General features: G+C 51.1%; 8 protein-coding genes and 2 long non-coding RNA genes across 17 annotated transcripts in view; 4 read left to right on the plus strand and 6 right to left on the minus strand.

Annotated features, from left to right (window-relative positions):
- The first annotated feature begins 2,119 nt into the window (after positions 1-2,119).
- On the plus strand, positions 2,120-4,569 carry LOC114794841 (uncharacterized). The gene is made up of 3 exons (XR_003750383.1): positions 2,120-2,275; positions 2,357-3,507; positions 3,823-4,569. It is a non-coding gene; the product is annotated as an uncharacterized LOC114794841 (long non-coding RNA).
- Positions 4,570-12,993: 8,424 nt separating this feature from the next.
- Positions 12,994-15,611, minus strand: LOC114794842 (uncharacterized). The gene is made up of 3 exons (XR_003750384.1): positions 15,515-15,611; positions 14,322-14,660; positions 12,994-14,238 (listed from the first exon to the last, which is right to left on the minus strand). It is a non-coding gene; the product is annotated as an uncharacterized LOC114794842 (long non-coding RNA).
- A 3,253-nt stretch (positions 15,612-18,864) lies between these two features.
- On the minus strand, positions 18,865-34,336 carry spag9a (sperm associated antigen 9a). Of its 7 annotated transcripts, none has more exons than XM_028986021.1 (31): positions 33,946-34,336; positions 32,818-32,938; positions 31,252-31,322; positions 31,083-31,177; positions 30,797-30,947; positions 29,870-29,935; positions 28,793-28,934; positions 28,626-28,707; positions 28,438-28,559; positions 27,877-27,891; positions 27,679-27,736; positions 27,443-27,595; positions 27,311-27,362; positions 27,113-27,243; positions 26,944-27,000; positions 25,728-25,898; positions 25,519-25,648; positions 25,365-25,454; positions 25,153-25,290; positions 24,845-25,010; positions 24,533-24,754; positions 23,447-23,651; positions 23,254-23,376; positions 23,094-23,174; positions 22,956-23,023; positions 21,449-21,597; positions 21,087-21,258; positions 20,818-20,931; positions 20,550-20,726; positions 20,306-20,437; positions 18,865-20,227 (listed from the first exon to the last, which is right to left on the minus strand). In XM_028986021.1, exons 1-31 carry the CDS (start codon positions 34,243-34,245, stop codon positions 20,097-20,099), a joined length of 3,885 nt encoding a protein of 1,294 aa, XP_028841854.1. In that variant the 5' UTR covers positions 34,246-34,336; the 3' UTR covers positions 18,865-20,096. The 7 variants fall into 7 exon arrangements, with proteins under 7 accessions (XP_028841854.1, XP_028841851.1, XP_028841853.1 ...); XM_028986018.1 differs by having other exon boundaries at positions 28,793-28,964; XM_028986020.1 differs by having other exon boundaries at positions 29,870-29,938.
- A 1,180-nt stretch (positions 34,337-35,516) lies between these two features.
- LOC114794614 (promethin-A-like) lies at positions 35,517-39,297 on the plus strand. The gene is made up of 5 exons (XM_028987271.1): positions 35,517-35,688; positions 35,781-35,887; positions 35,976-36,144; positions 36,799-36,937; positions 38,970-39,297. The coding sequence occupies exons 2-5, from the start codon at positions 35,789-35,791 to the stop codon at positions 39,004-39,006; spliced, it is 444 nt and encodes a 147-aa protein (XP_028843104.1). The 5' UTR covers positions 35,517-35,688; positions 35,781-35,788; the 3' UTR covers positions 39,007-39,297.
- A 378-nt stretch (positions 39,298-39,675) lies between these two features.
- LOC114794985 (ER lumen protein-retaining receptor 2) lies at positions 39,676-42,935 on the minus strand. The gene is made up of 5 exons (XM_028987919.1): positions 42,719-42,935; positions 41,303-41,403; positions 41,058-41,216; positions 40,730-40,982; positions 39,676-40,349 (listed from the first exon to the last, which is right to left on the minus strand). The coding sequence occupies exons 1-5, from the start codon at positions 42,807-42,809 to the stop codon at positions 40,315-40,317; spliced, it is 639 nt and encodes a 212-aa protein (XP_028843752.1). The 5' UTR covers positions 42,810-42,935; the 3' UTR covers positions 39,676-40,314.
- Positions 42,936-45,720: 2,785 nt separating this feature from the next.
- On the plus strand, positions 45,721-46,647 carry LOC114793744 (uncharacterized). Its single transcript, XM_028985877.1, has 4 exons — positions 45,721-45,778; positions 45,853-46,205; positions 46,273-46,356; positions 46,429-46,647. The coding sequence occupies exons 1-4, from the start codon at positions 45,721-45,723 to the stop codon at positions 46,645-46,647; spliced, it is 714 nt and encodes a 237-aa protein (XP_028841710.1).
- A 267-nt stretch (positions 46,648-46,914) lies between these two features.
- mfsd13al (major facilitator superfamily domain containing 13a-like) lies at positions 46,915-50,452 on the minus strand. Its single transcript, XM_028987917.1, has 6 exons — positions 49,866-50,452; positions 49,070-49,798; positions 48,853-49,007; positions 48,047-48,130; positions 47,706-47,849; positions 46,915-47,406 (listed from the first exon to the last, which is right to left on the minus strand). Exons 1-6 carry the CDS (start codon positions 50,001-50,003, stop codon positions 47,265-47,267), a joined length of 1,392 nt encoding a protein of 463 aa, XP_028843750.1. The 5' UTR covers positions 50,004-50,452; the 3' UTR covers positions 46,915-47,264.
- Positions 50,192-56,597, plus strand: cdr2a (cerebellar degeneration-related protein 2a). Its single transcript, XM_028987918.1, has 5 exons — positions 50,192-50,385; positions 50,871-50,983; positions 51,387-51,535; positions 52,936-53,112; positions 54,515-56,597. Exons 1-5 carry the CDS (start codon positions 50,298-50,300, stop codon positions 55,329-55,331), a joined length of 1,344 nt encoding a protein of 447 aa, XP_028843751.1. The 5' UTR covers positions 50,192-50,297; the 3' UTR covers positions 55,332-56,597.
- A 4-nt stretch (positions 56,598-56,601) lies between these two features.
- Positions 56,602-65,815, minus strand: sdr42e2 (short chain dehydrogenase/reductase family 42E, member 2). Of its 2 annotated transcripts, none has more exons than XM_028987915.1 (12): positions 65,570-65,815; positions 64,619-64,937; positions 64,338-64,433; positions 64,208-64,265; positions 64,004-64,122; positions 62,619-62,694; positions 62,016-62,098; positions 61,362-61,499; positions 61,222-61,287; positions 61,038-61,101; positions 60,805-60,878; positions 56,602-57,564 (listed from the first exon to the last, which is right to left on the minus strand). In XM_028987915.1, the coding sequence occupies exons 1-12, from the start codon at positions 65,641-65,643 to the stop codon at positions 57,331-57,333; spliced, it is 1,401 nt and encodes a 466-aa protein (XP_028843748.1). In that variant the 5' UTR covers positions 65,644-65,815; the 3' UTR covers positions 56,602-57,330. The 2 variants fall into 2 exon arrangements, with proteins under 2 accessions (XP_028843748.1, XP_028843749.1); XM_028987916.1 differs by lacking the exon at positions 65,570-65,815 and adding an exon at positions 65,354-65,562.
- Positions 65,816-65,959: 144 nt separating this feature from the next.
- Positions 65,960-67,234, minus strand: part of vwa3a (von Willebrand factor A domain containing 3A) — a 16,212-nt gene continuing 14,937 nt past the window's right edge. Inside the window, 4 exon segments of the mRNA XM_028987914.1 lie at positions 65,960-66,152; positions 66,236-66,344; positions 66,419-66,579; positions 66,720-66,864. Of these exon segments, the coding sequence (XP_028843747.1) occupies positions 65,976-66,152; positions 66,236-66,344; positions 66,419-66,579; positions 66,720-66,864 (592 nt within the window). The 3' untranslated portion in view covers positions 65,960-65,975.

Consider the following 67,234-nt stretch of genomic DNA (forward strand, 5'->3'; position numbering starts at 1 on the left):
TGTTTTCTGGGGTGGGGGTGGGGTGGAGATCATTATGGAAAAGTACAGGAGGAAAAATAAACACGCCGCCGCGGATAAGGCCTATCATTTATTTGCGCTGCTGAAAGCTTGGCTAAGCAGAAAGGTCCAGCCTGACACCGGCTCATCAGAAATGATTAACAGGAGCGGCGTGGGGCGGCAGCCTGGCCAGAGAGAACATTACCCGCTACACGCTACTGCGGGCGTTTAGGAGCGAGGAAGCAGCGTGAGGACGTGTGAACACTGCAGGGAAATTCTGACTGACAGGCCCATTTCACACGTCTCCACACTCGTAACTGCACGTCTTATTTTTTTGTTATTTTCAGCTGCATATTTAGCTTCATATTTTAAGCTGTGTGTGTGCGTGTATATAGTTCAGGGGTCGTAGTGGCGTGGTGGGTAAAACACTCGCCAATAAACCAGAAGACCCAGGTTCAAACCCCACTTACTACCATCGTGTCCCTGAGCAGGACACTTAACCCTGAGTGTCTCCAGGGGGGGACTGTCCCTGTCACTGCTCTGGATAAAGGCATCTGGTTAATACTGTAAATGTACCACTAAGCTATTCAAGATCCTTGCAAAAGAAAGGGTTAGGCTAAGGAAGCGGCCCCGAAATCAGAAGGTTGCCGGTTCGAATCCCGATCCGTCGAGCAAAGCACTGTCCCCACACACTGCCCCCCGGGCGTCTGTCATGGTGCCCACTGCTCACCAAGGGTGATGGTTAAATACAGAGGACACGTTTCACCGTGTGCGCCGTGTGCTGTGCTGCAGTGTCTCACAATGACAATCCCTTCACTTTCACTTACTGATTTTAAAATGTCTTCCAGGACAAAATAGTTTTTTTTCGTGTGTTCCTGAACATGTTTGGAACTGCTTTATTCTCACTTTATGCTATATCTGAAATGTACACAATAGTGAGCAGGAACCCAGTGAACACGCACACACACACACACACACACACACACACATCTGCACTACGTGTCTAGAGGCGGGGCTTAAACAACAGACAGGTTCTTAATTTCCCGAAAGGTTCCATTCAGTGCAGCGGTCGTGCCGTTATGTAAACAGCATATCCATGTTAAACCCCCGTATCACACACACACACACACACTCACTCACACACAGCTGTTGCAGTCCTGTTGACATAATGATATGGGCTCTGGGAGAGCTGATTGGCCGATGTGTTCTGGTAACACACTACTGCTGAGACAAGGAGGCTAAAAGCGACCGTCTATAGATACGTCTGGACTTAATGTACAGAATCCCCCCAGGAGCGCGGTCCTGGCTTTTTAAATCCTCAAAAATAAATCTGACATCAGACCTGTGGGAAGCTGCTGTTGGGGGGGATGGAGGGGGACACTTTTGCTTTTCTGGTTTGGGCCTGACGCAGGCCACCTGTGACCCGGTGTCACCAGCAGCAGCTGTCCCACCACCAGTGAAGCTGTCGCCATCAGTCATCGGTTTTAGTCCAGGGACATGTTCCCGAGTCCACCCCTTCCCAGTCTCCCTGTCTCACTTTTACAGGGTTGGACTGTGGAATAAAACACACTTTTCCTGGAGCCTCCATCAGGCCTGAATGGACCAGCCAACATCTAAACAAGCCACAGGTTGTATCATGAGGTCAGCTTCACTGCCGCCATCATCAGAGCTGCAAAGCACAATAAAGGAGCATTTAGACATGATTGACAGTTGTCACATGCCCATAATTCGTTGAGGTTGAAGTTTATTGTCATATGTACAAAGTACAGCGTACAGCGCACAATGAAATTCTTACTTGAAAACCTCTCCCACGTAGACAGAACATAGAACATGATACATAGAAGACATAGAAGACAAAGTGCAGCAGCAATAAATAATAAGTCACAGAAGGGTGAATATATATAAGTTGCATAAGAAAGTGATTGGGCGTAATTTAAGTGACAATGCATACTATGTGTTGTATAGCCTGATGAAACTGTTCCTGAATCATGATGTGCGTGTATGAATTGTCCCGAGTCTCTTGCCTGATGGCAGGAAAGTAAAAAGTGACAGTGCAGGGTGGCTGGGGTCCTTCAGGATGTTCTTTGTTTTCCTGAGACAGCGCGTGGTGTAAATGTCCGTTATTGCTGGTAGTGGTGTGCCTGTGATCCTCTGGGCTGTTTTCACCACCCTCTGCAGAGCTTTCTTGTCCTGAGCAGTACAACTACCGTACCAGGACGCGATACTGCCCGTGAGGATGGACTCCACAGCGCACCTGTAGAAGCTGGTGAGGACAGAGGTGGATACCCCAGCCTTCTTTAGGCATCTGAGGAGGTGGAGCTTTTTTGGTGACCGCTGCTGTGTGTTCTGAGGACTTGAGGTCGGAACTGAGGGTGACCCCAAGGAGCCTGAAGCTGCTGACCCTCTCCACAGCACCTCCTCCGATGTAGATGGGAAGATGAGCTGTATCCTGCCTCCTAAAATCCAAAACCATCTCCTTGGTTTTGCTGACGTTGAGAGAGAGGTTGTTCTCCTGACACCACTCTGCCAAGAGTCTCACCTCCTCTCTGTAGGCCGTCTCATCGTTGTTGCTGAACAGGCCTACAACGGTGGTATCATCAGCAAACTTGAGCTTGAATGGGATAACTGTGTTGAATGCAGAGCTGAAATCTATAAACAACAATCTGGCGTAGCAGTTCTTGTTGTTCAGGTGAGCCAGGGTGGTGTGGATGGTCTGTGAAATTCCTAGTGAACGTGACCACGCCCACTACCAACACCAACATGCAGGTTATCAGGCACTTTAATTCTAGTGAACGTGACCACGCCCACTACCAACACCAACATGCAGGTTATCAGGCACTTTAATTCTAGTGAACGTGACCACGCCCACTACCAAGTGCTTTAATTCAAGACTTCTGATGGAGAAACCGGTGAATGTGACATTAGTGACTATGGTCCAGGACAATATGGCCGTATATTATTAAAATAGAGTTAAGTGTCAGTTTGCAGCATCACATGATTCTCCTCAAGCTAGTGGATCCACACATAAATAACTCGTCACTTGGCTGCTAACGGACGTTCCAGGCAGGTGACTTCCTGTATCCTGTGTCCCCAAATTCTCTCTATTGCATCGCCTCAAAATTAAAATGAGATGAAGTTGGTCCTGTAGTCGCTGCATCTCTCTTCCTGTCTCCTGTTCGACAAGACTGAACTCGGACCCGTAACACTCGTCAGTACAACTCCACAGAGAATCCCGACTGAGGAACCTGACCACGACTGGATCGGAGCAGCACCACCCAGAATAGGCTTTTACCCAGCATGCACCGACATGACGACCTCCATCAGACAGATCCTGTCACAGAACACAGGTGGACGTCTAAACTGGGCACCCTGGTATCACCGCGGCTGGAAACTGCTGATCAGGGGGAGAGCGGCGACGCTGAATTTCTTTCTTTTTTAAAGGCGGCGTGAAGACATCTGGTGGAGACATCCAAGGAGACGTTTTCGGCGGTCTCCGGTTCGGGTGCTTATGTAAGTGTTTCATCTAAACATGGCTGTCAGATTCAATCAGGCGGGTGGTGTATGCATTCAGGGCGCCACCGGGAGCATGTCCCAGGCTGACATCAGGTTTAAAAAGAACATTATGATGATTCTAAAAACAGGAAAAGGTCATTAATTCCACCCAGTTATTCATTGGTTGTTCCAGTGCTTAAATTAGGAATAATTGTTACTCTATCATTCAAGAAATAGAATATTTTGCGGTGAAAATAAAGATGGACAGGACTGCATAAAGTAAAATCTCCTTCTGCTGATTTATTAAAACGTTTTATTCATTTGATGGCATAGACAGGAATCAAGAGTCGCAACGTCCCCCCCTGCTCCCCTTTCAAATGCCACCGGCACCTTGCCCTCTCAGACATGCAGAGGGGTCCGAGTGGAAATACCAACGGGAAAGACGGAGGAGGGGACGGTCCGGACAGGTGGGCAACGAGACCCGGCCAGGCAGCATCAATCAGAGGGGACAAATGAAAGGGACGACGTTTTCCCCCGCAGAACGTACAGATGTCCCTCAGGCGTGCGGGTCGCGGGCGTCTCTGGTTGGACTTCCTCGCTCCCTCGGGTCTTCCTGGCCATCACAGCGGCGGTGTCAATTTAGCGCCGGGTTTAAGGTTACTTAGATCCCAACTGGATTTCTTAAGCTGAGGCTTAATGGCAGCTAATGTGGAGGAATTAGGAAGGACGTGCAGGGTCAGGGTATTTCCAGCACAACCACACAACTTGTAGCAGAAACAAGGCGGGGTCTGTGTTATTTCTGGTATCCTGCACCACCAGTCTGGTCCTCAGGTGAACATCATCTGCTGCTCTGAGAAGACAGCGGGCGAAAGGCTTGATTTTACCGAAGCCCAGACCTCCGGAGGCTCCAGCCTTCACAGCAGAAAAGACCTCTGACCAGCAGCTTCATGCATTTTTACAAGCTGACTTCATATCTCTGCTATTGGCAGGAAAAGTCAATATCGTCTGAAAAATTCATGGACCTTGACCATATGAGGAATGCGGAGCAGATGCATGGAAAATAAAGGCAGCAGCCTGGACATAAATATAGTTCATGGGTTTCATTTAGTCTTATTTTCAATGTGTCTGGTTATTAATATGCTGGGGCAGCCTGATCTCCGCCAATGTTTCTTTAATGAGATTTGCATTTCAGTGGAGTGGTGGCCTCGCTTTCTAAGGACGGAAGGCCCTGTCCCCCCCAGCTTATTAACCCAAGCTCCTTTCACTTCTGAGATAAACAGATGGAACATATCGATGTGTGGAGATACTTTATCAATACCACATGAGGAATTGATGACCACTGAGAGTCTATGTGGAGTTGTTCCCCCCTAGAGCATCACAGTCAGATAAATAAAGGCTCAACAAGCGAAACTCGGGGTTAACCCTGACCCCAATCCGTCCCCAGTGTGGCGGTGGGTCAGGAGAGAGAGTTCCTTCGCACAAAGCACCTACATTCCTATTCTTAGAAGCACATCTCCTCCGATTATCCCTGCTATTCGTGCCTCACCAAAGCTTTACTTAGGCCTCCCCGCAGGCTGCAAATCCACATCATCCTGCTTCACCGCCTGACCTCTGCTCCGAGGCGAGACAAGGGCGGCCATTAACCCGCGTGCTCCCGCATCACGCCCGGGCACCTGGCCGGGCAGCGGACGTGGCGCCGAGATCCGCCATTTCCAGCTGGTTTACTGCGTGGTTTCGGGCGTGGTTCGTCATCTCAGGCCGAGAACAGGCGCTCGCTGTGTCGCCGCAACGCATTCCCAGTCATTATCTCTCAGGAGCACGACCCATGTCACCGCCGCTTCTGATTTCATATTCCGCTCTCCGTTTCCTTCTGCCCGGCAATCTGCTCATGATAAATTCAGGACGGTGAACCCGACACGACGTTGGGCGCGCTGTGTGTTTTTTATTGTGGCGAGGGTATCCTGTACGCCGAACAGCAGGAGTTACGGCTTCATTACTGTTCCACCAACACCTCCACCGCGACCGACATCTCCAACCCACGGTGGCCAAATTTCACTTGAAACCTGACAGTCAAAATGCATTCAAGCCCAACCTGCCACCTACCCTTTTGGCATCTGTTGGACTTCAGTGATGTTCTTCACGGTCGGTTCCCACGTGACCGGAAATGGGCCGTCGTTCTCGATGCTGCCTTGATCAGCCATCTGCCAGTTTTTTGAAAAATAAGTGCAGCCTGCCCGAACCTTCATCTTTCATCTTCATCGGTTCGAGGAGCTCGAGCTGCAGAATCCTAGGGAACCGTCCAGGTGCTCCTACACTAAATCTCACAGACCGTTTTATTATGCTTGAAAGGTTATATTGGGTCAAATAAAAATGTAATTTTTAAAATGATATTCTCAAATGAGGACACACAGACTTTATTACAGAGAATTATTAACCCAAAATGTTAATAATTAGGATGAAGAGAATTGAACTGAGTTGTAAACAGTTATATTTCTGTAATCTGCCCAAACACGGGCTTGTCCTCCCAGCGTCGGGATACTGGATCCTGCCAATGGGCGTAACCAAACACACCGGTTGCAACACAACACAAGGCATCAGCTCACCCTGGGCTCAGATGGAAATTAATTTTCCTGGCACCTTTCACGAGGAAGGAAAAAAAAACCTGCCCGGTCCGGTTCACGCGGGATTCTTCTTGACCTCCATCGTTCATTTCTGTTTTCCATGTTTATGTACACGACAACTGTGTTCATTTTGACTGGTTTTAGTGGCCATTGAGAGACCAGGACAGATGAGCACGTCCTTGGAGGACAGGACACGGTCGTTAAACCAAACGCTTGTGCTGGCAATAACACGGTTCTTGACCCTTGAAGGACCTTGGTTGTTCTCATCTACATTAGTCACATTGATCCCAGTCACATTTTTTTTTTGTCACGACCCAATCTCATCATTTCACGATGCCCACGGCCCACCAGGAGAGGAGGACTAGACCCCCGCAGTCCCTCAAAAGTGTCAGGGTCCGGACTCTTATTTCTTCAGCTATTTATGTGACGTGGGCTCATGCTCCTGGGCAGTTTCGTAAATTGAAGCGGCAGAGAGATGATATTTCACGGCGCTGGCAGTATAATGGGAAAGTGGACGTCTCCTCACGCTGCTCCAGGTTATTACGGGCGGGGGACGAGAAATTAACGATCCAGGAACTGCGGCTATGGACATTACGACTAACCCGACCAAAACAACATGAACACAGAAACCAACTGCATGGAAAGGAGGTGTGTGTGTGTGTGTGTGTGTGTGTGTGTGTGTGTGTGTGTGTTGGGGGGTGTGTGTGTGGGGGGGGTGGTACGCTGAGGATCGTGACCCCCACCGAAGAAAGCATGAGCCATGCCGTTCTGAGAAATGACAGGGAGGAGCCAAGATGCGTGGCCACCAACATCACATGACCAAATCCGTGACCAAAGTCCAATCTGTTGTGTGCATCAAGTCTCCAGAGACACATAGTTAACAAGGGAGAAGGTGACGGTCCCTCCGCCTCCAAAGTCCAAAAAGCTCTTCTCAGGGCAAGTCTGGGCAGGCGATTAGACAGAGAGTCTGAAGAATGCAGGGAAAATAGGATTATATCTTATTTTTATGGTTTTTAATCTAAATCTGCATCTCTGAGGTCCTCCCAATTCTGTTTTTATGCACTAGCATGAGACACAAGGCCAGTTCATCATCGTAATGCCCTTTCACACCCATGTTAGAAGTTTTTTACAGTTGTGTGTGCTTTAGCATTTTATGTGACATACTGCTGCAATTTATAAATTGTACTGTTCACAGTTACACAAAAGTGTAGAACCCGATTGAAGTAAGTAAGAGAGAAACATTAAAACATCCCACATCAGACCCTCAAGTACAGCATGAGGCTGTCAGACGGATCATGCGATGAGGGAAAGGAGCCCTTCGGGAGCAGACGTGAAATCATTTTCAGTGGATGTGACAGCCACCAAATGAGCAGCAAGCGCCCTCCTCTTCCAGTCACTCACCCTGAAATTTACTAGACGGTCCCTGTGGCCTTGTACCACCCTTTCAAGAAGTGGAAGGGGGGACAAGAGACATAAACTGGGGTGACGTGGCATAACTAGTAACAAGTTCCACACATGAAACGCATGACAATTCTACGTCATGTTCACATGCTACGTGCTCTCTTCATGTGAAATTGTAGTGAAAATATGAGGACATTTAGATTAACAGACATATTTTCCCGGTACTACACATGACAGTAAATGGGAAACATGTTCACTAACGTCACATTCACCAGTTCACCCATCAGAACACTGGAATTAAAACGCCTGATAACCTGCATGTTGGTGTGGGTAGTGGGCGTGGTCACTAATGTTCACTAATTCACCAGTTCACCCATCAGAACACTGGAATTAAAACGCCTGATAACCTGCATGTTGGTGTGGGTAGTGGGCGTGGTCACTAATGTTCACTAATTCACCAGTTCACCCATCAGATCACTGGAATTAAAACGCCTGATAACCTGCATGTTGGTGTGGGTAGTGGGCGTGGTCACTAATGTTCACTAATTCACCAGTTCACCCATCAGAACACTGGAATTAAAACGCCTGATAACCTGCATGTTGGTGTGGGTAGTGGGCGTGGTCACTAATGTTCACTAATTCACCAGTTCACCCATCAGAACACTGGAATTAAAACGCCTGATAACCTGCATGTTGGTGTTGGTAGTGGGCGTGGTCACTAATGTTCACTAATTCACCAGTTCACCCATCAGAACACTGGAATTAAAACGCCTGATAACCTGCATGTTGGTGTGGGTAGTGGGCGTGGTCACTAATGTTCACTAATTCACCAGTTCACCCATCAGAACACTGGAATTAAAACGCCTGATAACCTGCATGTTGGTGTGGGTAGTGGGCGTGGTCACTAATGTTCACTAATTCACCAGTTCACCCATCAGAACACTGGAATTAAAACGCCTGATAACCTGCATGTTGGTGTGGGTAGTGGGCGTGGTCACTAATGTTCACTAATTCACCAGTTCCCCCATCAGAACACTGGAATTAAAACGCCTGATAACCTGCATGTTGGTGTCGGTAGTGGGCGTGGTCACTAATGTGGTAGTAGCCTAGTGGGTAACACACTCGCCTATGAACCAGAAGACCCAGGTTCGAATCCCCCTTACTACCATTGTGTCCCTGAGCAAGACACTTAACCCTGAGTGTCTCCAGGGAGACTGTCCCTGTAACTACTGATTGTAAGTCGCTCTGGATAAGGGCGTCTGATAAATGCCGTAAATGTAATGTTCACTAATTCACCAGTTCACCCATCAGAACGCTGGTATTAAAGCATCTGATAACCTGCATGTTGGTGTTGGTAGTGGGCGTGGAATGCATGCATCCTGCACATAACACTGATATCTCTACCGTACACTATTATTTTTTCTTACCAGGGTTGTGCAACACCAAACTGAAGATTCCACCAGTAAGGTTCAAAGTACGCAGCCAATGCTGTGAGAGATTGACACGCCCTCGGGAGAACCTGGCCTGGTGCATGACTGGACTAGCTTGGCGGTTATATGACGAGAAAAAAGCTAATTACATGCGTGCATACCGAGGGGCCTGCTGGTTCTTCGCGTGCATCGTGCTTAAGCAAATTGCCCCTGATATGAATAACTTTAAAACGATCCATCATGTCAGTAACATGGACGTCGACAGTGTCGGCGTGTATCGCACGTTAGCGGCTTTTCCTCCTTCGATTTATCACGCGTTGCTGGGAGGTGTCTGAAGCGATGCCAGCTAAGATCCATCATATTCGGAGACACGCGTGCACGCGCTGGAGAAAATCTGCCGAGAACGGCTGCGCTTGGAGGGTCGATTTTTACGACTAATGAGCCGCTGCCTTCGGGTGGTGCTTGAGATGCAGCCTTCGACCTGCAGACGAAGGAGCGTGACCTCACTCGATTGGGGGGCTTCTGCCGGCCCCTTCGTGCGATGCACCGCCGGCCAGGGCTGCTGTGTAATCACACGTCTGTGTCGGAACGCCCATTCACCCTCCATCAGTCGTCATGGGAACACTTGTGTGTGTTTTCAAGTGTTTTCATCGAGTCTGTTTGGAAAGGGCTCAGCGTGACCTCTGTCTGACACCTGGGGTCACAAGGTTTAGCCAAACATTCACTAAGACGCGCACAGACACACAGCGTGATTTGTTGGGAGTCACCCACAGCACCGTGTGTGTCAAGGTGTGTAGAGTTGTCTTCCAACCCCACCAGCAGACTCCTGGTCCAGCTACGGGAGCCTCGACTTTATGTTAGCCCTGTGCTAACATATTTTCCTGCACTGCGCTGTATATTACTTTGCACTATCATCACTACTGAGCCTTTTCTAGTCCCATTGTCTAGACACATTTACACATTTACATTTACAGCATTTATCAGACGCCCTTATCCAGAGCGACTTACAATCAGTAGTTACAGGGACAGTCTCCCTGGAGCAACTTAGGGTTAAGTGTCTTGCTCAGGGACACAATGGTATTGTGAACATTAGAGCTGTAACTGGGCCTAAAAAGTTAGAATTCAAGCAGAATTCAGCCTGAGCCGACCCGGCAAGTACGGGCGCTAGATAAAGAGGGAAAGAAAATGAGTGGGTTTAAAGGCTATTTTCCATGTCTCTCGCAATAATTAAAATGCATCACCTGATGATGGTGGCCAAGAGTTGCAAATCAAATGAACACTTCATTAAAAATGTGTGCATTTATAATAAAACTAACTTACAATTCTATGAGTAGCATTTCATACGGAAAGGATAGGTACTATAGGCCAGAAGTTTGTGTTCGCTGGCCTCGGGTTCGGGCCAAGATTTACAGCTCTGGTGTCCATGTCCGGTGTATGCTGTTTGTGTTCGTCTGTACAAATTCTCTCAAATTCTCCCACACCCCCCCTCTGCTACGTTCCCTCCACCGGCTCCCAGTAGCTGCACGCATCAGGTTCTAAATACTGATGCTGGCCTACAAAGCCAAACATGGAGTAGCACCATCCTACCTCACAGCCCTTATTACACCTCGCACTGCACCTCATATACTCCGAGCCTCCAGTACTGCTCGCCTGGTCCCTCCATCTCTGAAGGTAAAAGGAAGACGCTCATCTGGATTCTTCTCCGTCTTGGCCCCTCGGTGGTGGAATGAACTTCCCCTCGAGGTCAGAACAGCTCAGTCACTGAGCACCTTCACACGGCAGCTCAAGACCTTCATCTTTAGAGAATATTTAGATGAACTTGTAACCTTCTTCTTGTCTGACTTCTGTATAGAAACTAGAACAGAGTGAATAAAAAGATTGTATTCATAGTTGGGGTCCTAGTGAACCAGAACTGATCACTTCATCCATGGTAACATGGAAGCAGGTTGTAAGTCGCTCTGGATAAGGCCGTCTGCCAAATGTAAATGTAAATATACATGCGTCTAGACACTGGAACGTCCCTCTGGGGTGCAGTAAAGTATCAATCTATGTATCTTCCATGAAAGCGTGCCCAATCTTTCTGGATGTTGAGGAGCAGACGGGTGAGGGTGCTGCTATTGCATTAGCTTTTCATCATATTTGCGCCGTTGTCAGGATCAGAGCCTCTAATTTCGGTTGCCAGTTGTGCCATTTGTCACTTTTCACTGTGCTGAACGTGATGGGATCGTTCAGAAATCCCAGATGAGAGCTCATTTCAGCCTAATGGACAGACCCGATTCACTGCAGGCTTAGACGCTCGCGCAACAGAGCGACTAGAGTTACCCAGCTGTGCGGCCGGGTAAAAATACACAGGCATGAGTCACACCTAAAAACACCCCCAGCGTGTCCCCTAATGGACAGCAGGGCGGGGTTACACCACTTAAACGCTATAAGACCCGTTTTTAGGCAGCGTGAGCACACTCAAGCTACAATTTCAGGATTGTCCACACGCTCATTCGCTGGCAACAGTCAGCAACATCTGTGTGTGTGGGTTGGAGGGGACGCTGTTGTGGCGTGTGCTGGACAAAGACAGATCTGGCGAGCGCATGACTCTTAAATCACTGTACATATTTATAGGATTTAAAACGGGTCGCCTCAGCTTTTCTGGAAACATTAGCATGCGGGGATATATTGAATTGCATTTTGTTCGTATCCGACGCAGGGTTTCAGAAATAGACGCAGTCAGCAATGTTCTGCGTTCCGGGGAGTATAATGCGAATATGAATACGGTAGCTGGACACAGAAAGCACTTGCTAGGGGACAGTGGGACTGACTACATGGGCCATAATGGCAAGATGGAAGGAAGGAAGGAAGGAAGGAAGGAAGGAAGGAAGGAAGGAAGGAAGGAAGAGGGTTTAAAAAACCTAACTGCTAATTAGAACTAGTCTGGGTCACTTGTGTCACTGTGAATAAAACTGTGAATATGTGAATGTATTCATTTTCACATGATGTTATTTTAATGTTATAATTTTAACATTGATTAATCTGTCATATTTAAAGTACGTAACAAAGACATTAATGTGTATTTAATTTATGAATAAGGTGGGACCTCCACATATCTGGCAACACTGATGGCACGCCCACTTTAACGACATTTAAACATTTAATTTCTACACATATTCACTTTTTTGTCTAAGATGACACCACATTGAAGGAAAAATAAGTCTAATATTTATATGGTATATGAAGTCCAGAAAATCTGGAATTTCACTGGCAATTCATCAAAGCAGGAAAAGTGCCTTCATATATTAATTCAGTACCTGTTTGGGGCTGAAGGTGTAACTGTTCACCAGTTCACTAGTTCGGAAAAGGTCACTGCCGAGGAACCCTGCTGACGTGCCACGTCCAGCCTGGTGCACCGGACCTGCAGATAGTCTTATCTGTGTTTGCTGTCAGATATTCGCCGTGACGTCACGCCGGTCCCGCTCATTGCCCGTGACCTTTGGAACCGGCATATACGGAGCGGACGGGACGAGTGAGACGAACCGCTGGCTGCATTTCAAGCTGGACCGGCTTAAATTATTAAATGAAAAGGCAGGTGAGATGTCAAAGTGCCGTAAGGGCACGCCCCTTTTTCAATTTCCAGACCAGCTTCATGACTGGAAATATGAAGGGAGAATAAAGACCCTCATTGACCTGAATTTCTATTTGGGATCAATAAATCTTATCGATAAAGCTGACCTTGGGTGCCAGGATGGTCAAACAGAGGAACTGTGTGAGCAAGAGGCCCCGCCCCCACACACAGAACAGCTTTCTGTCCCATGTTTGTCCCATGTCCCATGTTTGGTGGAGCCACCCCACCCACTTCAACTCTCACCTCTGTCTGTCCCTGGATCTTTCATCCCCCACGCAGGCCTGTATTCAGATCAAAGGGCCACCACCCCCGCCCCCCCAGGGTCCCACACCTCCACCTCACACCTCCACACGGCTCCAGCGTCCCACACACTGCTGTTCCGCTAATGGAAAACAACACCGCCGCTTGATAAATCAGCGCTGCGCTGCTTCACGGCATTTATGGAAATGTGACTCCGAGCGGCTCGTATTTTTATGGGCTGCTGTTTACAGCGAGTGCTGATCGTGACGCTTCGGGACAAACAAAATGGCGGAGAGTCTCCGACCAAGGGCAGAGCTGAACACCAGCGGCACGGGCCTGGAGACAGGAAACGGCGTGGAACCGCCGCTTTCGTGGCAGCCGTGCAGAAAGCAGCGTCCCGGCAAATTTCATGCTCATGTAGACGCCGAAACAAAGCTGGCAGGGCAGGGCAGGGCAGGGCAGGGCGTCCTGGCCTCCACAGATCACCCGGCCAATGTCAAGGCACATAAAATGTCAGCACATCCAGCGTTTATAAAAAAAACGGGAAGGAACGTTTCACCAAATCGACTCTCCACGCATGGAAACGCGGAACTGGTGTGAAATCATGCACACAGTGATGCAGGAACACAGGGTTTAGTGGGTTCGTACCTCCGTCTGACCACCGCTCTGTTTATGTTCAGTCTCTGCACTGAAGGTCATGCACTGGTTTGTCATTGTGCAACGTCATGCAGCTTCTGCAATTTATGATTGCCTTGCAGGGTTAAATATTGCACCACTTCTGCACACACGCACCTCTAAACATTTGAATATCATTAACACAGAACAGAGACACAAGTCATTCCATATTGGCCAGTTCTTCTCGGTTTGGGGTGCAAAGTCCCTCCAGGCCACAAACCCTGCAGCACCCGTCCCCCTTGTCTGACAGCCCCAGTTCGTCACACTGGGGCTCAAAGCGAAGGTCATCCAGCTTTCATGTCGCCACCTAATTAACTGCCTGAAAGGGGCTGGTTCATGTGAAAATGCAGACACACACACACACACACACACACACACAGGAAGCGCAGACACCTCTGAAGGTCATGAAAATAAAAGAAGCCGGGCTGGTGTGATGATGGAGGAAGGTGGGTGTGTGATGATTATGACTGTCACCTGTCACTAGAGCCTGGTGTGTGTGTGTGAAGGGGGAGTAAAACAACAGGCCTGACATCCCCTCTTTGACGTCAGTGCCAGTCAGAGGCTCGATAAAAGGTCAATATTGTCAGGGTTTCACCCCCGCGGGGGCGGAGCGCAGCTGGGAGGGCGTGGCCAGGAGCCCCTGCTGAAGACCACCAGAGACGGAAACCAGAGAGACCACCGCTACACAGACATTCAGTCCGACCCTGCGTCAGACGGGTCATGGGACCTTGTTTTGTGGCCACTTCTAGTTTCACAGCTAAAAGATGACCTAGAAAAGAAGAGAAAAACTACATGATATGAAGCAAGTCCTTCAGGGTAGCTGCAATGTGCGTGTCAGTCCCCACTTCATACCTTGGCTCTAGTCCGGCCACAAAGTCCAGGTTGGCAGGAGGGCACAGCAACGCCATGTGGTCGCACATGTGCCAGTGTTTACTGTGCCCGTGACACACACACACACACACACAATAAGAGGGGAGGGAGAAATGTAGTGCCCATCATGCTGTCATTTCATCGGCCATCTTCCTCCCGTTCTCCTCTCGAATGGAGCAGCTGAGTGGTCACTCGCGCTCGATGGTGGGGTGGATGGAGGTTATGGAAGCTGTTTCATAACAATAAAAATCCATGTGTGTGACTCACAATGCAGGATGCAGCAGCAGCTGAAGTGGAAAGATCAAGCACACCAGGAATGCCCTGTTACAATGAAATACAAAATGAAATATGAGATGTTTGGAAATGACAACCAATAAGCATACTCTTATTTTAAATGCACCTTTTACTTGATTGTTCTTGTCTTTCACACCAAAGTAGGCCCAACTTTTATCCAGTCGGATCACTGTTGCTATGGTTACCAAGTTTCAAAGTTCTTGACAGTCATCCCAAGAAACTGTTTTATTTGAACATTTAATTCATAATGTAGTAGAGTTCAAGGTCAGAAGTCTGACTTAAAACCAACGTACAACAAGGCTGTAGCCGGTGATGGTGGCATGGCAGCCCTCTTGTACAAAGTACTTGCTATCTGTGCGCCCTTTTGCTCCTAGTTTTACATATAACGCTGAATATTAACTAACATTATTCAGGTCCATACAACATTATTCAGTTGTATGGACCTGATAAACACACGTGGTTTAAGTCTGTCAAGATCTGGTTATATTTTTAGCATCATGGTAGCACAATGAGCCTGTTAAAAAACATTTTTTAATTTAACTTTAGCATTTCTGCTCCAGTTGAAAATGAACAAACAAGATTTCTCAGACAGGCTAACTGCGTTAGCTTAAGACAATAAGAATTTAGGTAAAGGGCCCTTCCTATTGGTTCATCGTCAAGCTTAACTTAATCCAGCTAAATGTGAAATCCTGTTTTAACACAAGTCAACCTGGGCAGCTCGACCCGTGCGGAAATATTCATTATGACGAACAAACTGGCTTGTCCAGCATCTGGAGCAGATCTTTTCAGCAGGGACCCCGGTGCGCCTGGGTATCAGCAGTAAAAAAAAAAAAGGTAGATCAGCACCGACCAGCAAGACCAGTGTCCCAAACACAACAAACCTGCTGGTCTGTGCGGTTCTATTCCTGCAGGGATTCCCGTGAGCGTTCCTGATGACCAGCAGGTCTGTTGTGTTTCGGACGCGGGCCATTCCGGAATGCAAGACGGCGAGGCTGCACATTCGTCCCCTGACGCGGCCCGACTTTCCCTCTCAGCACAAAAATCCCGCTGACTTCCCCCGCCCGCCCCAGGACGCTGCTCTAAATTCAGCCGCGCGATGAAAAGGCCCGAGTCACGGCTGCGCGCGTCACCACCGGTAACCGGGGCCTCTGAGGTACCGTCCCCACACCATGCTCCCCAAGGGGGACGGGTTAAATACAGAGGATGCGTTTCACTGTGCGCGCTGGGTGCTGTGCTGCGGTGCCGCAGTATTCGTCCCGCCCATCCTGACTCCTGGCACCCATGAGGCGCGCATTGCCACGCTGACCTGCTAATTGATGCTGTTAAATACAGAGTACGTGTTTCACTGCGTGCGCTGGGTGCTGTGCTGCGGTGCCGCAGTATTCGTCCCGCCACTTCCTGGCTCCTGGCACCTGTGAGGCGCGCATTGCCACGCTGACCTGCCAATTGATGCTGTTAAATACAGAGTACGTGTTTCACTGCGTGCGCTGGGTGCTGTGCTGCGGTGCCGCAGTATTCGTCCCGCCACTTCCTGGCTCCTGGCACCTGTGAGGCGCGCATTGCCACGTTGACCTGCCAATTGATGCTGTTAAATACAGAGGACGCGTTTCACTGCGTGCGCTGGGTGCTGTGCTGCAGTGCCGCAGTATTCGTCCCGCCACTTCCTGGCTCCTGGCACCCGTGAGGCGCGCATTGCCACGCTGACCTGCTAATTGATGCTGTTAAATACAGAGGACGTGTTTCACTGCGTGCGCTGGGTGCTGTGCTGCAGTGCCGCAGTATTCGTCCCGCCACTTCCTGGCTCCTGGCACCCATGAGGCGCGCATTGCCACGCTGACCTGCTAATTGATGCCGTTGCACCAGGGTAATCTGAGCGAATTAGCGGAGGCTCGTCAACACGTACATCAGAGCGGAGGAAGGAAGAAGTGTGTCAGAGCGGCCCGTAACCCTAGACAGGTAGCGCCGGACGGCGGCCTGGCGGTAACCCTACACGTTACCGAGACGAGGGAGGAAACTGGGCCACGGAAATGCACACCGTCAACAGGCACGGGCAGCGAAAGAGTCCCCCTCCCGCCTAAATATAGAAACGTTACACCTCCAGCACACGCGCGCGTGCAGGCAGAGGACAGCACGTTCTGGATCTGCTCACGCAGGACCTCCCGACCAACTCCACATCCCACGTATCGGGTGCCGCCGGCTGGTCACACGCAGGTACAATGGCCACCCTCGGGGAACAGCGTGTTCCGGGGGACGGGGGCAGTGGTGGCAGTTACGGCCCCGTAATCAGAAGGTTGCCGGTTCGAATCCCGATCCGCTGAGGTGCCACTGAGATGCCACTGAGCAAAGCACCGTCCCCACACACTGCTCCCCGGGCGCCTGTCATGGTGCCCACTGCTCACTCAGGGTGATGGGTTAAATGCAGAGGACAAATTTCACTGTGTGCACCGTGTGCTGTGCTGCTGTGTATCACATGTGACAATCACTTCACTTTAAAAAAAAAAAAGTTATATATATATATATATATAACGTGTTTGTGTCTGTATATATATAAAAGTGTGTGTGCGTGTGTGTGTATATATATATATATAAGTGTGTGTGTGTGTGTATATAAACGTGGTGTGTGTGTGTGTGTGTGTGTGTGTGTATATATAAACGTGTTTGTGTCTGTATATATATAAAAGTGTATGTGTGTGTGTGTGTGTGTGTGTGTGTGTGTATATATATATATATAAGTGTGTGTGTGTGTATATAAACGTGGTGTGTGTGTGTGTGTATATATAAAAACGTGGTGTGTGTGTGTATATATATAAAAGTGTGTGTGTGTATATATATAAACGTGGTGTGTGTGTATATATATAAAAGAGTGTGTGTGTGTATATATATAAAAGTGTGTGTGTGTGTATATATATAAACGTGGTGTGTGTGTGTGTGTGTGTGTATATATATAAACGTGGTGTGTGTGTGTGTGTGTATATATATATAAACGTGGTGTGTGTGTGTGTGTGTGTATATATATATAAACGTGTGTGTGTGTGTGTGTGTGTATATATATATATAAACGTGGTGTGTGTGTGTGTGTGTATATATATATATATATATAAACGTGGTGTGTGTGTGTGTGTGTATATATATATATAAATGTGGTGTGTGTGTGTGTGTGTGTGTGTGTGTGTGTGTATATATATATATATATATATAAACGTGGTGTGTGTGTGTGTGTATGTGTGTGTGTGTATATATATATATATATATAAACGTGGTGTGTGTGTATGTGTGTGTGTGTATATATATATATATATATAAACGTGGTGTGTGTGTGTGTGTGTGTGTGTGTACTCCGACAGAGAGCAGCTGCTCTTCTTACATAACCAGGCCTCTCTCTGCAGGCAGCGCTACACGCTGGGCGCGGGCGGCTGTTTTCATTTCCATCCCTCCACCTAAATCCACCTGCTCCTCCACCGCAGGACACGGGGGACAGCCGGAGACACGCAGAGACACAGACAGCGGATTGGTCCGGCGTTCGAGCGGCGTCCCTGTGCAGAGGTGCGATGTGACGAGTGTGGGTGACGCATTGGAGATGGGGGGGGTGGGGGGTGGAAGGGGGACCATGTGACGTCAGTTGCACGTCGGCATCGGCAGCGTCAAACACCAGTGGGCGGGGGCTGGAGGAGGGCCATGTCGTTCCCAGGGAGTCATTCCTCCCCCTACCCAGCACACACACACACACACACACACACACACACCCGTGGCGCTCTGCTGCCACCTAGCGACTGCTGATGATCGAACACGAGCCAGTGACGCCGAAGAGGTGAAAAAATGTCACCTGATCAGCACAAACAGACATCCTGACAGGAAATGTGCCGAGTGCTCAGACCACCGCTTTCAGGTCAAAAGTCACTGGTCCCATTCACCGGTCCCTGATGGAGTGTTCTGGAACATACCTAATGGGGTCAGTGGTTGCCTAGCGGTTAAGGAAGCGGCCCCGTAATCAGAAGGTTGCCGGTTCGAATCCTGATCCGCCAAGGCGCCACTGAGTCCCCTCACACTGCTCCGCAGGCGCATGTCATGGCTGTCTACCGCTCACCAAGGGTGATGGTTAAATACAGAGGACAAACTTCAGTGTGTGCACGGTGTGCTGTGCCCCTTCACTTTTTAAAAAAATTTTTTTGCATTTCAGGAATCTTGTGCTTAGATGAAGACAGACAACCAATGAGATGCAGGGACCGTGTTGGGTCATCAGGAGATCGATTTTAATAGACTGTTAAAAATAAGGCTATGATGCTCCGTAGCAAACATGTAACAGAATAAACCACAGCGGCAGGGCTGCAGCTGCTGTAACACAGGGGGCGGGGCTCCAGGAAACACACACACCCCATTCATCCACCCAAAAAGGTGGTAAAAAAGGGGGTTAGTAGGTTTTTGAAAGCATTACATATCTATGTTCCGTAAAAAGACGTGCATAGCTCATTACGATGGAATGGATTCCAGGTCGACCCACAGAGGTGAAACTTTTGTCCCGTTGCAGGAAGTTACATTCCGAACTGCTAAAGTTCAATAAGAAAATAAATACTGGAATGATGAGACAAAACGGAGAAGATCCTTCAAATACAAAGAAAAATCATTTTTTAAAGCAACAACAGAATAAATCCCTTCACAGCCCGGATTTTTCATGTACAAAAGAAGAAGTCGAGCTTCGTCTGTCCCGCATTAGCGTTACAGCCGCCTCCTACAGATGGACAATACAATAAAAAAAAAAATAATAATAATAAAAAATACACCAAACATCAGTTTAAAAAATTGAATCAGCAAGCAAATGCATACAGGACCTTGAGACACACACAGACACACATTAAAAGAGGATTTTGTAAACCCTTGCTTATGGTGAGATGCACGTTAATAAATCCCCATCAAGCGAATATGAGGCCTTGGCCTGGTACAAAGGAAGCGAACTAGGTTGCCACGAAGTTTTACTTTTTCCCCTTTGGTAACTGGGTACCCTACTTTTGAAAAGATGTACCTGCCAAACGCTGCCGTGTCTGGAGAGCGGGACCAGCACTGGTGGACTCTACAGGCCCCGCCTTACAGAAACTACCATAGATCACAGTGGACATGCATTATTATTTTTATAAGAAGGGGAGGGGAAAAAACAGAGCAAAACAAAAAGCAACTATTAAAATATCACAATTCCCTTTCTTGAACATAAAAAAACAAACAGTAATGGGTCATGGTCGCGTAGGTCGGTGTTGATCGTATGGCACGTGCTTGTCCCCGTCAGGGATACAGTACTGGATGGAGCGTGCTGTGGACGGATGCAGCCCGAGTCCCTTTAACACTGGCGCAGAAAAGAAAGACGGTGACATGAACCAGCGATCGTAATAATCATCGCGTGGAGGTGGGGGGGGCGAAGGCGCTGTCGGGCTGCAGTACTCTGTCTGCCCTGATGGGGGCTGGAGGGAGGCGGAGTCACTCGCTGCCGAGAGTCACCTGCCAGGCGATGATGTGGCTGCGCTCAGCCTTGGCCCCACCCATTTGGTGAGTCATGGCGGGTTCCAGAGGTTCCGGGCTGGTGGCCTCTGTGTCCCCACCCTCATCTCCTGTGATTAAAAAAAATAAAACTGATTAATTCATGTTATTTTTAAATAATAACTGGTTTTAAAAAAAAACACACTCACCCATCCTGAAATCGATGTAACCCTCCCCTCCACTCATCACCAGGACCGTCTTCGCCGGTGTCGGAGTGTGGGAGTCCGTCGCCGTGATGTCATCAGAGCCCCCATCTACTGCTGCTGGGGGAACTACCTGACCTGTGGAAGAAGCATGGACACACACACACACACTTACTCAGAACATTTGCACAATTCCATTAAAAATATATATATATTTTTTTCAATCTAAATTCGCAGCAGGTCTGCATACCTGGAACGGCAACAAAAAACTTCACTGCGTCCCGGTGTCCATGGAAACAGAGCTGGGCGTGTGCCATGGAGCAGTACGGCACGAACGCTCCGGGCGTGGCCCCCTCGCCGCTCTCGTCGGCGTAGACGCGGACCGCGCTGCCGGGCCGGGTCACAGCGCCGCCCGAAGATCTATTGGCTAGAAATAAAACAGACACGCCCATCAGCGGCGAGTATCGGCAGATTCGCAGCACAGTGGGCAGAGCCGGAAGGGAAGGGGCGGGACTTACATTCTGACAGCGGGATGGAGATGATGACGCCGTTCCCGGTTCCGACCCACAGGCGGCTACAGGACACCATCAGCGCTGTGATCCGGACGAAAGAGAAGCCCAGCCTCCCTGTTCCTGCACGACAATATCGCTTTAACACGGGAAGAAGCTGCTTGCAAAAAACACAATTTAGACCAAATCGCCGCAACGTTTCAGAAAACACTATAAGAATATAGTGAGCAAAAATTCCTGTTGGACGCTAACGGAATAGCTCTGGACACGGGCCCCACCGAGCATCTTGCTGACGTAGGGCTCGATGTCCACGTCCTGCAGGTGCTGGAAGGTGTGGGCATGGAAGAGGCGGAGGGTGGAGTCCAGCCGGATGGACACCCAGATCCCGTCGGCCACCCAGGCCAGCTGGCGCACCTGACTCTCCTTCCGAGGGTGGGCGTCGAACGACTTCTACACACACACACACACACACACAAAATAATTTTATGTAACAATATGATATAAATGTACACCTCAATCACAGATCAATCGCTCATATTCATCAATATGCAACGAGATCTGCTCTAATAACCAATGCACGCAGTTCTATCGCACAGTTATTATATACCGCTCGGTGCTGAGCAGACGCACACGTACACACCTCGATCCGCATGGCTTTGGGGTGCACGATGTAGATCTTATTCCTGTAGCCACACCACACCTTGTCGTGGACGACCGCCATGCAGCGGATGGAGTGGTGAGGCCTGCCCAGGTCCAGCAGGTGGTAGTTGGTCAGATCCCACTGGCTGTCTGCGGGACACATGCAGAAACCGCTCTAAAACATTTACTAATGGGGCTGCAATCATATTTACTGCTTTAGAACTCTTCCAGTGCCACATTTATACTTATAAAGACAACTACTTTCATTCAATTCGCACATAGATAATGTCACTAGGATAGCATTCTTTCACCTTAGAAATATTGCGAAAATAAGAAATTTCAATGCATGATGCAGAAAAGTTTATTACATCAAGGTTAGATTACTGCAATGCATTATTGTCTGGATGCTCTAGTAGGTGCATGAGTAAACTCCAGCTAGTACAGAATGCTGCAGCCAGAGTTCTAACTAGAACCAGGAAATTTGACCACATCACCCCAGTCTTACAATCACTGCACTGGTTACCCATCAAATTTAGGATTGACTACAAAATCCTACTTTTAACCTATAAAGCTATAAATGGTCTCGCCCCACAGTACCTGAGTGAACTTTTAGTTCTTTACGACCCACCACAACCCCTTCGATCAATGGGTGCGGGGTCACTACTGATACCAAAAGTACAGAAGGTCACAGCTGGGAGCAGATCCTTCTCCTATAGAGCTCCGCAGTTGTGGAACGGCATGCCTGTCAGAGTCTGGGACTCAGAGACAGACAAAGTTAAATTCACCCTAGTTAGGCTGTCCTAGTTAGGGTACCAGGCCACTGTAGCCCCAATATACTATATAACTATAACCACATATTTCAGTATCGGTCGTACAGTGCAACCGTCTGCCGCTGCTTCTGTTTGTTTTTCTCAGAGACACGGAATCAAGCGTCCAGACTACTGGCAGACCCCAGTGAAGAGACCAGCAGATACATCCTGGTTCCTGACAACTGCTTAACAAGGACATACCATGAAACAAACCAGAGGGTCACCACAGCCACCACCACCATTACAACTACAGCTTCAGGGATCTTCAAATGGACCAGAAACTTCGTTATGGACACGTAATCTAGACCATGACACTGAATACATCCTGGACTTCTCCAACCCTACAACTGTAGGACTTATTATTATATCATCCTCAACCCTGCACTGACACCATTTGCAGGCTCACTCTACCCTGGAAGGGGGTCCCTCTCTGTGTCACTCCGTCCCAACGTTTCTTCAGACCTTTTTTTCTCTCTCCTAGAGTTTTTTTGTGTGGAGTTTTTCCTTGTGTGCAGAATGGTCAAGTGTGGGGGTGTCAACTGTAGGGCCTGTCAAAGCCCATTGAGACATACTGTATGTGATTTTGGGCTAAATAAGAAATAAATGTTGTTGTTGTTGTTACTGCAAAATGAACTGCAGCCGTACATTAATGGCATTTGCCTCCAGGGTAACGGAAAGTCCACCTGCCCCGTGTCTTACCTGGACCCCTGTGGAAGATGGCCAGCGTTCCGTCAGACAGGGCCACCAGAACCCGGCCTTTCACGTGGCTGCAGGGGACAACAACGATTAACTCCACTCGGGAAAATTCCGCATTTCGCCGCAGGCTCCTCTACTCACACAACATTGAGAATGGAGTCCTTCAGCTTGACGGCGTGAAGACACTTCCTCCAGCGCGCCACCGACGAGTGAACGTATAAACTGCGGGACAAGAGAGAAGAAATGGACGCGCGCTGCACAAGGCGGCCTTCTAGAACGTTCCACGCGACCGGAGCCTCACCAGCCATTCTGGGCGCCCAGCCACATGGTGGGCAGGGTGCTGCTCATCCGCTGGGCTTCTTCCAGGGCCGCATCCTGCTCGGCGCTCGCAGGGACGCTGCCGTCCTGCTGCAGCGACGCGTCCCTGAAAAAAAGAGACGGGTCACAAGTGACGACCCTGCACGCGCGTCTGCAGGAAGTGACCGGGTACCGACCTCTGCGCCGCCGCGCCGCCGGACGCGTCCTGGCCGGGCTGGGTTCCCAGCGGGTCGGTGAAAACGTGCTCGGTGTAGATGCCGGGCTGCCCGACTGCGTCTGCAGTCTGGCCTTCGTCTTCCTCCTCGTCCTCGGTGGCCTCGGTGGCCTCCTCTGCCGTGGGTACGCTGTCCTCTCCCGGGCTGGCCTCTCTGGACAGGTCCACTGGCACGAAGATGATAAAGAAGACAAGTCATATAGTTACGTATTTTTACAGTAATTGATCGTCAGAAAATCAGTATTATCTAGGAAGCACCACTAGATAACTCCTCATTTACTCGGAAATCTCCACAGTGCCTCTGGAAAGAATTCCCAGCGCGTCCCCTTTCCCACATGTTCCCACCATTCCGGTTTGCAGCACCTCTCAAGCTCCAGCAGGCTCAGACATTGTGAGATGTCTCCAGATTCTTGGACACCTCCCTGACTGAGGCCCTTCTCCCCTGATCGCTCAGTTTAGGTGGCCGGCCGGCTCCAGGAAGAGCCCTGGTGGTCTTGAACTTCCTCCACTTACGGATGATGGAGGCCACTGTGCTTACTGGGACCTTTTTTTTTTTAATGCAGCAGAACTTTTCCCCCAGCTTTGTGCCTACAGACAATTCCTTTGACTTCTTGCTTGGTTTGTGCTCTGACATGAACGGTCAACTGTTGGCCTTTCCAAATCACGTCCAATAAACTGTTTTTTCCACTGGTGGAATCCAATTAAGCTGCAGAAACATCTCAAGGATGATCAGGGGGAACAGGACGCACTTGAGCTCAATTTTGAGCTGTGAATCCTTATGTACATGTGATTTATTTTTAATAAACTTAATACCATTGTGTCTCTGAGCAAGACACTTAACCCTGAGTGTCTCCAGGGGGGGGACTGTCCCTGTAACTACTGATTGTAAGTCGCTCTGGATAAGGGCGTCTGGTAAATGTCATAAACGTAAATGTAAAAAAAAAATTATTTTTTTTTTTTTTTTTAGATAAATGTCATTGAAACAAACTGCTGATCTGGTCCCCATGATGATTCCGTATCCCGTTTAAACCTACGAGGTTGCTACTACCTGTGCTCTGGACGGGGTTTTGCTCGGGTGGAGCCCCTACGACCTGGGCCCCGCCCCCGGCCCCCTCTGCAGTGCAGCCAATCGCTGAGATGCCAATCAGGCCGCTGTCGCTGCCCACAGAGCCGGTACTGGCCATGCTGGCCGTCAGAGACCCCTCCCCTTGCCCCGCCTCCGCGTCCTGGGGAACTTCTTCTCCAGCCGGGTAGTCCGTTTCCATGACGCCTAATGGTCGAACAGAAAAAAAATCAATTTTAAATCATTCTTTCGTAATTATGATGGAGTGTGGCGGTGGTTGTGCAGCGCGCATTTCACCGGGAACGCTGGCGATGCACAGGACGTGGGAGTTGCAGACGTAGAAGCTGTCCAGCAGTGTGTTGGGCTGCACGGCGTCCATGACCATGACCTTGGTGGAAGTGTTTGTGCTGGTGCAGATCCACACCTGGCTGGACATCTCCACCTGGGCCACCGGCTCGGCCTCCTGGAGACACAAACATGGCGTTCTGGGACATGTGCATCTACTCACAGTTTCTACAGCTACGGATACGGTCACAGCCGGGATGATGTCTGGCCCCACGCTACGAGGAGAACCGTGCCAACAACCACACTAACATCACACTGACCTCCTGCTCCAGCTTGTCCAGGCTGCTCTGAGAACCTTTCCTCTGTTTGGGGTTTCCAATCTCAGTTCCTCCGTCCATCGCAGGCAGAACGTCTCTGGTTTTCCCGCCAGACAGGTTCACACCAGCGGCGCACCACAGCTGAACAAGAGAAGAATTCATGGAAGTATCAGCATTGCGTCTTTAAAGAAGATCGGCATCCAGATTTTGTTCACCTTCATGGAAGCATCCTTCTGCTCCAGAGGTCTCAGGTAGACAGGGACAGGGAGGTTCTTGTTTTCCACCTGTCCTCCTCCATTAGAAACCTGCACAGAAGACGTGTTTAGAGAAGCTTGTGGCAGAACACCTCCAGATGAAGACCCTCCTCACCTTGGATTTGCCCGGGAGGCTCCAGCCGTGCGCCTGAATTCGTCCGTCCTCCTTCTGCACGTGGGCCTTCACCTCCCTGTACTGAGACCTCTTCCGCTCGCGATGCAGCGGAGACGCACACGGGTCCATCCTGAGACAGAGAGGGTCAACGAGGACGAAGCACCACCTGAACCAGACCTTCATCCAAGCCGACCGTCCGCGCGCCTCACCCGTCATTGAGGAAGTCGAAGGTCTTGGACTTCTCCGTGGGGAACTGGGAGAACGTGCTGCTCTTCCTCATGGCCGAGCCGGGCGGGTTGTACTTGACGTTGCCGCTGGAGACCAGCTCCTGCTTCCGCGCCGGGTTACTGGGGCCCGACGAGCTGAAGAGGCGACTGAAGCTGGGGTGGGACACATGGCCAAGGGGAGGCAGGAGGTCAGGGGTCAGGGGTCAGCGCGCAACACAACGCTCACTAAAACGGTCAGGAAGCAGCGGGCATCCCCGAGCTGACCATGCAGCAGGAAAAAAACTGATCTTCTAAATATTATTAAAATATTCTTACGTGGCCGCTGTCAGAATGAAAAGCAGCTTCATGAGATCATTTGCATCAGTGAAGAAACAGCAGCAGCAACATCTAACGCAAGGCGAGCGAGAAACTAAATTTCACACAACCACCTTCCTGTTTCCTCCTTTTAAAGCACACAGAAGATCAGGGTTCTGGAGGAACATGAGGACGCTCAGCTCTACAACTGCGTTGTGTGTGGAACACAGAGCATCATTTATCCAGCCGCATAAAGACAGGAGCAGAATGTCCCATTAAGGTGACAGTTCTGAAGTTTCTGCTGTACCATCCAGAGACGTTAACATGGCCTCTGGACCTCTGGACAGTCAGACAGGCCTCACGATCCGGGATAGCTGCACTTTAAAGATCCGCAGCGGCTCTTCAGGCATGATGAGGGACAAGAGGACATGTCCTACACCGAAGACTAATGGATTCCAATTCATGGAACAGATCCACCCTTAAATCAGGCCAGAACATCAATGTCACATTGATTAGAACTCAGGAACCTCCACTGGCAGGAGAACGTGGGACCACTGGAGAACCAGGGCGGGAGAAAATCGTTTAAACCAAGCTGCACTGAGCGAACATGAAGGAAACACGTTCAATAAGCCATGTGAGCACCACACGAGGATCATCAAAGATCAATAATTCCTCTCGATTTAACACTGGGCATAAACAGGCGGAAATAAAGGTAAATATGAGGTCTGCACGGACTCCACGGGTGAAACGAGAACAAGGAAGAAAAGGAGAAAAGAGGGAGATGCTCTGCAAAGAGGAACTGTTACCTACTGTAAATGTAAAAAAGGAAGAAAAGGAAGACGTGCAGCTGTAACCTGACGCGCACAGGAATGGTGGAAAAGAACGATAAAAAGGACCCACGTACAACTGCCAGATGCTGGACTTCTTCTTCTCCGCGGTGTCAATGTTCCCCCTGGACGCTCTGGGGGGAAAAAAAAAAAAAAAAAAAAAAAAACGAGGAATGTTTTTACAAAAAAAAAAAAAATAAAAATAAATCCTGAAGAGGAACCATCTTGACCGCGAGGTCCCCCTACCGGATCATCTCCGTCCACCTGACGGCCTCCTGCAGCTCCATCAGCCTCTCCTTGTACTGGTTCCGCTCCATCAGCACCCGGGCCATCTCCACCCGGGTGAAGCGCCTCCTCTGGGCGGTGGGGACGTCACTCTGCACACAGAGGGCGTCAGACACCAACCAGTCACCGGACCTGAAAGCAGGTGGCGAGGTGACCCACCTCGTCCTCCTCGTGGTTCTTCTGCTTCGCCTCCTCCGTCTCAGCACGCGTCCTGTCAGGAGGAGGAGGGAGAGAAACGCTTACCCTGCGGTCACAGTTTACATTAGCGCAGTATGAAAGGCAGACACCGACTTCTTCATCTCCTCCTCCAGATCCTTGTTCTTCTCCTCCAGCTTGCTCTTGGCATGCAGGAGCGTGTCCAGCTCCCCCTGCAGGACCTCCTTCTCGCAGGTCAGCTCATCCAGGCGGGCGATCAGGTCGTTCTTCACCACGTTCAGCGCGTTCCTGCAAACACACGTTGTGGACGTTCATCAAACACGTGACCTGCTGGACATCCTCAGCCACGGTCCTGCAGGTGCGGGTCTTACTTTGTTTCCAGCAGCTGAGTGTTTTCCTGGATGAGGTTCTCGACTTCTCGGCCCATGCCTGCACAGATACCACAGTAAAACAAACCTCACTTCTACCAGAAGGACCTGAAGACCAGCCATTGTCCATAGTTCCTTCAGAAGAACACTACAAAACACACATCCATGTTCACCATGACGCTGAAGGTGATGAGGTCTTACCAAACAAATTTAGGACTGAAAAAACCCATGCAATCCAGGTCAGGCAGAGAACACAGAAGAAGCATGGAGATGGACCAGAAAAGAAAAACAGAGAAAATCATGCAAAGAAGGTCTCTCTGCGCACTAATCATGCTGTCTTCACGCGCGCTTCCTTCAGCCAATCACATTGGTAGAAGGAAGCTGGAGTCATTTAAACGGCCAATCAGCCACTGGCTCCGCCTCCAGAACCCCACAGTGGCGTGGGAGTGGCTTTACGTGCACTACAGACAAGACACCGTTCCGCACAGGACACAGGGAGGAGCATGGGAGGACACGGCAGGAAGGGTGAGGAGGAGCTCATACACACCGGAGAACTTGACTGGGGAAAAGTGGAGGAGGAGGAGAGGAGAGGAGAGGAGAGACACCAGGTTAGAACCTTAACTCAGGACAGAGGCGGGCAGTGAGGAGAACGTGGATCCAGATCAGGGTCAAATTCTGGGGTTCCAACACCAGGTTACGTCATTTTAGCAAAAACATCAAATCGAAAATGTTAGTTTAATTAGCATGACTTCCATAACTCACCCAGCAGATCCGCCCCTTCATCGACGTCACCGATGAGGCCGGAACCGGCAGAAGACAGTTCCTCAAACAGAGAGTCGGTGTTGCGGTCGAACGCCATGTTCTCGAACCCCTTCGTGGGTGTGCTAAGAAAAAGAAAAGGTTTTCACCCCAGATTCCCCGTCTATACTGTACTGGAGACGGTTCCGTACCTGGACGTTCTGAAGCCACCGAGGTCCATGCCCAGCTCAGGTGTGGACTCGATGATGGCCTGAACCTCAGACTTGTCCTTTTCTGTCGGTCGGGTGAAAGACGGAACGTTCAGGGAACGCGCGGAACTTCTCGGAAGGACGGGAGACGCGGCGAGAGTCCGACTCACCGACGGAGACGGACTTGGTCCCGGGGGCGGCCCGCACCTCCACGTTCTTACTGTTCCTGTCCAGCGCATCTCCGTCCAGGGCCACGTCCGAGGCGGTGGTGGACATGGGCGTGGCCGAGCGGCTGACGTCCGACAGCTCGTCCTGCAACAGCCACGTGTCCTCAGCAGGGTCCCGCAAGGTCAAAAGGTCAAACACACTCAACACTTCAGAGCAAACTCACACAAGGAGACGCAGCGGAGGACACCAACACAAACACGGAACAACAAACCCAAGAACTCGCTCTAATTCTAACGTTATTCTACACGGATTATAGATCTGGACACACTATACACACACACACACACACACTCACTATACACACACACACCCTCACTATACACACACAAAAACACACACCCTCACTATACACACACAAAAACACACACCCTCACTATACACACACACACACTATACACACACAAAAACACACACCCTCACTATACACACACACACACTCACTATACACACCCACTATACACACACACAAACACACCCTCACTATACACACACACACAAACACACACACTATACACACACACACACAATACACACACAAAAACACACACTCACTATACACACACATACACACACACACACACACTATACACATACAAAAACACACACACTCACTATACACACACACACAATACACATACAAAAACACACACACTCACTATACAGACACAAAAACACACACTCACTATACACACACACTACACAGAAACACACCATCAGTCTGACACTCAGGACAACACAACGTCTCCACCGTGTGTGTCGAAGAAGAAACTGGGACTGCTCTAGCGCTGCTAAACGTGCGACATGCGACACACACCGCGTCAGCTGGATGCAGCCACCGCCGAGAGCAGCCCGGAGCCACCAACTCTCCCGGCTAGAACCCACGCCGGGATCTTCCTGGGACTCCTCCCCGGCGCGGTGCGCGGCAGTGGCTGCATGCAGCCGGGCGGACGAAGAACCGCGTGGGACGGGACGGGCGATTCGGCAGCGGGTCTCCACCACGACATCCAACATCCAACTACCTTGCAGTCGTCCGCCAGCGAACTCCCCCAAGTCCCCCTGTTCATCCCAGATACGCCCGACTCCAGCTGCTTGGGGAAGAGAACTCAGATGAAACGGAACACACACTCACACCTCACACTCACAGACACACACACACACACTCACTCGCATGCACGCACGCCTCACACACCCACTCACGCACACACACAGACACACACACTCATGCACACACCTCACTCACACACTCACGTGCACAAACACGCACGCACACACACACACACACACACACACACTCACACGCACCTCACTCACACTCACAGACACACACGCCTCACACACCCACTCACGCACACACTCACCTCACACACGCACACACACCTCACTCACACTCACAGACACGCAAACACACCTCACTCACACCTCACACTCACACCTCACTCACACTCACTCACTCGCACGCCTCACACACCCACTCACGCACACACTCACACGCACACACAGACACACACATTCATGCACACACCTCACTCACACACTCACACACGTGCACAAACACGCACGCACACACCTCACATACACACACACACGCACGTGCACAAACACACACACGCACACAGACACACACCTCACTCGCACGCACGCACGCACACACACGCGCGCAGCAGCCCTCAGCATGCGTGTTTGAAACCGAGCTTGGTGACAGCGGCGACGCTTCTGCATTGGGGCTCCAGAAGAACCCAGACGTTCCCCCTCCAGCAGGTGTGGAGATGGTCGGCACCCTACATAAAACCCACAGCGGCCCAGATGACACTGACTGGCCACTTTATTAGGTACACAAGCGGGTCGGACTCTCAGAACTGCACCCCTACGTCGTCACCGGCAGCGTCACCATGGCAACCTCGGCCGGCCATTCGCGTCATTCCTACCCGCGGGTTCAAGATGCCCACCTTCAGACTGGCATTGGACCGCGGGTGGTTGGCATCGGCGAACCTCCAGCCGTCCGTCCCCGGCGTGTCCCCTCGGGCGTGGACGTCGGGCGTGAGGGCCGGGGGTCCCGCCGACGCAGGGAATATCCCGAGCGACAGGGGGCGCTCCTTCCTGAATAAAGCAGAGGAGAAGCTGCTCGACTCCTCGGGGTGCAGGTATTTAATGTCCATTTTATTTACGTAAAATAATTATGATTATTAATATTAAAGCACCGTTTGAATGATGAAATAATGAGACCGGCCTCACCGGATCCGGCCCAGCGTCCCCGTGTCCGACGCCTCCAGGCCGCTCATCTGCTGCAGCTTGATGCGCTCCACGTGCTCCATGTAGTTGTGGATCATCTGAGAAGAAGACAGGGCGGACGGTGAGCGGCGCCGCCGGACCCGCCCCACGGGCGTGGCCGACCGCTGCCTACCTCGGTGTGCCGCTGGTGGAGGGAGTTGTACTCCTTCTTCAGCTCGGCCTCGCGCTCCTCCAGCCGGCTGACTGCCGGAGAGCAGAGAACATGGTGAAGCGCCGACGTTCACGCTGCTGCTAGAAGATCCGTTTACTGATAATAATCATTGAAATAAGGATCAATTTACTCTCCGACCGCTGGGTCCGTGGTTCCAGCTGGGAAATCTACATTCAAACACCGTACCGTTCTAGTCGGCAATGAGAGGTCCTTCCCATCACCACCAGTCAAAAGTCTGGACGCCCGTCCTCTGTGGCCTTCTGGAGACTAAGATGGAGCCACATTTGGTATTTGTTGGATGAGGAGAACGTGATGTTCCTCTTTGTACCTTCACGGCGGCTTTGTTCACTATCGTCGTCATTAAGATGCTCATTAACATGAGTGAAGTGTTCAGTGTAAAACCTTCAGGACAGTTGGAAACCGTCCCCACTGTCCAACTTATGGCGGTGGAGAGAAGACGAGAGTGAGAAATGCTGCCTGATTTGGAGAAACTCAACTTTTAATTTATTACATAACCTCATGTGTTAGTTCATAGTCCTGAGTCTCATATTTTGATCTACAGTTCAGGCCAAAAGTTTGTACACCTTCTCATTCAACGTGTGTTCTTTATCTTCATGACCATTTACGTTGGTAGAGTCTCACTGAAGGCATCAAAACTATGAATGAACACGTGCGGAGTTCTGTACTTAACAAAAAGTGGAGACCTGACCTCCACAGTCACCGGACCTGAACCCAGTCCAGATGGTTTGGGGTGAGCTGGTCCAACAAGTGCTAAACACCTCTGGGAACTCCTTCAAGACTGTTGGAGAAGCATTTCAGGTGACGACCTCTTGAAGCTCATCGAGAGAACGCCAAGAGTGTGTAAAGCAGTAATCAGAGCAAAGAAACTAGAATATAAAACATGTTTTCACTTATTTCACCTTTTTTGTTAAGTACATAACTCCACATGTGTTCATTCATAGTTTTGATGCCTTCAGTGAGAATCTACCAACGTAAATGGTCATGAAGATAAAGAAAACACGTTGAATGAGAAGGTGTCCAGACTTTTGGCCTGTACTGTGTAAAGTAAAAAAAGGAAGACGTATAAATGAGTAGGGCGTCCAGACTTTTTTCTGAAGCCCCAGCAGGGTTCAGAGGTCAACAGGACTGGGAGATCGGGGGGGTCTCGCCCATGGCTCACGGTGCAACGCTGGACAGGCCTGGTCGCTCCCGGCAACAGGAGCAACCGGCTCCTATCGCAGCGGGCCGATCTCCCGCCTCGGACACGCGCTGAAACCACAAATCACGCTGCGCAGAGGATGCTGGGATATGCTGGGCGGCTCAGGTGTACTCAGCATAAAATGCATCGCGCATCTCGCGTACGACATCTCCGGCCAATCAGAACGCTGTTCGCGTGTAAAGATTTCAAAGGTCCCATAATCCACTTCATTTAATCTCAGTTGGGAATCGGAACGGACCGGAGACACGGACAACTCTGGGAAAATTAGTCCATATTTCGTCCCTGCATGTACGGTTGGGGGATCTTACTCTGGTCCACGTAGTTCTTGATCTTGAGCTCCAGCTGCCGTGAGTAGGAGCCCATCCTCTCCACGTGGTTCTGAAGGTCTTTCTTCTCCTGCTCCTGCGAGTCCTCAAACTCGATGAACTTCTGCTCGCAGGAGGCAAAAAACAAAAAAACAAAAAACGAAACGTCAGAATCATAAATAATTTCATTAAAAAGGTCCGACATGCTGAACATGCACCAAACCGAGGCGTCCTGAGCAGGACACCCGGAGTGTCTCCAGGGGGGACAGTCCCTGTCTCTACTGACTTATCCAGGGCGTCTGGTAAATGCCAGAATGAATAAATATAATATAAATGCAAATATAAGAATTTGCATAGGTGAATTGCATTAATAGCCGAGTGGGGCGTTTCACACCCGGCGTCACATTCAGCAGGAGGAGGAAACTCCAGGACGTTCTCCAGACAGGAAGAGAGCAGCAGATGTGCTTCTTCCTGGAAGTCTGGCCTTCCTGTGAGCGGGAAGCCTCCAGAACGGCGGCGAGGCCTGAAGGAACCGAGCAGCGAATCTCCCCGAAGGGACGTTCCTATTTCCGCTTCTCCCTCGTTCTCATTTTCAGCGGAGCTTCTGAAGGACGACACTCAGAGCTTCTCGCAGAACGTGCAGAGCGGGCCTCAGAAGATCGTTTACATTCACATTGCCATGTCAACCACGTGACCTTTGACATCCCCGGTCATTAGATCACCAGATTCCAGCCATGAACACACATCAACCTCGGCACCCGGCAGTCACGTGACCCGGCCGTGGGTTTCTCCGCGTCGCTCCCGCTCCTCGCCATGGAAACCAGAAGCCAGAGGAGACAGCAGCCGAGTCCGTCCCTGGTCCAGCTGCATCTCCAGATAACTAATGGATGGAAACATCTCAAACGGTTCCGGTCTCCATGAACATCCACGCGAACGCAGGAGCATCTCTTCTTCTGCCCTTCTGGAGATGCTGTCCCAGGTGCTTGGTCCCGGGTCGCGTCGTGACGTGTCTGATCACGTGTTTGTTGTGGATGCAGGGAAGCTGCCATGGTGACGCGACCTCCTCCTCCTCATCATCATCATCATCAGTACCCCCACCCGACACGAACAATGCCCCGCCGTGAGACCCACCTCCTCGGCGTGCTTGCGGAGCGCCTTCTCCCGCTCGTACTGCGTGATCAGCTGCTCGTTGTCCTCCTTCAGCAGCTCCAGCTCCACCTCGTGCTCCTGGTTCTCCGCGAACACCGAGTCCAGGTTCTCCAGCACCGCCACCACCAGCGGCATCAGCTCCTTCACCACGTCCTCGTCGTACTTGCCGATCAGGCGCTCGAACTCGCGGTAGATGGAGCCGGCCAGGCCCGACACCCGCTCCGACATCATCGCCGCCGTGGCCGGGTCGTCCTGGTACACCACGCCGTCCTCCAGCTCCATGATCTCGGCCGCTGCGCTGCGCTGCGCTCCGCTCGGGTCCGGACCAGTGGCGGCGACGGCGGCGCGCGTCGTGACGTCACGGCGTGGACTGGCTCCACGCACTTACGTAACGTCCTCTTTACGTAACGGCGACCGCTTTTATACACGTTATATCGCGTAATAACTATAATAAACGCGATATAGTCTGCAGAGGATCTTCAACATATCGTTCTGATTCGGTCAAATTGACATTTTAACGTGTTTTTAATCGACAACATTCCGCAGCTCGGAAACATCTTTTTTATTATCAGTGAATTGTGGACACAATAAATGTAAATAAACGTCTGAGTGTGAAGTCGGGCAAGAAGGACGACTCGCGCTCTACTTCCGCATCGAGTCACGTGGTCAACATGTCGCGTTAGTGGCCTGGTGGCCAGAAGGCCCGGGTTGGAACCCCACTTCCTTCCGTCGATTGTCTCCAGGAGGACTGTCCCCGTCGCTACTGGATAAGGGCATCTGATAAATGCCGCGTTATGATCCAGGAGACCCAGGTTCGAACCCCACTTACTACCATCGTGTCCCTGAGCAAGACACTTGTCTCCAGAGGGGACTGTCCCTGTAACTACTGACTGTAAGGGGCTCTGGATAAGGTTGTCTGTTAAATGCTGTAAATGTCACGTCAAAATGTTGAAAAGGAACACTTGTCATGTAACTTGGAAATATAAAATGGAGGTGTTTTACGTTGTCTTGTATTCATTTGTATTCAAGCTGTAATTTAGATAAGAAGTGAAGTGATTGTCACATGTGATACACAGCAGCACAGCACACGATGCACACAGTGAAATTTGTCTTCTGCATTTAACCCATGGTAACCCATGAGTGAGCAGTAGGCACCATGACAGGCGCCGGGGAGCAGTGTGTGGGGACGATGCTTTGCTCAGTGGCACCTTGGCGGATCGGGACTCGAACCTTAACCGCTAGGCCACCACTGCCCCAGATATACTTGTGGTGCATTTGGCAGAGTGCACTACAGAAACCCCTGATTTGCCTCGCTAGCCTGTAAATGCCATTAGATGAATAAGACCTTTGTACATTCTTACATTCTTACATATATTTATACTCAGTAAATTATAATTATTTATAAACAGTAGAAACAAATTCCACAACTTGTACAATAACCCTTCCACACATTGCACGTTGTTGGTGTGGTTTTCTTCTACTCTGTACTTGAGAGACACCGTCTACCGGAATCAAATGCACATACTTGGCCAATAAATCCGATTGTGATTTCATGAATCAGGTTGACGTCGTCCCACTGTGTCCCGTTTCCTGACGTTGCGCGGTGTCGTCGGTCTTGTGCGTGAAGAGTCTTGTTCGGCCTGACCTCTGGTCCTAGGCCGTGTAGTCGATATCAGAGCTGCGTGATCCGCCGCCGGAACCTTCCCGAAAACAGAACCGTTTGCGGTCCGTGCTGCGTGTCGTGCGTGTTTTTATGTTTGAACTTCCAGCTGTTGTCGGTCGGACCCGAAGTCACTTGTGTTTCTGTGCACTCGCAGCCCCTTCCATGCGGTGTCACCATGACCCGGCCACTGCACAAAGGTCACCTGCGGTGACCCCGAGCGGCTTCAGCCCCTGGATGGCCAGAATGTGCAGTGACCCTCGGGTACGGTCCCCTCAACACCATCCCAGACGTTCACCTGGACGGAGCTCAGTGTCCCCTGCCTGTGTCCTGTCTGTCGGTGGCTGTGCAGGTGGAGGAACTCCTGAGCTCGGCAGCGGGCCGGTACCTGAGCGAGCGCCCGCTGCTGGCGCTCACCGCGCTCCTGTTCGGTGCCATGGCTGCCGGACCCACAGGCCTGTTCCTGGCGTTTGTGTTCGTGACGTCTGTCGCCACCGCCGTTGGCTTCGTTTTTGTAGAAGGTAGGTCCTTCCGAGACCCAATTAAAGCCGATGGACGTGCAGATGACCTACAACTCATACAAAATGCAGCAGCACCTTCCCAACTTCTCCCACACCACCCCTCTGCTACGTCCCCTCCACTGGTTCCCAGTAGCTGCACGCATCAGGTTCTAAATACTGATGCTGGCCTACAAAGCCAAACATGGAGTAGCACCATCCTACCTCACAGCCCTTATTACACCTCCCACTGCACCTCGTATACTCCGAGCCTCCAGTACTGCTCGCCTGGTCCCTCCATCTCTGAAGGTAAAAGGAAGACGCTCATCTAGACTCTTCTCCGTCTTGGCCCCTCGGTGGTGGAATGAACTTCCAGCTCAGTCACTGAGCACCTTCACACGGCAGCTCAAGACCTTCCTCTTTAGAGAAGATTTAGATGAACTTGTAACCTTCTTCTGTATAGAAACTAGAACAGAGTGAATAAAAAGATTGTATTCATAGTTGGGGGTCCTAGTGAACCAGAACTGATCTCTTCATCCATGGTGACATGGAAGCACGTTGTAAGTCGCTCTGGATCAGGGCGTCTGGTAAAGGGGTAAAATGTAAATGGTGGAGGTGGAGCCAGAATACGACCCCGATATGAAAATCATTTTGCTGCTTGTGACGTGAATTTTGCAGCCTTCCTGATTGCAGCGGGCGGGGCCGTGCTGCTCTGTGCTCTAGTTGGAGTCGCACTTCTCGCCACCACGTTCTCCGCTGCCCTCTGTGTCTGTCACGTCACCGTCACCAACGTGGTCACCTTCTACTCCGGCCGACGGTAATGACCCACAGCTGCTTTTCTACTCTCCACATTCGCCATGTGTGATGTTTAAATTAGACATAAGAGCGGCATTATGGGATGAGTTGGGCTGAAATATGAAACATAATCTATATAATTTGACGTTATCGATCGGCATATTATCAGACTCCAAACCATCTAATCACTCACAGATGCACCATTTACATTCACTGACTGGAGCGAGGCTAGAACCTGACCTCCACAAGGTAGAACCTGCCGCTGCTGTCACTCTGCATCGCCCCCTGTGGAGGACGGTGGTATTACAAGGTAGAACCTGCCGCTGCAGGCACTCAGCATCACCCCCTGTGGAGGACGGGGGTATTACAAGGTGGAACCTGCCACTGCAGTCACTCGGCACTGCCCCCTGTGGAGGACGGTGGTATTACAAGGTAGAACCTGCCACGGCAGTCACTCTGCATCGCCCCCTGTGGAGGACGGGGGTATTACCATGTAGAACCTTCCACTGCAGGCACTCGGCACTCCCTCCGGTGGTATTACAAGGTAGAACCTGCCACTGCAGGCACTCGGCAAAGCCTCCGGTGGAGGACGGTGGTATTACAAGGTAGAACCTGCCACGGCAGTCACTCTGCATCGCCCCTGTGGAGGACGGGGGTATTACCATGTAGAACCTTCCACTGCAGGCACTCGGCACTCCCTCCGGTGGTATTACAAGGTAGAACCTGCCACTGCAGGCACTCGGCAAAGCCTCCGGTGGAGGACGGTGGTATTACAAGGTAGAATCTGCTGCTGCTGTCACTCTGCATCGCCTCCGGTGGAGGACGTTGGTATTACAAGGTAGAACCTGCCACTGCAGTCACTTGGCACTGCCCCCTGTGGAGGACGGTGGTATTACAAGGTAGAACCTGCCACAGCAGTCACTGTGCATCGCCCCCTGTGGAGGACGGTGGTATTACAAGGTAGAACCTGCCACGGCAGTCACTCTGCATCGCCCCCTGTGGAGGACGGGGGTATTACCATGTAGAACCTTCCACTGCAGGCACTCGGCACTCCCTCCGGTGGTATTACAAGGTAGAACCTGCCACTGCAGGCACTCGGCAAAGCCTCCGGTGGAGGACGGTGGTATTACAAGGTAGAATCTGCTACTGCTGTCACTCTGCATCGCCTCCGGTGGAGGACGTTGGTATTACAAGGTAGAACCTGCCACTGCAGTCACTTGGCACTGCCCCCTGTGGAGGACGGTGGTATTACAAGGTAGAACCTGCCACTGCAGGCACTCGGCGCCGCCTCCTGTGGAGGACGGTGGTATTACAAGGTAGAATCTGCCACTGCAGGCACTCGGCACCGCCTCCTGTGGAGGACGGTGGTATTACAAGGTAGAACCTGCCACTGCAGGCACTCAGCATCACCCCCACTGGAGGACGGTGGTATTACAAGGTAGAACCTGCCACTGCAGTCACTTGGCACTGCCCCCTGTGGAGGACGGTGGTATTACAAGGTAGAACCTGCCACTGCAGGCACTCGGCGCCGCCTCCTGTGGAGGACGGTGGTATTACAAGGTAGAACCTGCCACTGCAGGCACTCGGCACCGCCTCCTGTGGAGGACGGGGGTATTACAAGGTAGAACCTGCCGCTGCAGGCACTCGGCACCGCCTCCTGTGGAGGACGGGGGTATTACAAGGTAGAATCTGCTGCTGCAGGCACTCGGCACCGCCTCCTGTGGAGGACAGGGGTATTACAAGCCGGGACACGTCACTGCTAGCTGGTTAGCATGCTAACGAATCAAAAGTTGGGTACCGTCAAGGCACCGTTTCCACACACTGCTCCCAACTGTCACCAAGGGTGACAGTTAAATACAGAGGACATGTCTAACTGTGTCACTGTCATTCACAATGACAGTGTTTCACTTTTTTTTCACCTTAACATCTGTAAAAATTCTCTGGATGTAACAGTTCTGGTAGTTCTATGTGTTTTAAATTTAATATATACTACACATCTTACCTTTTTATTTACCGCTGATTAATGCTTGAAATTGCTTCCTTGTGTCATTGAGGGGAGCTGTGGGAGGAGCCAAGCCAAAAGCGGAGTGATAGAACGAAGTGTGGCCTGAAGAGGTAGTCACATGAAATCGGCATTGAAATGTGACTGTAAACTTAAATAAACAACACGCAACATTATAACTCAAACAGCTGCTTTCCTTTTTATTTATTTCTGATATGTTGTGTTTTAATAGTTCATAAATTTGTGCTGGTCTGTTTCCAAACTGAATATGTAATATGTATTTTACTAGTGGGTAACACACTCGCCTGTGAACCAGAAGACCCGGGTTCAAGTCCCACTTACTACCATTGTGTCCCTGAGCAGGACACTTAACCCTAAAAAATTTGCAGGGATCTGTCCCTGTAACTACTGATTGTAAGTTGCTCTGGATAAGGGTGTCTGATAAATGCTGTAAATGTAATTATGTAAATGTATTGATCGTGCTTGTAGCACGTTTGGGTCTCTGTATTTAATATTGTCTGGTTATATATATATATATATACCGAACAACACGGCAGCCTCGCCGTTGCAGGTCCGGCCAGGACGTTTGGATTAAATGATTATTTAAAAATGTTCATTTAAAAAAAACCTTAATCCTCTAAAAGATGTCACTACTTTGCCAGAAATAATCATTGGCATAATTATTATTTGAATGTTTTATAACAAATCATACATGCACGTGTAACAGCTTGAAAATAATAAAAGACGAGCACGATGCATAAATGGAGAGGAGTCCAAAAATCATTTTATTGGTGATGGCGCCACGTAGGAAAAATATTAAAACCTACAGGAACGAGTGAAGGAGGGTAAGTTGGCCAAAGCGATGAAATGAACACACACACACACACACACAGTCAGAAACGAGCTCCTGGAGAAAAGCGTCTGAAGTTCAGGCACATATCGGCGTCACCACGAGCTGCCGACGCCGCCAGCAGATGATTTATTAGGCGAAGTTACACGCACAGCAACAGAAGTGAAGGAACCGCGAGACGCGCAGATCTCGCCCGAAGCAGGACGTTTATTTCAAACTGCACGTTGTGGACAGACTCTCTCGCTCACACACACACACACACAGAGTTCGGAATCAGAAATGTTGGAAACGTTTCGGCATTATTATTACAAACAGACTGCCCCACCCCCCTCCGATATTTTAACCATATATAATACACCTCACATGTATAAAAGATTTGTCCTTTAAAGGTTAGGCAAGATGCATAAAACAGAAATCCTGGTGTGGAGAGGCCAGTTCTGGAGCGGTGACTCTACTGGGTCCCGCCGCGGCGTCTCCATTCCTCTTCTGTCTCAGGCATCTTGCGCTACGAGTCTCAGTGGAGACGCACGTCTCGAGTCTTTGGCACTTACGCTGGGAGACTCAGCTTCTTTCCTTTCAGCACTGAAAAAAGAAAGTAAAGAAAATCTCTCAAACTCCACAATGACGATTCCGCAGCTCCATGAACTTAAAAACTAATAATGACGACTGAAGAAAGGACAATTAACGGGAGACATTTGAAAGTGAAGAGATTGTCATTGTGAGACACTGCAGCACACAGTGAAACATGTCCTCTGCATTTAACCATCACCCTTGGTTGACATGACAGGCGCCCGGGGAGCAGTATGTGGGGACGGGACCTTCATCAAGGGGACCTAGGTGGCACCTTGGCAGCTCAGGATTCGAACCGGCAACCTTCTGATTACGGGGACGCTTCCTTAACCGCCAGGCCACCACTGCCCCTGACGCCCTGATTTACCAGACGCGGGTCGTCAAGGCCTCACCTTTTGTGAAATACAAGTAGAAGAAGTCGCAGTAAAGGATGGTCTGGACCAGGCCGGCCACGATGGCGATCATGTCGAAGAAGGACTCTGAGTAGAACCGCCAGATCCAGTTGATGAGGTACAGGGCGCGGTACAGGCCCAGGAAAAACAGGTAGTGGGTGGTGATGGTCTCGGCCTCGCCCGTCTTGCTGATCATGAAGAGCTGCGGCAGGATGGCCACGGACTCCAGGTAGATGGAGAAGGTCCACAGGATCTAAGGACACACAGCACGTTACGTTCTTGTTCTAACGATATGAGAAGAGCCCGAACGAGAAGGAACCGGTCGTACCTCTAAAGGAGAGAAGTCGTGATTGACTAAGAAGGCGAGGCCTGCGACAGGAACCACCAGAAACTCCACCCTGAACGTGTCATGGTTTCCATCGTACGTGGCTTTAAACTTCATGTAGATCAGGTAGATGGTGGCGTATGCACAGCCGATGTAGATGACCTGTGGAGAGAGTTACCATGTTGTCACGGGTTCGACTGGACAATAGGAAACGGGGGCAAAGAGAGAGTCTGTGCCGCGCCGCTTACCTTCATGCAGGTGTTGTAGAGGGAGATGAAGGAGGTGAGGAGGTCCAGGTAGCGGGTGGTGAAGACCAAGGTAAAGAGGATCTGACTCTTTCCAGAGATGCCTACAGGTTCAAAGTTCAACCAAAACATGCTAATTAAAATCACTTAAAGGTCCCTGACAAATTTTGTTTTTGCTTTTATATCAGTCTTGCTGGTCCCCTAATTCTCTATCTGAGGTCCCTTGGTGCAGAATTTCAGCCACTTTGATCCAGTCCCACAATGAGGTTTCCCAGGACGCGCAGTTTCACCGTCTGTAGCTTTAAATGCTAATGAGGAGGAGAGGGACGGGACGAGGAGGAGAGCGGCCAATAGAAGTTGAGGGAAATTACGTCAGAAACACCATCCACCAACCACAATGTTTGGTTACTGTTTTTCCAGAAAAAAAATAAAATGAACCCACTCATGTGACGGAACTAAAATAAAAAAAATATATACATTTGTGCTCATTTTTACATCCAATAACCAAGCAACTGCAATGCTGCACACGTTTGGAAGCCATGACGTCGGTGGAGATAATGTTTTAGGGGAGGGGCGAATTCTCTGCGCGAACAAAGCATGAGAAACAGGAGGTAACCTTTCCCCTTATGACGTCAAAAGGGGACAAAGTCCAGATCCGACCTTCTGAACAGCCGCTCTGAAAGGTGGAGCAGAATGATCAAAACACTCTTTACACCTATCGCCATTTCTAGCCGCTGCAGGACCATAGACAGGCTGGGGGAACTCGTATTAATGTTAAATAATATCAGGGGACCTTTAGAAGCAGCAGCAGCAGCTGCAGTCACATTACGAACATGCATCTCGAGGCTCGCTGACCCCTGACCCCGGGGCGGATAGAACAGCAGCTAGTCCATCCGCCTGCACACGGACCTTTTTTTAACGCGGCCTCGAGTTGCGCTACGCGCACTTTACTCCGCGCTGCGCGGCGTGTAAAAGCGACGTTTCACACTCGGCCTGCGCCGACGCCCGCCAGCTAGCTCGCTAGCCCGCCAGGCTAACTGCCACGTCAGTCGCCAGACCCGACCAATCGATCCCGTCCGGCCGCCGGGCTAACGTCCACCTTCCCGCGGCGCCGCGGCGAGGCCGAGCGCTCCCAGCGAAGCGCCGACGAATCCCGCCGAGTTCCGAGGGCGGTGCACGGCGCCGCGGCGTCTTTCGGGCCGGCTGGCGGCGGCCGCCGCCGGTTCCCTCCAGCCCGCGGAGTGAGCCGTGCTAACTAGCTAGCATCGCCCGCTGGGTGATGCACATAAAGACGAGAGTCGATGCAGGCGCCGCGCAGATAAAACACCGGCGGCGGCAAGAAGCGCGTCTGCCCGCATCAGCCCGCACCGGCAGGCGGAGGATAAAAGCCAGGATCGCGGCCGACGGCGGGACACTGACCGGCGCAGGAGCGCGACTTCCAGATCTTCAGCAGCAGGATGATGATCGCCGCTAAGTGGGACAGGTCCCCGGTCAGGCGGAAGATGTTCATGTCGGTCCCGTCGGCTCGCCCGGGCGCAGGTGAAGACGGCAGCGGAGGCAGCGCGACGTGGCCGGAGCGAAATGAGGGCGCGGAGCGACGCGGGCCGGGGAAGAGGGGCGGAGCGCCGGCAGGCCACGCCCCCCGGGCAGGGCCGGGGTTGCCAGGTGGAGGCGGCACCGAGCCAGACATTGATGAAATCCTCATTTACCTGCAGTGTTTATCGCAGAATTTCCTCATTTTCATGCAACATTGACACGATGTGTGTAGAGAAAGAGACTCTGCTCCACTGCTCCACACTTGTATTTGTAGGACATCAGTCATTAATATACAAAGTTGGAAGAGACCATCACCCAGTTCTTTTAACACCATCTCTACATTATTACCACTTCAAATTCAAATTTGATTTGTCACATACACAGTCATTCACGGTATGATGTGCAGTGAAATGCTTTAGCGACTGCTATAAAACCTCAATATTGGTGTGCGAATGAGTAAAGTGAAAGTAAAAAAATGTGTGCAAGTATTCTGGGGGGATTGAGCCCGGAAGTGATTGAAAGTGAAAGTGCTGGAGAGTATTGGAGTTCTACGACGTGTTGTGGTTGTTGAAGCTCGTATAGCCTGCGGGACGAAGCTCCTCCTCATCCTCTCTGTGTTGGAAGCGCTTTCCTGATCGCAGCAGAAAGAACAGTCCAAAAGACTAAAAATTCCCTCTTCACGGGGTCTCCGGTCCCAATCGTCTCTGTTCTCCTTCGTTGTCCCTGGCTGGTGGGACAACTTGTCCTGCTCCATTCGACTAGCCGAGACTACCACCAACCTTAAGAAGCAGCTGAAAACACACTTGTTTAAAAAGTATTTCAGACGAGTCCAACACACTCACACACACACAAACTCACAAAAAAAATTGTCCAGCACTTAACGCTCCCTGGCATGTTCTATTCCTGACAAGTTGGGCCTTATCGGAGCTCTTAGTTTTTAACTCAAAATCTATCGAAACCGAATGAGAATTGTTGGTGTCGTCCTCTTGTAGGTCGCTTTGGATAAAAGCATCTGCCAAGTACAGTAAAGTAAAAGTAAAGTAAATTCCATTGTTGGGGTGGGTGAGGTCCTTCACTATCTTCCTGGCCCTGGTACAGCACCGCTTGCTGAAGATAGATTGAAGGTCAGGGAGCTTGGTACGGATGATGCATTCAGCTGATGGAACCACCCTCTGTAGGGCTCGCCTGTCCTGCATGGTGCTGTTCCCGAACCAGGTTGAGATACTTCCCATCAGGATGCTCTCTATGGTGCAGGAGTAGAAGTTCCTGAGCACCTTGGAGGGCAGTCTGAAGTCTCTCAGGCGTCTGAGGTGGTAGAGACGCTGCCGGGCCTTTTTCACCACGGTGTTGATGTGACAGGACCATGACAGGTCCGGCGTGATGTTAACACCGAGGTAACGGAAGCTGTCCACTCTCTCCACTGGGCTCCTGTTGATGACAGGGGTCTGGTAGGTCCTCTCCTGCTTTGTACTGAAGTCCACTATTAACTCCTTTGTCTTGCTGACGTTCAGGTGGAGATTGTTCCTCTGGCACCAGTTCACCAGATTTCCAACCTCCTCCAGGTAGGCCGTCTTGTCGTTGTCGGAGATCAGGCCCACCACGACAGTGTCGTCAGCAAACTTGATGATGGTGGTGGAGCTAGTAGTGGCTGCACAGTCGTAGGTTCTCGTCACCTTGTAATCGGTATTATTTGTGTGTTTTTACACTTTTAGACAAATCCGGAGCTGAAAACACTTGAATAATTTTCATAAAACAGCACTGAATAAAACATATTTGTTTTGTGTTATATATTAAACTCAACTCAATCAAATCAAACATATAAACGGCGTGAAAGAGCAATAATAAGAGCAGTAATAATAATTACGCAGGTCTTCTCAGGGTTCTCCAGTTTCCTCCCATACACATTAAGTGTTTTGGTGACTAAATTGTCTCTGCATCCCTTCATATGGTAGACCCGTCCTCTGTCAAGCCCGTCATGCCCTGCAGTCGATCGCCTCTGAAGGTGTAGACTTAGTGCCATTTCTTTACTGTTGAGTTTTGAACGTTAAGGTATCAGAACCACGACAGGGAAGGACGGCTTTAGAGGGCTGGAGGGTTCCTTAAGGGGACCGCTTTCGTGAATCAGATTTTTTTTTTCAAATAATTGAATTTATGTGTAAAAAGACTGAGTGAGCTGAGTGCAACAGGAAAAAGCCACCCATAATTCAATGCAGCGGTCAAGGCCAATGGACCGAGGAGAAAAGAGGAAAACCAAGAGCTACACCAAACAGAAAGGTAGGAGAAGATCTGGAGCAGGATGACAGAGAGTCCTGGTCAAACAGATCATCTTTCTGATTACAGCCTGCGTTTCGTTTCGTTGCGGCATTGATTCACTGAGCGTGCAACGTAGCCGGATTTATTTCTTATTGAGGACGAGAATACAGTATAAAATGTAGAACAAAAAAACTTTTTTGTTAAGGGTGGTAGTAGCCTAGCGGGTAACACACTCGCCTGTGAACCAGAAGACCCGGGTTCGAACCCCACTTACTACCATCGTGTCCCTGAGCAGGACACTTAACCCTGAGTGTCTCCAGGGGGGGACTGTCCCTGTAACTACTGACTGTAAGTCACTCTGGATAAGGGTGTCTGATAAATGCCGTAAATGTAAATGTAAAACTTCACCACACTGTTACCAACATTCATTATTTCAACTGGCCAGGTTCTGTTCGGAGATGAATTCTATTGAGGAGCTGAAACCAACCAAACGGACCGATTTTGTCCTTTCATCATGTCCCCAAGTTGCTTAATTCCGGCCTCGTCCGGCCTGTGAACCGCGTCAGAAAGGAGGACGGGCTGAAGACTTCTGTCTTTTCTGCATTACGCAGTTCCTCCGCCCGCACGCGGTCATGGTGTCTCCAGTCGTGGACCTGCGCCTGCTCACGGCCGCCGTCCTCTTCTCTGCAGGTGAGGACCATCGAGCTCGCATCTGCTCCGTTGTAGACTGCCGGATGATGTGAGACGTCTGCTTCTGTGAACAGTCGTGGAATCCTGTCGTCTGGACCAACCCCGCGGTCCAGACAGAAGAGCGAAGCAGAGACCCGGGACGTCTTTCTCTCTTCCTTGTGACGTGGACACGTCCCGGTGTCCCCAGACAGTGGCGGTGGTGACCACCTGGTTCGTGTTCAGGAGGAACTCCCACCATCAGCTGGACGTGGACGGCCAGTCCACCAGGTACCAGCTGGACGGCTCGTCCCTGCTCTTCCGCTCGCTGCAGCCCGGGGACAGCGGCGTGTACCACTGCGCCATCGCCGCGGGCGACGTCCCCCGGGCCGGGACGCAGGCGGTGGGCCGAGGCACGGTGCTCACGGTGGCAGGTAGGCCCGTCCCTCGCGTCACCGCGCTCCGGAGTCTCGCTGCTGTTGACCTTTAACCCCGCACTGTCAGGTGACCCCAGGCAGGTCAGAGCAGGTCTGGTCTGGACGCTGTTCACGTTGCTGCTCCTCTACAGCGCGGCGGTCCTCGCCGTCCTCGTCCGCAAGAAGGTAACGTCACGCCGGCGCCTTCCCACTACGAGGAACCCAACATCTCGTCCTAAACCCGCCCTCTTCCTGCAGACGCGGCGGGGCGCGGCCTTCCTGGCGGGAAAATGTGCCGCGCACGAGGAGCAGGTGGGCCCTGAACACGCTCGCATCTACGGCGGGAAGGAGAATAACGTTTCGCCTCCTTCCGAAGAAGACGCTTCAGGGCCGTGGTGCAAGAGCTCCACAGCGAGAGGAAGCCGGAACGTTCCGGCGGGAAACCACGCCGAGCCGCAGTCGTTTCATGCGCTTTAAATTACGCTTAAACAACGCCGTTGTAACGTTTTCTGTAGAATAAATGATATTGTCGTATTCATCTGTTTTTGCAGAATAATTTTGACAAACGTTGATATTGTTTGGGATGCTGATACGGTGACAAAACCGTGACGTAAATCACGTAAATATCTGACTGTGACTCTAAAATTGATTTTTTTATTATTTTTTTACATTTTGCACCGTGTTGTCTGCTATTTGAATAATTTGGAGCGATATTATAATGTCCATAAACCACCGGCATAAAACTCGTTTTTAATGCACCTTCATTTTATTGGCAGGAGATGCCAGGCGGGGTGGGAACAGTTGAGAACATGACATTCATTTCACTTTCACACGTCTTCAGGGTATTTAAAAATACACGTGCAATAAAAGCAGAACCTTTTAAATCCTCGTTTTTTTTAAGATGACAGCAAATGTTTCATTAAAAAAAGTGTTTGTACGCGACTTATGACGTCTTTTGCCGTTCCACAGTCGTGTATAAAAAAAGTTTATGATTAATTGCACCCAGACGACTCTACATCTGCACGGTCGTATTTCATATCTTCCATACGCGACTCTTCAGAAACCCACTCCAGGAGAGACGAGAGAGGAACGGCTCAGCCGTCGGCGTACTTGCCGTCGTGGGTGTGGCTGTCCCGGATGGAGAATGGCCTCCACGCCAGCACCTGCAGGGCGGAGATGCAGCAGGGCAGCAGGCAGACCAGGTGGAACATGGCGCCGTGCAGGGACCGCAGCTCGCTGCGGGGGAACCACAAGCACGTTTCACTCCTCCAGTCTCAGCCACTAGGGGGCAGCGTGGAGTCCGCAAGAAGATAAAACTCCTCCCGTCACCCAAAGCCCTGCCCCGAGGAGGCGGAGCCTCGCAAATTGCCCTCAAACCGCCCAGTCTAGTATCTGAGCCATATGGGGACAAATTAAAAACTCCACATGACAGACCAGCCTGTGTTCGGCGTGACCTTTGACCTGACTCACGATCCTGTTGTCGCGGTCGAGGAACGAAGGTCAGGACGCGATAAGAAATGGACTCCTGGGGTCACCTGGGGTCGCCGCTGCCGGAGTCTGCCTGGATCCTCTCGTAGCCGTACTGGTTTAGGACAGAGACCACCAGCATGGGAGCCAGGGACTGGGCCGGCTTGGTGAACAGAGCGTTGGTCCCGAACACCATGGAGGACAGAGGAGATCTGTGCACAGAAACCTGCCTCAGTCCTGACTTCCTGTCTGCTCCACCACTCAAAAATGTCCAATTCAGCAGAGACCTTCGCGATACGGACAGGACAGCGCGTCTTTTCAGAAGACATGTTCTAATAATCTGAGATTATCGGACACGATCGCCACGTGAAATATGAAATATGATCCACGCCGTCTAGCAGATGCTCACCTGCGTTTGTATTTCTGGAGGTCCGAGTCGATGATGTCGGCCAGCGGCAAATTAAACAAACTGAAGGCGGCGTGAACCAGGACCCTGCGTACACACACACATACACACAACACACACACACACGTACACACAATACACACGTACACACACACACAACACACACACACGTACACAACACACACACACATACACACAATACACACGCAACACACACACACACGTACACAACACACACACACGTACACACACACACACGCAAGTACGCACGCGCAAGCACACACACACACGTACACACACACACACGCAAGTACGCACGCGCAAGCACACACACACACGTACACACACACGCAAGTACGCACGCGGAAGCACACACACACACAACACACACGCAAGTACGCACGCGCAAGCACATACACACACACGCAACACACACACACACACACGTACACCACACGTACACACACACACACACACACACACACGTACACACACACACACACACACAACACACACACACACGTACACACAATACACACGTACACACACACGCAACACACACACATGTACACAACACACACACACACATACACACAATACACACGTACACACACACACACACACACACACGTACACACACACACACACAACACACACACACACACACACGTACACACACACAAATACAGATGAGAAGAAAAGTGTGGGAAAACGGACGGTTTCCCCCCGGATCACCAGCAGTGGGAAGGATCCATATAAACCCCTGAACCCCTGAACCCCTGTCTGATCGGGACATGATGAAATCTCACAGATTGGCGGTGAGGAAGAACGCCAGGATGTAGTAATGGCGCGGGCCCAGCAGAAACATGACGGCGGCGCCGCCGGCCTCCAGGTAGAAGGTGAGCAGGATGAGTCTGTAGTAGCCGAAGACCTGGAGCAGCTTCTGGCTGCTCAGCACCAGGATCTGCAGGACAACGCAAGTTTAATAAAAGATAACAACCGTCACGTGGTCTCCGGCCAGCCCACCTGGGGACAGATGAAGCCCGCCCCGTACATCACACTCCTGGCCAGAGACGGCAGGGCGTCCGGGGGGATGAGGTGCTCGGCAAAAATCATGGTGAAGTTGTTGCAGAAGGTCACCATGAAGACCTGGAAGAAGTTCATCACCACGAAGAGCTGGAAGTCCCTGTTGGTGAGGATCTGCCAGGTCATGGTGGTGACGGAGGAGAGGGACAGCGGGGGCTCCGCCGGCCCCGGGGGGCCCGTCTGGAGGACCTTCCTGTCGTAGCGGCTCTCGCTGTGGAGTCCGGTGTACAGCATGCAGCCGCTGGCCAGCACGGCCACCAGCACGACGAAGGCCTGGAAGGCGGGGAAGTCCTCCATGTTCCCGGAGACCAGGCCGCAGAAGAGGACGCTGGACGAGCCCAGCAGCGACGCCGCCTGGCTGTACTGGATCAGGCGCAGGCGGCTCTCGTGGTGGGCCGAGATCTCGGCGAACAGGGCGCACTGGGCCAGCAGGACGAAGGTCAGCATGCCGTCGAAGGCGCACAGCGTCACCGCCAGGTGCAGGCCGCTCAGCCGGTCCCCGGGGGCGTAGGCGCGCCAGGGGAACCAGGCCAGCAGGAAGGCCAGGCCGTACAGCGGGGCGCCGTACAGGATGGAGAGGCGGCGGCGGGCGCAGCAGGGCGCGCGCGAGTTGTCCTGCAGGTACCCGAACAGCGGGTCGTTCAGGGCGTTCCACACCAGGTACACCACCTTCGTCCAGAGGGAACGTGGTTAATGGCCAGCGTGACGTCACCGGCGGGCCAGAGCCGCCACTCACCTGCGACTTGTGGAAGTCGCCCTCGGAGATGCTGTACTTGTTGAGGAAGAGCTTGACGTAGTAGAAGCTGAAGATGCCGTTCATCATGCTGGCGCCCAGGGTCGTCATGGAGTAGGCGAGGGCCGCGGAGTTCTTCATGGTTCCAGCGTCTTCCGTCTTCCTCACGTCTGTTCAGAAGAACCGGTTTTCGCACGCTTCCGCGAGTGGGCGTGGCCTCCGAACACTCCGCCCCCCCGCGCGACGCCCATTGGCCGAAGCTCCGCTTGTCGCCATTGGCGACGGGCGGCGTGGGCGGGGCTGCGGCAGGCTCGGTGGCTTGCCACGTTGCCGCAGGAGAAGGAGAAGAAGTAGGAGGAGGAGGAGAGGAGAAGTAGGAGCAGGAGAGAGGAGCGGAGACTCAGCAGCGGGGAGACGCGACGGCCCGACGGGAAGATGCTGACGGACGTGGCGGCGGCGGTGGAGGAAGAGTTCGAGCTGAAGGAGGAAGAGCTGTGGTACAACAAGCAGGATCTGGAGCACGGTGGGTTGCTGGATGGACGGATGGACGGATGGGGGACAGTCACCTCCCGATACGATTCACACGTGCCGCCCCGTTTCCTGTCCGCCTTTGTTATGATGTAGCGGCCGCCTGCTGACGTCAGCGAGGTTGTCACCTTGAGAATGTCAGCCGGGTTCCGCCCGTGTCCCCGTCTTTTCGCGCTTTTATTATGGCCGATGTGGATTTTTGTTGCTGGTTTAGTAGTGTGTGTGTGTGTGTGTGTGTGTACGGTCACGTAGCTACATGCTTGTGTTTGATGCTCTATCTTTTTACAACGAGAACCATGTTCTGCTGTTCTGTATTAGAACCCCTCGTGACCCTGGCATTGTCAGCAGTGAGCCGGCGCTCCGGGCCTTTCCTGAAAAACCTCCACTTAGCAGCAGTGGTCAGGATGTCCTCAGGCATTCGCTCACTTCCATTCTCTCTGTGTGTGTGTGTGTGTGTGTGTGTGTGTGTGTGGTTCGTAGATCTCCACTTGGCCGCTGAACTTGGCAAGACCCTGCTGGACCGGAACCATGAGCTGGAGCAAGCGCTGCAGCAGATGTACTCGACCAATCAGGAGCAGCTGCAGGAGATCGAGGTGCCCCCCCCCCCCCCCCCCCCCCGTTTATTATCAGTCACATGACCATTAATTACCGGCACAGACGTGTTCTCGCTCGCTGACCTTGGGTCGGAGATGAAAGTCCATCTTGACCCGGCCGGTCTGTAAAGAGGCTTTGGTGGCACTTTCCTGTCCGACCTGGTCAGGGGAGATTTCCCACGCCGCCGTGGTGCTTACGTAATTTCCCTCTAACACGACGCCGTTCGCATGAAACCGGCGACACCTGCGCCTTTTATTTACACTCATAAAACATTCAACGCCGTCAGCTGAGACACAAGCGTCCTCCTCGTCCTCCAGGCCAATGAATTTCCACAGAATTTTCACCCGTGTCAGTGGTCAATATTCTAATATCCAACTTTGTTTTTGTCACTCCACACCTCAGTACCTGACCAAGCAGGTGGACCTCCTGCGGCAGATGAACGAGCAGCATGCCAAGGTGTACGAGCAGCTGGACGTGGCAGCCCGAGACCTGGAGCTGAACAACCGCAGGCTGGTGGGGGACAACCGCGCAGCCCAGCAGAAGATCCACAGGTGCGTCTGTGGACCACCCGGGCCTGGTGTCCATATTTTGTCCATATTCTGCTTCTGGTGGTCCACCTGCCTGATAAACCCCTACTTTTGTCCATATTCTGCATCTGGTGGTCCACCTGCTCGATAAACCCCTAGTTTTGTCCATATTCTGCTTCTGGTGGTCCACCTGCCTGATAAACCCCTACTTTTGTCCATATTCTGCATCTGGTGGTCCACCTACCCGATAAACCCCTAGTTTTGTCCATATTCTGCTTCTGGTGGTCCACCTGCTCGATAAACCCCTAGTTTTGTCCATATTCTGCTTCTGGTGGTCCACCTGCCTGATAAACCCCTAGTTCTGTCCATATTCTGCTTCTGGTGGTCCACCTGCTCGATAAACCCCTAGTTTTGTCCATATTTTGCTTCTGCCTGATAAACCCCTACTTTTGAACATATTCTGCCTCTGCCTGATAAACCCCTACTTTTGTCCATATTCTGCTTCTGGTGGTCCACCTACACAATAAACCCCTAGTTCTATCCATATTCTGCTTCTGGTGGTCCACCTGCCTGATAAACCCCTAGTTTTGTCCATATTCTGCTTCTGGTTGTCCACCTGCCTGATAAACCCCTACTTTTGTCCATATTCTGCTTCTGCCTGATAAACCCCTAGTTTTGTCCATATTCTGCTTCTGGTGGTCCACCTACCTGATAAACCCCCACTTTTGTCCATATTCTGCTTCTGGTGGTCCACCTGCTCGATAAACCCCTAGTTTTGTCCATATTCTGCTTCTGGTGGTCCACCTGCCTGATAAACCCCTACTTTTGTCCATATTCTGCTTCTGCCTGATAAACCCCTAGTTTTGTCCATATTCTGCTTCTGGTGGTCCACCTGCCTGATAAACCCCTAGTTTTGTCCATATTCTGCTTCTGCCTGATAAACCCCTAGTTTTGTCCATATTCTGCTTCTGGTGGTCCACCTGCCTGATAAACCCCTAGTTTTGTCCATATTCTGCTTCTGCCTGATAAACCCCTACTTTTGTCCATATTCTGCTTCTGCCTGATAAACCCCTACTTTTGTCCATATTCTGCTTCTGCCTGATAAACCCCTACTTTTGTCCATATTCTGCTTCTGCCTGATAAACCCCTACTTTTGTCCATATTCTGCTTCTGCCTGATAAACCCCCTACTTTTGTCCATATTCTGCTTCTGCCTGATAAACCCCTACTTTTGTCCATATTCTGCTTCTGCCTGATAAACCCCTACTTTTGTCCATATTCTGCTTCTGCCTGATAAACCCCTACTTTTGTCCATATTCTGCTTCTGCCTGATAAACCCCTACTTTTGTCCATATTTGGTTCCTGGTGACCAGATCTGGTCTACGTTACATTACTGTGCGATCATTCGGAAATCTTCTCTCTCAGTCTAACAGAGACCATTGACGGGCTCCAGACCAGCATGGAGGACCTGCAGAGGCAGGTGGAGCTGCTGAAGGCAGCCCAGAGCGAGCGTTCCAGGAAGGACGCGGTGGAGCAGCGGCGCAGCCTGGGAGCTCAGAGCATCTCCTGCCTGAAGGAGCTGTACGACCTGCACCCCGACAGGTGGGTCCCACCCATCCACCCATGGTGGAAACCTGAGGTTCCTTCAAAAAAGGACAAAACAGAAACTAGCGACTCTGGTCTTTCTGAAAGCTTTCCAGGTGTCTCATGGATTTATCTAAAGGGCTTTATCCCACGAGGATTAAAATCACCAGGAGCAGAAAGCTCTAGACGTTTGCATAAAATTGCTCAGATTAACCTTGATTGCGTAAAGGTTCTGTGCTTGTTTTGGTCAGCATTGTCCAGCCGGCAGGTGACCCCTGTGATCCAGTCAGCACGACTTTTCTCCGCATTAGCGGCTACCTGCTGACTGGACAGGGCGCGGTCACGTACGCCCAGACGCCGCGGTCTGGCTTTTCCGACTATAATCCAATAATCCATAATCCAGGCCTGCGCACCAGGGGACAAGTAACCCCGGGTCCACACTCATGTCTTCACTGGTTCGACGGATTATTGACCGCTTCGCTACGTCTTGCTCCGCCCCCTGCAACTATTCACATTTGATGGACCCGCCCCCTGTCATATGTCCCAGGACCAAATCACGAATCGGGCTTGATCCTGTGTTCATGCTCATGCACCAGATCCTTACCATCACATGATTTCATTTTTTTTTGTGCTCTTTCAACATTTTTTGTGCTCTTCTGGCACCAACCGCTAGGCCAGTGGTGGCCTAGCATTAAGGAAGCGGCCCCGTAATCAGAAGGTTGCCGGTTCGAATCCCGATCCGCCAAGGTGCCACTGAGGTGCCACTGAGCAAAGCACCGTCCCCACACACTGCTCCCCGGGCGCTTGTCATGGTGCCCACTGCTCACTCAGGGTGATGGTTAAATACAGAGGGTTAAATACAAATTTCACTGTGTGCACCATGTGCTGTGCTGCTGTGTATCACATGTGACAATCACTTCACTTCACAACTGCTTCTGTGTGTTCGTTTGGGTTATTTTGCTTAATAATTATGACGAACTTGTTCATGTCCATTTGCTTTCATTTTATAAAATGAAATAAATTTCATATGTTTCAGTTTGGCCTGTATGGTCCTCAGCGCTCGATATGAAGGGACATGACAAGGTCTAAAACGCCGGTGTGGTTGTGGTATTTTTTTGTAAAACCCTGATGAACTTTCATGAGCGGATAATTTCACTTTTTAATCAGAACCAGAATAAAGTTTATTGCCAAGTACATTTGCATACAGCTAATTTGCTTTGGTGGTTGATGCACATTGTGCAGGAAATCCAAAAAAAGTAAAAAATATTAGAAAATAGAGGATAGTTGAGGGTTCACAAAATTTAGAAAACACGGCTAATCTAAAAATGATATGTCAAACGTGCGTTCCTGGAGCTTCAATCACTGGTAGTTCCAGGAAGCTCACCTCCATCCTTCACCACCGCTCTGGTTCCCCCTGCAGATGCCTGCTGGACGAGGGCCCTCGAGGCTCCGAGCGCTCGTGGCTCGCGCCGCCGGCCTCGCGCCCGGAGGCCGAGGTCGAGGAGGACAACGCGGCCCTGCGAGGCTCCATCCAGATGCTGGAGACCCAGCTGGAGGCGGAGCGTGGGCGGAGGCAGGAGGTGGAGCACGAGACGGAGCTGATGGCCGAGGAGAACAGCGCCCTGGAGCAGCGCCTGGGCCTGCTGGAGGGTTGCCGGCGGCGACAGGCCGAGCTGGAGACGGAGGTGGAGGAGCTGCGGCAGCTGTGGCGCGTGGAGTCGGCGAACGCCCGCATGGCGCGTGGGATGCTGCGGGACGACGCCGTCTTCGCACCGGTGGAGACGTTTAAGCCGGTGGTGGATGAGGAGGAGGACCAAGGCGAAGAGGACCGGGAACCCCGCGGCCGGCCACGTTGCCGTAGCGACAGCCTGCTTCGGGGCGGCTCTGCTGAGGAGTTCCGACGCGGACACGAGCGCACCTGCGTCCAGCGGCCGGAGGTGGTCCAGGGGCGTGGCGTGTCGCTCTTCAGTGAGGTGGACGCCCAGTACAGCGCCCTTCAGCTGAAGTACGAAGAACTGCTGCACCGCTGCCAGCAGGGCGTGGACAGCCTGAGCCACAAGGCCGTGCAGACCCCCGGGGGCCACGCCCGTCGCCGCCTCTCCAGCTCCGCCGCCTCCGCCACCGGCGACGGGGAGCAGCCCGAGTACAAGGCCCTCTTCCAGGAGATCTTCACCTGCATTCAGAAAACCAAAGAGGACCTGAGTGAGAACAGGAGCAAGCCCAGGCGCCCACTCTGACAGTATTCTTCCTCTCCGTCGCCCCCTGGGGGCTAAAGCGCCGCACTGCTGTGGCCGGGAGGCTGAGGGCGTGGCCTGTGGGCGTGGCCTTCCGGCAGCTGACCCCCAGATCTCTTTACCGATCGCAGGCATGCGCTAGAGTGTCCATGTCTGGTCACAATCAATTACGGCTGAGAAAACGACGAATAAAACGAGCCCGCTGTAGTGTTAGCGTTAGCATGTCTTAGTCACTGTAGCGACCGGGAGACTCGGAATGTATTTTTTATCATAAGTATTTTTTAATTGCACTTGATCTGTTCTTCTAACAAGCAGCGTGTTGTAAACGAGGAATGAACGGCATGGTCCACAATTCTAAATTGGTTTTGTCCTGGCTTCTGATTGGCCAGTTTCACGTAGGCGCTGAGATCTTGCTGTCTTCTGGTAGTTCAGCCTCCTGAACCACATGAGGGACAACATCACACTTTTGCTAAACACCCTCAATCTTATAAAACAGGTATAATGGCTGTGTTTCGGGGTCATAGTCCTACGAACGAGAGGCGTTGTCCTTGCTAGGACGTGGGATCAGAAGTGTGGGAACCTCTCCACTTTTCACTATTTATTATCACACACAGATATGCAAAGCAGATGCTATTTATTTATGAACGTTTATTGCTCTTTTTGTTCACACGTTGTCTTCTTGTTGTGTTCGGTCACAGGACTTCGGCCCCGTTTAACTTGGGGTCTCATTATCAAGCTAAATGCATTAAGAGGCTAAGGAGAGGCGGAGATTAGGTTCATTACGTAACGCGTGGGGATTGACTCCATGTTTACTCCACGAAACCGTGATCTGGGGGAAGAGGCGCGGTTCCGGGGTGCAGAGGATGCTGGGTAGGACGAGGGGGGAGTGTTAATCAGAGTTTAAAATACCTCCGTCAGCCTTAACGCTGGCTTCTGCTCAGTATGTTCCTAACAAGCATTTCTGATTTCTACTAATCCATCCTTCTTAATACATCATTCATGAATGCAGCTGTACTCTGCATTACATAAACTGGAATGTCTTTTACAAATCAGTCCTTTATATATGAGTTACGTGGGATGTCACAGGAAGTTCATTAGTGAAAATACACAGCTTGTTTCTTAAAAAAAGGAATTTGGGTTTATTTATTCTAATTTATGGACTCTACTTATAAGTATTCGTCACAATACTGGTGCTGTTTAATAAATGATATTCCTGAAATGTCAACACTCCACTGTAATAAATGAAGATATTAAAACACTTGAAACGTTGGGGTCACGGAGTCTGAGTCTGGATTTTATTACCATGTGCGCCCTCCGGCGCGTGCTCGATACAATACGTCATCATTCCCACAATTCTTTTATTCAGAACAAATATGTTTTCCAAAATGTCCACATTAAAAGTCAAATTACTTTTAATCGACACCACCATTCTGACGACAGAGGTTATGTCATATCTGTGTGGTTTGTTAGCCGCCGTCCTCCACACACTAATACACCCACACATCCACCTTTCAACACACACACACACACACGCCTAGCTCAGCTAGAAGTTCCCCTGCTGCGTAAAACATAATATGTAATGTGATTAAATGTCTGCATTTTATTTACTGAACCAGAGCGTCATCATTTGCTATAAATACATAGACCCTGTAAATATTAATATGCTGTTGTACGACGGTACAGGATAAATACAGACAGTACACACACTCGCACACAGGATTATTGGTGGGTAGCTTATATGAGGCCATTCATGTTCACAACCTGGACTATTGACCATTTTTTATTGCATTTTACTTGGGAAAGAACTGGTGTTTATGGCACCGTGGACAGTCCTCCCAAGGACATGAATGAAAATGTCCAGCGGATCCTGACCCCGGTCATGGACTTAACACGATCATTTAATGAAAGGAGCAGGGGGTCCTGATCCATGGAACATTTCAATTCAATTCAAGCAAAGATTTCACTTTTTCCTGTTTCTTCCAGACAGAGACAATGTCTCGGTTCAGAGGCTGTACTCCCACCCCCAGCACCAGAGCAGCACAGCGCCCAGTCCCAGCAGCAGCAGGGGCAGGAGGCGGAGCCGCTGGGGACAGGGCGGAGTCGCGCCGGAGCGCGGAGGCCGGGTCTGCAGGTACTGGTCCACAGAGTCAGCCAGGCTGTACTTTTTAGGGTTGAAGCCCAAGTCTCGCTTGGCCTTTTCAATCCTGAAGGTGTGGCTCACAGCAATGTTCCTCACCTGTGGGCAATAAGCGTGAGGGTCAATTTTTACAGACATAAAGACATAGGGAAGCAAAGATGACTTTTTAAAATGTAGATTCATTCAAATAGATGGATTGTTAAGCATTGAACATGAAACAATACACGTACAGCTTGATGGACAAAATAGAATTTTACTGCTGCTATTATATTTAGAACCAATTCAAACATGGCTCAATTTAAACTGGGCTCCTCTTGCCTGAGTGTGAAGGTCCCTAGACGTGATGGTAGAGAAGAGGCTCTAGTGCCCTCTTGTGTTCCCACTAATTACCCTATCACCATGGAAACAGGGCCGCTAAGAAGTCTCGTGACCAGTGACACGAGGACCGACCCCGAGGACCTCAGCCGGTTGAATAATGACAGGGCAGGTAAGGCTTGAACATGGAAACACTGCAGGGAGCAGGTGGCCCTCGTGTTCTGGAGGACCTACCAGCACCACTCACCTGCTTCTCCAACCCCGAGCAGCGCCAAGAAGCCAAAAGCTCATGTTTTATTCACCCTCCCCTCGTTCATTAATCTTCCAGCCGTCGGATGAGAATTACCCAGATGGTCGAGGTTTCTGTTTCTCATCAAAACTTCATGAAGGAGTTCCTGGTTCTCAAGCCTGGTCCGAATGTCCTCCAAGACTCTTGCTAGGCACCACTGGCCAAAAGCATTTCTCTTTGCAGGTGGACATGAATGGTGTCGAATGAAATGTTCCGGTTCCAACATGTCCACGTCATCCTATTTCCTGAAGAGAACCTGATGATTGGAACTAGGTGAAAGGCGCTGGACGTGGGATTCAGGTGGATCCTGTTATCAGCATCTTCATTCTGTATTTATGAGTGCGTCTTTCATTAGAGTACAACCTGCTGTAACTACCAATCATTGGGGCTTTCGTGAGTCGACCATGAGATGTTTAATGAGGCGGTCGCCATGTTGCACCACCATGTTCCTACAGCAGACCAGAATCCAGAACCTACAGCATCCATCCAGTCTCTGACTGAAGTGCTAACAGGCTAATGCTATTAAATAATATTGCTATTCACTAAAAATAGTGTCAGGCTTCTCCACCTCCACGTCCAGGGACAAGTAAAGCAATCTGAGGGGCTGAGCCACGTTACATTTACATTTACCAGACGCCCTTATCCAGAGCGACTTACAATCAGTAGTTACAGGGACAGTCCCCCCCTGGAGACACTCAGGGTTAAGTGTCCTGCTCAGGGACACGATGGTAGTAAGTGGGATTCGAACCTGGGTCTTCTGTAGTAGTTACAGCTGTACATTTTGGCACCAGCCAAATCAGGTCAGAACCGTCTTCAATCTCTATCATTTTATTCCAGGTCGGGATTGGGTTCAATCTCTATCATTTTAGTCCGGGTCGGGTCGGGTCGAGTCGGGCACGATAAATGATCAGTCAGAAAACACAAACTTCCAGTTTATAGTACCTATCGTTTCCGTGAGATTTGCTACCTGTACATGTTTTGGGTGGATTGGTGAAAGATTGGCCACCATTGTGAGTGATGCATTTTTAATTATCTCAAGTGAGATGCGAAAAAGGATGCTGAGTAGGTGAAACGGAGGCTAGACACATCTCCCTTTCCCTCTCATTCCCTCTTAGTCTAGCGCTCGTAGCAGAGAAAGCCGAACTTTAAAAATATCTTTAGGCCCAATTACAGCTCTAGTACAAGTTACACCAGCTACAATGAAGTTGTCTCTTATTGCAAATCGTAACCTGATTCCATATTTATATGTTCATCTTGCTAAACCATTGCAGCCATAGGAGCAGTGTGTAGGGTGGTAGTATCCTAGCGGGTAACACACTCGCCTCTGAACCAGAAGACCCCAGGTTCAAACCCCACTTACTACCATCATGTCCCTGAGCAGGACACTTAACCCTGAGTGTCTCCAGGGGGGGACTGTCCCTGTAACTACTGATTGTAATTTACTCTGGATAAGGGCGTCTGGTAAATGCTGTTAATTTAAATGGGGTGAACTTTGCTGAATGGGACCTCAGTGGCACCATGACGGGATTTGAACCCACAACCTTTTCTATTACGAGTCCACTTCCTTACTTCCTTCCACTACAACAATATGCCACAAGTAGCAACAATCTTTCCTCATGAGGTAAAGTTTTGTTAGAGGGAATAACTCGTTGTCACCTGTCCTCTTACAAACTCCAAAAACTGAGCAATTCTACCTTTTCCTCACCATGACGGTCTGCATGTAACCTTCCTCTTAAGAAAGTGAAGTGGGAGGAGGGCCTAGTCTGAACCAAGTCGGTAACGAGCAACTCAAACTTTTATGAATATGCGCAAAACTGAGCCCCAGTGGCTTGTGGGTGTTGTGGGTGAAAAATCAAGAATTAGGAAGTCATCAGATTTCCCAAGAAGGCGGAAAAGCCCTGTTTTAATTAAAGGGCCCGTTCCTGCGAGGACCGCGATCTTTACTCAAGCCCTCTTGGACGGGCACGGCTGGGCTGATGCATTATATCTGATCAGACGGCGGGTGGGTCTGGTTACCGCCTCAGAAGAGATCCTTGCTCAAGTCTCAGCGAGGCCCTCGGCGGGCGGGCGGGCGGGCGGCAGACGGCCCTCATTAACCAGAGTGATGTCGCTGCGATATGTATTATTCACGGCGCTTCATCAGGATGCGCGCCGGTACGCAATCACGGCTCCTGGCTCGTCCGGGTGTAACGCAAAACGGCGGCACGAGGGTTTCTGCTGCTTTCTCCGGGGTCACGGTGTCGGGTTTTAAAATTCAACACAGACGCCCAGGCACAAGGCAGCACACCATGCAACCGGACTGAAATTTATGCAGCCCTGTTGCTGGAAAAGTTCTTTTTGTGATACACAGCAGCACAGCACACGGTGCACACAGTGAAATTTGTCCTCTGCATTTAACCCGTCAGCCTGAGTGAGCAGTGGGCAGCCATGACAGGCGACCGGGGAGCAGCGTGTGGCTTTGCTCCTCAGTGGATCGGGATTCGAACCGGCAACCTTCTGATTACGGGGCCGTTTCCTTAACCGCTAGGCTGCCACTGACCCAAAAAGGTGCTAAAGATGAAGTAATCTGGTCCTCGTCTCAAAAGTCCACCTTTTCACCAGGAACTGACATTTCTAACTTGGTTCAGAATCTAATTCCTACTTCCTGCCCTTCATTTTAGACGAATGACCTTGAGACCGATTTCCGAGGAGCATGTCAAGCATCATGCTTGGTCCCAATTTGGACGAAGACGTACCTCGTTCCTGGTGAAGAGGACCGGGGTCTCCACCACGGGCCTCAGGGCCAGGTGCAAACACTCCATCACCATGGCTGTGAAGAACAACAGAGATCATAAATATCTCCTTACGTGTAAATGTGAGGTTAATGCGGGGACAGCTCAGATCAGGGGACACCTCACTGTGCAGGCGTCCTTATTCTACACTCCATCTATCTGTGAAGATGCATTTCGGCGAAGGTTTCTCCTCCTACCTGCGGCGTAGACCAGGGACACCGGGAGGTGAATCAGCGGCCGGCTGTGGCCCACCTTCTCAAACTGGGACACAACAGAGGCGTTTTTCAGGAAATATTCCGGTTGAATAGTGAATAATACGTTGGATTGGTGGTTATTAAAGTATTTACGGATCTAGAACGCTAGACGTCTTAGAGAACCCACCAGCGGCGTCAGCCACTCGAACACGTTGACCGACTCGCCGTCATTAATGAAGTAGGCCTGGCCGCTCTGCGGGGCAGACAGACGTGCAGATTAACAGGGGGGACAGGGACGGGGACGTTTAACCGGCGCCGCCAGCTCACCGCCACGCAGCGCCGCTCCGGTGTCAGCGCGCCCGCCGCCAGCAGGTGAGCGGTGACCAGGTTGTCCACGTGCACCCAGTTCATCCGGGCCGCGGGGTCCCCAAAGCTGAAGCTGAAGAGGCGTCGCTCCACGTTCACCTGCGGGAGGTCGAGAGGTCACAGGAAGTGAGCCAAGCCTCCATACCAATAACTGCTAATTCTTCATGTTCCACTTTCTATCACCCTGTTCCTGTGATTTTACAACTTTCTGATGCTTCCAAAAAAGATATTTATGAAATGTTGATACGACATTCCAAGAACGATGGTTAGAACCTCCCATTATTCCAGGGTGGTAGTAGCCTAGTGGGTAACACACTCGCCTATGAACCAGAAGACCCAGGTTGAAACCCCACTTACTACCATTGTGTCCCTGAGCAGGACACTTAACCCTGAGTGTCTCCAGGGGGGGACTGTCCCAGTATCTACTGACTGTAAGTCGCTCTGGATAAGGACGCCTGGTAAATGCTGTAAATGTATTTCTAAACGGTGGCGCCGGAGTGGCCGCCCGCTGCATCGGCGTGTGTCTGTGCGCCTTGAGTCTCCGGGAGTCCCGGTGAGGAGGAGGCGTGTAACTGGATCGCGTCATGAATATTGCACGCCGCGCCTCGGACTCACCATCACCCGGTGCAAGTGTCGCCTCTCCTCCGGCCCGTAGATCCCCGAGGGCCGCAGCACACAGGTCCGCAGGGAGCCGCCGCCTTGGGGGGCAAACTTGGTTCATACATTTCATTCACGCTTTCGCATTGTCAGCGGTTGTGGCATCGTGCTTGTGGTCGTGAGAAGCGCCGTGTCCCTTCTGAATAAATGGATGAGTCGTCTGCGAGAGTCTATTGTGACGTAATTGAATATGCAAATGAGATATAGGGTGTCGACTCCGGAGAGAGTGAATGCCTCGCACCTGTCGTCCCAGTCAGAGAGCAGAGCTTCCCGCCGCCGCCATTAAGGAGATTGGAAACGGAAGCGTTGCCAGATCTGGCCTTTCCGACCGCGCTGCTGATCTGAGAACTGCGGACGGGACCCGGAGGCACGCCCATGGGCGTGCACCGCTCTGCTGTCGCATTGTCCTGCCCGGGTCTATTTTTAGCCCCGGGTCAGCAGGTCCTTCTGTATTGAGTGGCGGCGTGTAGAGTCGGCCTGACAGCTGCTGGCTGAGTGTTTACTGGGACCCGGGACACATCGCGACCACAGTCACCAAACCACAATGAAATCCAAGCGTACCTTTCAGCAGCCGTCCATTAGCAGCCAGCACCATGTGCTCGGCGATGGCCTTGGTCCTGGAGTAGTGATCGATGTGCTGCAGGAGAAACCAAATAGTTCATCTACTGGCCACTTTATTAGAAACAACCTCGCTGTAGGAACCCATCTGCTATCAGCTCCAGACCGAGGTGGTGGCGGCTACAGCGCGGCTCGCCACCCAAACATCGGCCAGAAACTGACCCCCGGTGAAGAACGCGTTTACAGCATGTACCAGACGCCCTTATCCAGAGCGCCTTACAGTCAGTAGTTACAGGGACAGTCCCCCCCCGGAGACACTCAGGGTTAAGTGTCTTGCTCAGGGACACGATGGTAGTAAGTGGGGTTTGAACCTGGGTATTCTGGTTCATAGGCGAGTGTGTTAGCCGCTAGGCTACCACCATCCATTATAGTGCACGTCAGCATCGGCATGCTGCACTGATGTGGTGTGGAGAAGACAGTCCTCAAAGGTATCGCACCCCAAAGGTGTCGGATTAAACAACCTGATCCTGTTAACCCGCCTGAGGCCCTCGCTGTCGGGGAACGAACCCCAGCTTCGTTTTAGGACAGTCAGAAGTGTCCAACACCCCCCATTTTCTGCACTTCATTAATTGCCACGGCTGCTTACAGGCCGGTAATAAAGCAGCAGCAGCCACGATGAAGCCACCAACATTTGATAGCAGCGTAATGACAACATGCCTCTTTACAGCATCTCCTGCTGAATTCACCTTCCTACTGATGCACCCTTGACGACGGGATGATTTACACAAAATGAAATCTTGATGAATGCATATGAGAAATTAGCGCCTGAAATTCCACCCCATTGGAACTTGTTCTTGCCATATGTCACTTACTACCATGGTGTCCCTGAGCAGGACACTTAACCCTGAGTGTGTCCAGGGGGGGACTGTCCCTGTAACTACTGGGTAGTAGTAGCCTAGCGGGTAACACACTTGCCTATGAACCAGAAGACCCAGGTTCAAATCCCACTTACTACCATCGTGTCCCTGAGCAGGACACTTAACCCTGAGTGTGTCCAGGGGGGGGACTGTCCCTGTAACTTCTGACTGTAATCGCTCTGGATAAGGGCGTCTGGTAAACGCTGTAAATGTATTCTTGACGGCTTTCTGTGTATTTCTTCCCAATCGAACTTTTGTTCACACTGAAAAAGCAGCTTTTTAATAAACTGAGAATAGAAAAATTTCCACTGAATAAACATGAACGTCGGGTTCAGACTGTGTGAGGAATATTAAGGATTAAGGAGCTTCCTCAGCATTCAGTGGCCAGAACGTCTACAACCTGAACCTGCGCACCTTCATGCACGGTTTGTGGAATATGGAAGATAGCTGCTGGAGGGACGTCTCTCTCACCATGTCCAGCGGAACGCAGGGCACGGACTCCTCATCCCCGTCATCGATGGGCTTCCCGGCGAACGCCACGTTGACAGTGCTGGTGTAGACCAGCCGAGCGATGCTCCTCTCCAGGGAAACTGCGGGAGATGAGACACAGACGAGGGTTCGGTGTTCCACCACGAGGCCTTTACTCACTCCACCTTCGGCGTCTCAGAATCTCACCACTTATGACGTTGTTCGTCCCCTCAACGTTGACAGATTCTACCAGATCTTTCTGCAGCTGTGGACAGGTGGACAACATGTTATTTCTTGTTCTCATGTGTGACCAGACTGTGTCCCCTTTTCCGATTACCTGCTCTGGGCCGGACATTCCATAAGACGCGGTATGAAAAACGCAGTCCACCCCCTCGCACACCGTATACAGGCTGGCGCAGTCCCGTATGTCGCCCTGGAAACACAGAAATTTCAATAAACCTCTCCGATCCCCAGTCTCGAGGACACTCGAGGAACGCCTGGCGTCCACGCTGATCTTCGTCACGCATTCAGTTTCATCCGACCGTCCATGAAGGGCCCAATCAACGGCCGGTGAAACCGAAGGACAGAGACTCTCACTTGGTGTCACCGGTGCTTTACCTGGTGGAAGACGGCTCCCTCCGGGACGTCCCATGGGGGCTTGTGGAGGTCCAGCAGGACCACTGCCACCCCCCGGCTGGCCAGAGCACGTCCCAGCCTGAAGCCGAAGTACCCCGCCCCTCCGGTCACCAGGACCTTTCCCGGCCCTCGGCCCGCCGCCTCCGCGCCATCCAGCCGGCCGGCCGGGCAGTCGGGGCCGCAGCACCAGGCCCCCACGGCCCCGCTGGCCCTGTGTCTGAGCGAGGGGACGCCCTCCGGCGCGCGGGAGCCTCCGTTCGGCTGCATGCTCCTCGGTTCAGGCTCCCCTGGTGCTTCCGACCTGCGAGGTTGAAGAGAGGGAGGAGGCAGGATCCCTCCAGATCACCACCTCGCCGAGGGGGAGGGCGTTTCCACTAATTATTTAGGCAAATCTGGACAGGCATCCATATTCAAGAGTCCATTTCATCACCGACGGGCCAGATCCGACCCACAGGGGGTCACTTTCAACCCCGAAGCAAGACAATGACACGTTTATTACCCCTTATTCTGCTCTCAGCATTAAAACCGCTTCATCAAGCAGTCAGATTAGAGTATTTAAAGTCTCCCAAGTTTAAATGATCTGTTGTAAAGCAGTGATTGGCATCTGAAGCACGTTCACACAACGTAGTGAAAAATTATTTCATATTTTATATTAGAAGAATTATATGAGAACAAAGATAATAAAAATGAAAGAGAACACAGCAATGAAGCCCTTACCTTGTGGAGACGTCGAAGGATCGTTTCATGTATATTTAGAACCATTTAACATTGACTAGAAGTAGTTTAAATTCATGGTAAAGTTCCTCAGCAAGAAGACGGTACATCAGATCCTCTAATGAATAAATTAGAGCGTCGCCGTCACCGCCGCTTCCACAACCAAACGGAACGGGATGGAACGGAATGAAATGAAATGAAAGAGCATCAAAACTTTACCTCCTTCCTGCGCCTGGTGCATGGAGCGAAGGCGACGCGTCCGGGGGCCATGGCGTCTCAGGTTCCGATCTCATCCGATATCCCGGGCCCGTCAATCACCTGCCGCCTCACCTGAGCCCCGGGCCGTAAGTGCAGGTAGAGCTGCGCAGCCGCGTTTCTGTCATCCCTCTGATGATGAACCGACGCGCAGCTTCACCGTCTTAGCACTCAAGCGTGTGAAGAGGCGCTTTAAAGCGGACCAGTAGTTGTGATGGAAGTGATGAGGTGGTCCCTGTGGTGATGTGATGTTCCAGGATGGACAAAAAAAATGTGCATATATTTGTGTGTCAGTCGTTACAACTGCGTGTGTGAACATTATAGGATCGGACAATAAAAATCCCGATAACGGAGTTGGTATTTGAGGGTTTTATTGTGACGCTGGTTTCTGAAGAGACTCGTCTTCTCCCTGGTGAGACAGCTCTGCAGACGGAAGGTCGTGTTTGAACCTGAGCGCTCCCGCTCGTCTGCGCAAGTCGGCGAGTTTGCTCATCTCCGCCGCCAGGATCTTCAGATCGTCCCCCTGGACCAGCGGGGACGCCTGGCCCTGTGGTGAAGGAGAGACACAGCGTCTCAGCCGGCTGCACAGCACCGGTCCTGCCGAGACCGGATGCAGGAGCTGAGACTCACGCTCCAGCCATGTCGCTCGCAGGCGTCCAGGAGTCCCGTGTCCTCCTGTGCAGCGTGGAAGCGTCCTCCCGTCCGGTGGGCAAGCCGCTTCAGGAAGTCCTCGTCCCTGCTGGAGAAGAGCACGCAGACATGAAGGCCGGTTCACTGCAGGCCTCGCAACGAGCGCTGTCCGGAGGACGCCACCTGTCCCCGCAGCCGTAGGACACGGTGTGGACGGTGATCCGTCCTTCTGCTCTCAGCCTCGCCGCCTCCTGCAGGATCAGGCCGCAGCTGGAGTCCGGCTTGCCGTCACTCACCAGGTAGCAGCCCAGCGGCTCGTCCCGGCGCTCCATTCTGCAGGCAGCCTGGGGACACGGGGACAGAACTGTCCTGCGGCAAGCGAATAATCAGCCATGGAAAACTGACGGTTTGCTATGCAACCGTAGCAGCAAATGACGTGCAAATCGCGAGGTGTTGTTCGAGCATGGCAGCCGGGCCGCCGTACCTGCAAGGCCTCCAGGGCGCGCGTGCCGCCGTGGGCGCTGAGCTGCGAGACCCACTGCACCGCCTCGCGACACGCCTCTTCCGAGGGCGGGGTCAAACCCCAGCGCCACGCCCTGACCTCCTCGGAGAACGCCAGGACGGTGAACCTGTAACACGGCTGTTTCTCTTATAGAGCACGGCGGCAGGAGAACCCGAGACGAGATGCAGCGAAAATGCTGGTCATGTGACAATAACTAGAACCAAACACATCGTGTACTATTGTTGACGGAGAAAAACGAGACTAAAACGTCTCTTTGGTTTCGTCGACATTTAATCACCCTGTTTCGTCACTTCTCCGATATGCATTTGTGCTAATATTTATATTTCAGAATGCTTTTGGTGGGTCATCAGATCGGTGGAGACGTTTGGACAGTTTCATTACGATGTAGTGGAAAAGAAAACAGAACGTGTATCGACGGGGAAAAATGCGGCCATTCGAATGGACGTCGAGTATTGTGGAGTCGATAAGGTATTAAT

Source organism: Denticeps clupeoides, chromosome 7 (assembly GCF_900700375.1).
Source record: "Denticeps clupeoides chromosome 7, fDenClu1.1, whole genome shotgun sequence".
NCBI classification, from domain to species: domain Eukaryota; kingdom Metazoa; phylum Chordata; class Actinopteri; order Clupeiformes; family Denticipitidae; genus Denticeps; species Denticeps clupeoides.

Bases quoted from the DNA above. Each gene is read 5' to 3' on its own strand.
- spag9a (XM_028986016.1), bottom strand. From the start codon at position 34,245: ATGGAGCTGGAGGACGGCGTGGTGTACCAGGACGACCCGGCCACGGCG. The intron at 28,708-28,792 runs GTGAGTCGGACT...CCCGACCGACAG, and splicing joins GACCAAGTCCGTCTCCGTCG to AAAAGGACAAGTCTGAGGTT. The intron at 23,024-23,093 runs GTGAGTAGAGGA...TGTCCCCTGCAG, and splicing joins GACTCCATTCTCAATGTTGT to CCACGTGAAAGGCCGGGTTC.
- LOC114794614 (XM_028987271.1), top strand. From the start codon at position 35,789: ATGCGGTGTCACCATGACCCGGCCACTGCACAAAGGTCACCTGCGGTG. The intron at 36,145-36,798 runs GTAGGTCCTTCC...TGAATTTTGCAG, and splicing joins TGGCTTCGTTTTTGTAGAAG to CCTTCCTGATTGCAGCGGGC. The intron at 36,938-38,969 runs GTAATGACCCAC...TGTGTCATTGAG, and splicing joins ACCTTCTACTCCGGCCGACG to GGGAGCTGTGGGAGGAGCCA.
- LOC114794985 (XM_028987919.1), bottom strand. From the start codon at position 42,809: ATGAACATCTTCCGCCTGACCGGGGACCTGTCCCACTTAGCGGCGATC. The intron at 41,217-41,302 runs GTAAGCGGCGCG...CTCTCTCCACAG, and splicing joins TCTACAACACCTGCATGAAG to GTCATCTACATCGGCTGTGC. The intron at 40,350-40,729 runs GTGAGGCCTTGA...TTCTTTTTTCAG, and splicing joins CTACTTGTATTTCACAAAAG to TGCTGAAAGGAAAGAAGCTG.
- LOC114793744 (XM_028985877.1), top strand. From the start codon at position 45,721: ATGGTGTCTCCAGTCGTGGACCTGCGCCTGCTCACGGCCGCCGTCCTC. The intron at 46,206-46,272 runs GTCACCGCGCTC...GACCCCAGGCAG, and splicing joins CAGGTAGGCCCGTCCCTCGC to GTCAGAGCAGGTCTGGTCTG. The intron at 46,357-46,428 runs GTAACGTCACGC...CTCTTCCTGCAG, and splicing joins CCGTCCTCGTCCGCAAGAAG to ACGCGGCGGGGCGCGGCCTT.
- mfsd13al (XM_028987917.1), bottom strand. From the start codon at position 50,003: ATGAAGAACTCCGCGGCCCTCGCCTACTCCATGACGACCCTGGGCGCC. The intron at 48,131-48,852 runs GTGAGATTTCAT...GTGTGTACGCAG, and splicing joins TTCTTCCTCACCGCCAATCT to GGTCCTGGTTCACGCCGCCT. The intron at 47,850-48,046 runs GTGAGCATCTGC...TTCTGTGCACAG, and splicing joins CTCCAGAAATACAAACGCAG to ATCTCCTCTGTCCTCCATGG.
- cdr2a (XM_028987918.1), top strand. From the start codon at position 50,298: ATGCTGACGGACGTGGCGGCGGCGGTGGAGGAAGAGTTCGAGCTGAAG. The intron at 50,386-50,870 runs GTGGGTTGCTGG...TGTGGTTCGTAG, and splicing joins CAAGCAGGATCTGGAGCACG to ATCTCCACTTGGCCGCTGAA. The intron at 50,984-51,386 runs GTGCCCCCCCCC...TCCACACCTCAG, and splicing joins AGCAGCTGCAGGAGATCGAG to TACCTGACCAAGCAGGTGGA.
- sdr42e2 (XM_028987915.1), bottom strand. From the start codon at position 65,643: ATGAGATCGGAACCTGAGACGCCATGGCCCCCGGACGCGTCGCCTTCG. The intron at 61,500-62,015 runs GTGAGTCCGAGG...GACCTCCCGCAG, and splicing joins GACACTTGCACCGGGTGATG to GTGAACGTGGAGCGACGCCT. The intron at 60,879-61,037 runs GTAGGAGGAGAA...TGTTCTTCACAG, and splicing joins GTCCCTGGTCTACGCCGCAG to CCATGGTGATGGAGTGTTTG.